The sequence below is a fragment of the Arachis hypogaea genome, chromosome 15, assembly GCF_003086295.3.
Source record: "Arachis hypogaea cultivar Tifrunner chromosome 15, arahy.Tifrunner.gnm2.J5K5, whole genome shotgun sequence".
Lineage (NCBI taxonomy): Eukaryota > Viridiplantae > Streptophyta > Magnoliopsida > Fabales > Fabaceae > Arachis > Arachis hypogaea.
The window spans coordinates 117500293-117572381 of NC_092050.1; the positions used below are offsets into that span (position 1 = coordinate 117500293).

The following is a 72089-nucleotide window of genomic DNA, read 5'->3' on the forward strand; positions in this document are numbered from 1 at the left end:
AATAAATTTTTTCAAAAATATATTTTTTGTCTTCAGAATTTTTAAGAATGAATTCTAGTGTTTCATGATGATTTGTTGAATCCAGACTGGCTGTAAGCCATGTCTAATCTTTTGGACTGGGGTTTCAACTTATCATCACAAGAGCTTGTTGATCCTCACACAATTAGTTGCTCTATACATGGAAAGTATCAATACATGCTAAAGCTTGACTGGCTATTAAGCCATGTCTAACCCTCTGATTGGAGCTTTAGAATAAGAGTGCAAGATTCCTGGAATTCATATTAAAAATTTTGGAATCCTTATTTTTCTTTTTCACACTAATTTTCGAAAAATATAAAATAAAAATACAAAAAAATTATAAAATCATAAAAATAAAAAAATATTTCATGTCTCTTGTTTGAGTCTTGAGTCAGATTTTAAGTTTGGTGTCAATTGCATGTTCATCTTGTATTTTTCGAAAAAAATCATGCATTCATGGTGTTCTTCATGATCTTCAAGTTGTTCTTGGTAAATCTTCTTATTTGATCTTGATGTTTTCTTGTTTTGCATCTTTTCTTGTTTTACATGTGAATTTTTGCATTCATAGTGTCTGAACATGAAAGATTTTTAAGTTTGGTGTCTTGCATGTTTTCTTTGCATAAAATTTTTTTCAAAAATATGTTCTTGATGTTCATCATGACATTCAAAGTGTTCTTGGTGTTCATCTTGACATTCATAGCATTCTTGCATACATTCATTGTTTTGATCCATAACTTTCATACATTGCATCATTTCCATGTTTTTCTCTCTCATTATTAAAAATTCAAAAATAAAAAAAAATATCTTTCCCTTTTTCTTCTCATAAATTCAAAAATTTGAGTTGACTTTTTCAAAACTTTTTAAAACTTAGTTGTTTCTTATGAGTCAAATCAAATTTTCAATTTAAAAATCTTATCTTTTTCAAAATCTTTTTCAAACAATCATAACTTTTTCACTTTTCTTATTTATTTTCGAAAATTTTTAAAATATTTTTCAAAAATCTTTTTCTTATCTTTATCTCCTAATTTTCGAAAATAACATCATCAATCAATGTTTTGATTCAAAAATTTAAAGTTTGTTACTTGCTTGCTAAGAAAGATTCAAACTTTAAATTCTAGAATCATATCTTGTGATTTCTTGTGAATCAAGTCATTAATTGTGATTTTAAAAATCAAATCTTTTTCAAATTTAATTTCAATCATATCTTCTTATCTTATCTTTTTCAAAAATTTGATTTTAAAATATCTTTTCTAACTTATTATCTTCTTATCTTTTCAAAAATTGATTTTCAAAATTTGTTTCAACTAACTAACTAACTTTTTGTTTGTTTCTTATCTTTTTCAAAACTACCTAACTAACTCTCTCTCTAATTTTCGAAAATATCTCCCTCTTTTTCAAAAATTCTTTTTAATTAACTAATTGTTTCAAAATTCAATTTTAATTTATTTCTTCTTTTAATTTTCGAAAATCCTCTTTCTCTCTCTTCTCATTCTATTTATTTATTTATTTACTAACATCTCTTCCTCACTCACCAAAAATCCGAACCCCCTCTCTCTCTCTGAGTTCAGATTTTTCTCTTCTTCTTTTCTTCTACTCTTCTTTTCTTCCACTCGCCTAAGGGAACCTATATACCTGGGCAAAAAGGATCCCTATTATTATTATTTTTCTGTTCTCTCTTTTTCATATGAGCAGGAGCAAGGGCAAGAACATTCTTGTTGAAGCAGACCCTGAACCTGAAAGGACTCTGAAGAGGAAATTAAGAGAAGCTAAATTACAACAATCCAGCAAGCACATGTCAGGAATTTTCGAACAAGAAGAGGAGATGGCAGCCGAAAATAATAATAATACAAGGAGAATGCTTGGTGAATTTACTGCACCTAATTCCAATTTACATGGAAGAAGCATCTCCATCCCCACCATTGGAGCAAACAATTTTGAGCTGAAACCTCAATTAGTTTCTCTGATGCAGCAGAACTGCAAGTTCCATGGACTTCCATCTGAAGATCCTTTTCAGTTCTTAACTGAATTTTTGCAGATCTATGATACTGTTAAGACTAATGGAGTAGATCCTGAAGTCTATAGGCTCATGCTTTTCCCTTTTGCTGTAAGAGACAGAGCTAGAGTGTGGTTGGACTCTCAACCCAAAGATAGCCTGAACTCTTGGGATAAGCTGGTCACGGCTTTCTTAGACAAGTTCTTTCCTCCTCAAAAGCTTAGTAAGCTTAGAGTGGATGTTCAAACCTTCAGACAGAAGGAAGGTGAATCCCTCTATGAAGCTTGGAAGAGATACAAACAACTAACCAAAAAGTGTCCTTCTGACATGCTTTCAGAATGGACCGTCCTGGATATATTCTATGATGGTCTATCTGAATTAGCTAAGATGTCATTGGATACTTCTGCAGGTGGATCCATTCACCTAAAGAAAACGCCTGCAGAAGCTCAAGAACTCATTGACATGGTTGCTAATAACCAGTTCATGTACACTTCTGAGACGAATCCTGTGAGCAATGGGACGCCTCAGAAGAAGGGAGTTCTTGAAATTGATACTCTAAATGCTATATTGGCTCAGAATAAAATATTGACTCAGCAAGTCAATATGATTTCTCAGAGTCTGAATGGAATGCAAGCTGCATCCAACAGTACTCAAGAGGCATCTTCTGAAGAAGAAGCTTATGATCCTGAGAACCTTGCAATAGCAGAGGTAAATTACATGGGTGAACCATATGGAAACACCTATAATCTCTCATGGAGAAATCACCCAAATCTCTCATGGAAGGATCAACAAAAGCCTCAACAAAGCTTTAATAATGGTGGAAGAAACAGGTTTAGCAATAGCAAGCCTTTTCCATCACCCACTCAGCAACAGACAGAGAACTCTGAACAAAATACCTCAAATTTAGCAAACTTAGTCTCTGATCTATCTAAGGCCACTGTAAGTTTCATGAATGAAACAAGGTCCTCCATTAGAAATTTGGAGGCACAAGTGGGTCAGCTGAGTAAGAAGATCACTGAAACCCCTCCTAGTACTCTCCCAAGCAATACAGAAGAAAATCCAAAGAGAGAGTGCAAGGCCATTGATATAACCATCATGGCCGAATGCAAGGAGGAAGGGAAGGACGTGAATCCCAAGGAGGAAGACCTCCTGGGATGTCCAGTGATCAACAAGGAGTTTTCCTTTGAGGAACCAAAGGAATCTGAGGCTCATCTAGAGACCATAGAGATTCCATTGAACCTCCTTATGCCCTTCATGAGCTTTGATGAGTATTCCTCTTCTGAAGAGAATGAGGATGTTACTGAAGAGCAAGTTGCCAAGTTCCTTGGTGCAATCATGAAGCTGAATGCCAATTTATTTGGTAATGAGACTTGGGGAGATGAACCTCCCCTGTTTACCAATGAATTAAATGCTAAGTCACAATCTGAAAAGGTTCACAATCTGAAAAGGTTTACCAAAGCAAAAGAAGAGTGTGCTTAAGAACCCTAGAAACCTCTAATTGGGGACTTTAGCAAAGCTAAGTCACAATCTGAAAAGGTTCACCAAATTATGTGTCTATGGCATTTATGTATCCGGTGGTAATACTGGAAAACAAAGTACTTAGGGCCACGACCAAGACTCATAAAGTAGCTGTGTTCAAGAATCAACATACTGAACTAGGAGAATCAATAACACTATCTGAACTCTGAGTTCCTATAGATGCCAATCATTCTGAACTTCAATGGATAAAGTGAGATGCCAAAACTATTCAAGAGGCAAAAAGCTACAAGTCCCGCTCATCTGATTGGAGCTATGTTTCATTGATAGTTTGGAATTTATAGTCTATTCTCTTCTTTTTATCCTAGTTGATTTACAGTTGCTTGGGGACAAGCAACAATTTAAGTTTGGTGTTGTGATGAGCGGATAATTTATACGCTTTTTGGCATTGTTTTTATTATGTTTTTAGTAGGATCTAGTTACTTTTAGGGATGTTTTTATTAGTTTTTATGTTAAATTCACATTTCTGGACTTTACTATGAGTTTGTGTATTTTTCTATGATTTCAGGTATTTTCTGGCTGAAATTGAGGGACTTGAGCAAAAATCAGATTCAGAGGTTGAAGGAGGACTGCTGATGCTGTTGGATTCTGACCTCCCTGCACTCAAAGTGGATTTTCTAGAGCTACAAAACTCAAAATAGCGCGCTTCTAATTGAGTTGGAAAGTAGACATCCAGGGCTTTTCAGAAATATATAATAGTCCATACTTTGGCCAAGTTTAGACGACGTAAAAGGGCGTTGAACGCCAGTTCTACGCTGCTGTCTAGAGTTAAACGCCAGAAACACGTCATAAACCAGAGTTGAACGCCAGAAACACGTTACAACCTGGCGTTCAACTCCAAAAGAAGCCTCTGCACGTGGAAAGCTAAATCTCAGCCCAAGCACACACCTAGTGGGCCCCGAAAGTGGATTTATACATCAATTACTTACTTCTATAAACCCTAGTAACTAGTTTAGTATAAATAGGACTTTTTACTATTGTATTGGAAATCTTTGGAAGATCCTGGATTGTAATTTTGATCCTGTGATCACGTTTTGGGGGCTGGCCATTCGGCCATGCCTGAACCTTTCACTTATGTATTTTCAAACGGTAGAGTTTCTACACTCCATAGATTAAGGTGTGGAGCTCTGCTGTTCCTCATGAATTAATGCAAAGTACTACTATTTTTCTATTCAATTCAACTTATTCCACTTCTAAGATATTCATTTGCACTTCAACATGAATGTGATGAACGTGAAAATCATCATCATTCCCTATGAATGCGTGCCTGACAACCACTTCCGTTCTACCTTAGATTGAATGAGTATCTCTTGGATCTCTTAATCAGAAACTTCGTGGTATAAGCTAGATTGATGGCGGCATTCATGAGAGTCCGGAAAGTCTAAACCTTGTCTGTGGTATTCCGAGTAGGACTCTGGGATTGAATGACTGTGACGAACTTCAAACTCGCGAGTGCTGAGCGTAGTGACAGACGCAAAAGGAGGGTGAATCCTATTCCAGTATGATCGAGAACCTCAGATGATTAGCCATGCTGTGACAGAGCATTTGGACCATTTTCACAAGAGGATAGGATGCAGCCATTGACCACGGTGATGCCTCCAGATGATTAGCCATGCAGTGACAGCACATCAGACCATTTTCCAGAGAGGATGAAAAGTAGCCATTGACAATGGTGATGTCCTTACATAAAGCCAGCCATAGAAAGGAGTAGGACTGATTGGATGAAGACAGCAGGAAAGCAGAAGTTTAGAGGGACGAAAGCATCTCTATACCTTTATCTGAAATTCTCACCAATGATATACATAAGTATTTCTATCTTTATTTTCTATTCATTTATTATTTATTTTCGAAAACTCCATAACTATTTTATATCTGCCTGACTAAGATTTACAAGATGACCATAGCTTCCTTCATACCAACAATCTCCGTGGGATCGACCCTTACTCACGTAAGGTTTTATTACTTGGACGACCCAGTGCACTTGCTGGTTAGTTGTATCGAAGTTGTGAATGAAAAACGATTTATTAAGACGTCCGTACAAAGTTTTTGGCGTCATTGCCTGAGATCACAATTTCGTGCACCACTGCCCCGACGCCAGGCGACGCGAACGCGTGGGTCACGCAGACGCGTGTCCTGGCAGGAACGCAACCCGTGCGGCCGCGTGGACGACGCCTCCGCGTCACTTTTCCGCGACCTGAACGTAACAGAGATCGCTGGGGGCGATTTCTGGGCTGTTTCTGACCCAGTTTGTGGCCCAGAAAACACAGATTAGAGGCTATAAAGTGGGGGAATGCATCCATTCATAAGGAGGCTCACACAATTCACTTTTCATGTTTCAGATGTAGTTTTAGATAGAGAGGTTCTCTCCTCTCTTTTAGGATTAGGATTTAGGACTTCTCTTAGTTTTAGGAGTGACTCTCGATCCCAGGTTTAATATTCCTTTTACTTTATATTTCTCTTTTTACTTTCAGATGCTTCAATGCTTGTATTAGATATGTTGCCCAATTGGCTTATGAACTTTTCATGTTAAGATTTGCATATTTTATTTAATATTATTGAGGTATTCCAGTAGATTTACTTTTTCCCCTTTTGGTCTTGGTTAAGAATCAGTAACTCAGAAGTTATCTTAACTCAACGTAGATGATAATTGTTATCTCTTCTAATTAAATTGAACTTCAATAATCCCAATCTTTTCTTAGGAATTAACTCGGATTTGAAGATCAAACTAATTAGTCACTTGACCTTCCTCTGCTTTAAGTAAGGGTTAACTAAGTGAAATTAAGATTCAATTTTCATTATCATTGATAAGGATAACTTGGTCTGGACTTCCAAGTTCTTATACCTTGCCAAAAGTTTATTTTACTATTACTATTTTTTTTGTGCAACATACTTCCCCTTTACTTCCATAACCCCCAATTTACAACTCATAATCAATAATAAGAACATACCTCCCTGCAATTCCTTGAGAAGACGACCCGAGGTTAAATACTTCGGTTATCAATAAAAAAAGGGTTTGTTACTTGTGACAACCAAAACTTTTGCAAGAAAGGTTGATTGCTTGGTTTAGTAACTATACTTGCAACGAGTATTTACTATAACTTCTAAACCATCAATCTTCAGTTCTTCAGTGCTCATGCTCTCCCTCTTATTTGTCCTCTTTGTGTCTTTCTTGAGTGCTTGAACCCCCACTTCCCTTGCTTTTTCCGATCAACTTTTTCCAGAAGCCAGCATCTTCCATCTTCTTTTTCAATGTCTCCTTCTACTGTTTCACCTTCCTTTCCTCTTGTTCTGTTAGATCTTTTTGGATTGTATCATACCTAGGGATTGCAGAGTGCAAATTATACATATGCCCAGTCATATAGTTCAACTTGGCTTGAGTGCTTATGTTGAATTCTTCCCTATGTAGTTGTCGTCCTTCATTAAGCACGCTGAACTCATTGAATGCTTTTGTTTGAGCTAGCTGACGTTGGTTGAGTTCTTGTAGGCGTTTATCTTAACGCTCTTGCCTTTCAGTCACTTGATTGATGGCTTGAGTGACCTGGGAATATTGCTCCTGTTGCTACTCCATTTGTTGCTTCTGCCACTCCCTCTGCTGACCCATCCAATTAGAGAGCAGTTCTTCTTGACGATCCATCCTTTGGGCTTGAATGTGCAGTTGTTGTTCTTGCCCCTCTAGTGCACGAATTGTGAATCACACTTTTCACAACTCATACCACTAACCAGCAAGTGCACTAGGTCGTCCAAGTAATACCTTACGTGAGTAAGGGTCGATCCCACGGAGATTGTTGGTTTGAAGCAATCTATGGTTATCTTGTAAATCTTAGTCAGGAAATCAATTATAATTATCAGTATGAATTGCGAAGAATAAAAGAGCATGGATTAAATACTTGTTCTGCAGTAATGGAGAATATGTTGGAGTTTTGGAGATGCTTTGTCTTCTGAATCTCTGCTTTCTCCCTGTCTTCTTTTTCACGCACGCAAGGTTCCTCCTATGGCAAGCTGTGTGTTAGTAGATCACCATTGTCAATGGCTACCATCCGTCCTCTCAGTGAAAACGGTCCAGGTGCACTGTCACCGCACGGCTAATCATCTGTCGGTTCCCACTCATGCTAGAATAGGGTCCATTGATCCTTTTGCGTCTGTCACTACGCCCAGCCCTTGTGAGTTTGAAGCTCGTCACAGTCATTCAATCCCTAAATCCTACTTGGAATACCACAGACAAGGTTTAGACTTTCCGGATTCTCAAGAATGCTGCCAATGGATTCTAGCTTATACCACGAAGATTCTGATTAAGGAATCCAAGAGATATTCATTCAATCGAAGGTAGAACGGAGGTGGTTTTTAGGCACGCGTTCATAGGTTGAGGATGATGATGAGTGTCACGGATCATCACATCCATCATATTGAAGTGCGAATAAACATCTTAGATAGAAACAAGCGTGTTTGAATAGAAAACAGAAATAGTTGCATTAATTCATCGAAACACAGCAGAGCTCCTCACCCTCAACAATGGAGTTCAGAGACTCATGCCGTCAAAGAGTACAAAGTTCAGATCTAAAATGTCATGAGTTGCGAAATAGACCTCTAAAAGTTGTTTAAATAATAAACTAGTAACCTAGGTTTACAGAAAATGAATAAACTATGATAGATGGTGCAGAAATCCACTTCTGGGGCCCACTTGATGTGTGTTGGGGCTGAGACTTAAGCTTCTCACGTGCCTAGGCTATTTCTGGAGTTAAACGCCAGGTTGTAACCTGTTTCTGGCGTTCAACTCCCATTTGTAACCTGTTTCTGGCGTTTGACGCCAGACTGTAACATGGAACTGGCGTTGAACGCCAGTTTACATCGTCTATCCTTGAGCAAAGTATGGACTATTATATATTGCTGGAAAGCCCTGGATGTCCTCTTTCCAACGCAATTGGGAGCGCGCCAATTGGACTCCTGTAGCTCCAGAAAATCTATTCCGAGTGCAGGGAGGTCAGAATCCAACAACATCAGCAGTCCTTTTTCAGCCTGAATCAGATTTTTGCTCAGCTCCCTCAATTTCAGCCAGAAAATACCTGAAATTACAGAAAAATACACAAACTCATATTAAAGTCAAGAATTGTGATTTTTATTTAAAAACTAATAGAAATATAATAAAAACTAACTAAATTATACTGAAAACATACTAAAAACAATGCCAAAAAGCGTATAAATTATCCGCTCATCACCCTCCATATAACTCCTTGCTAGCTCCTCAATGGCTCCGTGAATGTGATTCAATCCTATGTTGGTTGGATCATAGTACTCTTCTTGCTGGTATTCTTCTTGATGAGATTCTTCTCGGTGAGGTCCTTCTTGTGATGTTCTTTTCCCTATTTGAGGCCTTCTTTGTTGTTGGGCGGGTGCCACATAAGTTATACGTTGGAGCGTAACTAACCTCCCAGGGTTTACCCAATTTGGATTGCTGTCTTCGAAGATCACCTTGGCTTTTTTACATAGTCTCGTGATGGTGCTGGGATACAAAAGCCGAGCGCTCGGATCGCTCTTTTCGGCTGCTTCTTGGATTCCCTCAGCTATGATTTCATGTACATTGATGTCCCCACCGCTCATAATGCAATGTAGCATGGTATCTCGAGCAATGTTGACTTCATAATTGTTTGAGGCTGGGAGGATAGATCTTCTCACGAGCTCAAACCATCCCTTGGCTTCCGGGATGAGGTCTCCTCTTGTGATGAACCGTGGCCTCTCATCTGCATACCTCTCCCAATTTGATCCTATGACACACGTCATTCACAATTTCTTCAAGCTCATCATTGTCTGGCCCATTACTTATTCTTGCTTGATAGCTTGGCTTATCAGAGGGTTGTGATTTCAGATGAAGAGTCCTCATGATAGCATTAGGGCTGAAGTCCACCTCTGTTCCTCTCACGTAACTTTTGAAGGTCGGAGCCTTGGTATTGTCTTCCCTGGGTACATTGGCATAGAACTCCTTAATGAGATTTGCATTTATTCTTGTTTCTGGGTTTGTGAGCTCTTACCAACCCCTCTGTTCAATCTTTTCCCCAATCTGCGGGAACTCATCATAGTTGAATTGGAACGTCAACTCTGGCAATACCTTCTTGTGCTTGATACGTTCGAATTGAAGCTCATGGAAAGCAGTCTTGAACCTTCCTTCGTCAAAAGGAATGCTCTTGATGAGCGGATAATTTATACGCTCTTTGGCATTGTTTTTAGTATATTTTCAGTATATTATAATTAGTTTTTATTATATTTTTATTAGTTTTTATTTAAAAATCACTCTTCTGGACTTTACTATGAGTTTGTGTATTTTTCTGTGATTTCAGGTATTTTCTGGCTGAAATTGAGGGACCTGAGCAAAAATCTTATTCAGAGGCTGAAAAAGAACTGCAGATGCTGTTGGATTCTGACCTCCCTGCACTCGAAGTGGATTTTCTTGAGCTACAGACGCCCAATTGGCGTGCTCTCAATTGCGTTGGAAAGTAGACATCCTGGGCTTTCCAGCAATATATAATAGTTCATACTTTACCCGAGATTTGATAGCCCAAACAGGCGTTCCAAGTCAGCTCAAGAATTCTGGCGTTTAACTCCAAGAAAAGTCTCTACACATGAAAGCTTCAATGCTCAGCCCAAGCACACACCAAGTGGGCCCGGAAGAAGATTTCTGCATTAATTACCTATTTCTGTAACTCTAGGCTACTAGTTCTCTATAAATAGGACCTTTTGCTATTGTATTTGAGACACTTGATATACCATCTATCCTTGATTAGTCTGATTTTCACGTTTGGGGCTAGCCTCACGGCCATGCCTGGACCTTGTTCTTATGTATTCTCAACGGTGGAGTTTCTACACACCATAGATTAAGGTGTGGAGCTCTGCTGTTCTTCATGAATTAATACAAGTACTATTGTTTTTCTATTCAACTCAAGTCTATTTCTTCTCCAATATATTCATTCGTTCTTCAACTTGATGAATGTGATGATCCGTGACACTCATCATCATTCTCACCTATGAACATGTGCCTGACAGCCACCTCTGTTCTACTAGCAATGGCGTGAATGCGTATCTCTTGGGTTTCTAATATAAGATTGGAACCTTCGTGGTATAGGCTAGAATTATTGGCGGCCATTCCTGAGATCCGGAAAGTCTAAACCTTGTCTGTGGTATTTCGAGTAGGATCTGGAAAGGAGTGACTGTGACGAGCTTCAAACTCACGATTGTGGGGCGTGTGACAGACGCAAAAGGATCAATGGATCCTATTCCGACATGATCGAGAACCGGCAGCTGATTAGCCGATGTTGTGACAGAGCATCAGGACCATTTTCACTGAGAGGACGGGATGTAGCCATTGACAATGGTGATGCCCAACATAAAGCTTGCCATGGAAAGGAGTATGAATGATTGGAAGAAGGCAATAGGAAAGTAGAGGTTCAAGGGGAACAAAGCATCTTCATACGCTTATCTGAAATCCACCAATGAATTACATAAGTATCTCTATCTTTATTTTATGTTTATTTTCATCACCTTAAACTCCATAACCATTTGAATCCGCCTGACTGAGATTTACAAGATGACCATAGCTTGCTTCAAGCCGACAATCTCCGTGGGATCGACCCTTACTCACGTAAGGTATTACTTGGACGACCCAGTGCACTTGCTGGTTAGTTGTGCGGAGTTGTGATAAAGAGTTGAGATTACGAGTGTACCACACCAAGTTGTTGGCTTCATTGATGATCACAATTTCGTGCACCAAGTTTTTGGCGCCGTTGCCGGGGATTGTTCGAGTTTGGACAACTGACGGTTCATCTTGTTGCTTAGATTAGGTACTTTTCCTTTTTATTTTTCGAAAAATTTTTTCAAAAATACAAAAAGATTTTATATTTTATTCTTCAGAGTTTTTAAGAATGAATTCTAGAGTTTCATGATGATTTGTTGAAGTCTGGCTGGCTGAGAAGCCATGTCTAATCTTTTGGACCGAGGTTTCAACTTATTATCACAAGAGCTTGTTGATTTCTATCAATTTTGCTGTTGAGAGCAATGATTTGCTAAAGCTTGGCTGGCCATTGGCCATGTCTAGTGTTTTGGACCGGAGCTTTCATTGAAAGCTTGGCTGGCTAGTAAGCCATGTCTAATTCCTGGGCCGGAGTCTTAGACTAGCATTGCAAGGATTCCTGGAATTCTTATTAAAAGTTTTGATTCTCTTTATTTTCTTTTCCATATAAGTTTCAAAAATCACAAAAAAAATTTTTAAAACCATAAAAATCAAAAATATTTTATGTTTGTTGTTTGAGTCTAGTGTCAATTTTTAAGTTTGGTGTCAATTGCATGTCTTTATCCTTCTAATTTTCAAAAATTTATACATATTGTTCTTCATTGATCTTCAAGTTGTTCTTGATGATTTCATTGCTCTGATCTTCAAATTCTCTTGTTTTGTATGTTTTGTTGTTTCTTACATGCATTTTTACATTGTTATAGTCCTTAGTATACAAACTTTTAAGTTTGGTGTCTTATATGCATTGTTTATTTGATCTTAGTTGCATTTTTATTGATTTCCATCATCAAAAATTCAAAAATATTTTTTAAAACTATGTCTTTTCAAGTCAATAATACAGAGAATTGAAGATTCAGAACATTCAACAGAGGAATCAAACAGAGAAAGCTGGGCGTTCAAAACGCCCAGTGAAAAAGGAAAACTGGCGTTTAAACGCCAGCCAGGGTACCTGGCTGGGCGTTTAACGCCCAAAAAGGTAGAGATTTGGGCGTTAAACGCCAGAATGGGCACCATTCTGGGCGTTTAACGCTAGGATGACACTAGAGGGAAGATTTTGTTTTTAATTCACATTTTTTTCAAGTTTTCATATTTTTTCAAAATCAAATCTTTTTCAAATCATATATTTTCAATCATATCTCTTCAAAATCAATTTCTTTCCATTTTTTTATTTATTACTATTTTCGAAAATCCTTGCTAAAATTAATGATTTACTTCAAAATTTTCAAGTTGTTACTTGCCTATTAAGAAAGGATCAAATTTTAAATTTTAAGAATCATATCTTTTACTTTCTTGTTAGTCAAGTAATCAACTTTAATTTTAAAACTTTCTCTTTTTAATTTGATTTTCAATCATATCTTCTCAGTCATATCTTTTCAATCACATCTTTTTCAAAATTAATTTTTAATCATATCTTTTTAATTTCTAATTTCAAAATTTTTTCAAAAATCACTTTATTTCTTTCCCAATCTTAATTTTCGAAAATCTCAATCAAATTTTCAAATTTCTTTTTAAAATCTTTTAATTAATTTTCGAAAATTCTTCCCCTCTTCTCACATCCTTCTATTTAAGGGACTAAGACTCCTCCTCAAGGTACAATTCGAACTCCCTCCTTCTTTATATGTTCGAATTCTCCTCCATCTACCTCCTCCTTCTATTCTTCTTTTCTCTGACACCTCAAGGAATCTCTATACTTTGACATAGAGGATTCCCTACTTTCTTGTTCTCTTCTCTTTCATATGAGCAGGAACAAAGATAAAGGCATACTTGTTCAAGCTGATCCTGAACCTGAAAGGACCTTGAAGAGAAAGCTAAGAGAAGCTAAAGAACAATTCTCTTTAGAGGGCCAAACAGAACTCTTCAAGGAAGAAGAAACCATGGCAGCCGAAAACAACAACAATGCCAACAATACAAGGAATGTGCTTGGTGACTTTACTGCACCTACTCCTGATTTCTATGGGAGAAGCATCTCAATCCCTGCCATTGGAGTAAATAACTTTGAGCTTAAACCTCAATTAGTTTCTCTAATACAATAGAATTGCAAGTTTCATGGACTTCCATTGGAAGATCCTCATCAGTTCTTAGCTGAGTTCTTGCAAATCTGTGACACTGTCAAGACTAATGGGGTTGACCCTGAAGTCTACAGACTTATGCTCTTTCCTTTTGCTGTAAGAGACAGAGCTAGAACATGGTTGGATTCACAACCTAAGGAAAGCCTGAACTCTTGGAAAAAACTAGCCAATGCCTTCTTGGCAAAGCTCTTTCCACCTCAAAAATTGAGCAAGCTTAGAGTGGAAGTCCAAACCTTCAGACAGAAGGATGGTGAGTCCCTCTATGAGGCTTGGGAGAGATACAAGCAATTGATCAGAAGGTGCCCTTCTAACATGCTTTCAGAATGGAGCATCATAGGAATCTTCTATGATGGTCTGTCTGAACTATCCAAGATGTCATTGGATAGCTCCGCTGGAGGATCTCTTCATCTGAAGAAGATGCCTGCAGAAGCTCAAGAACTCATTGAAATGGTTGCAAATAACCAATTCATGTACACTTCTGAAAGGAATCCCGTGAATAATGGGATAGCTCAGAAGAAAGGAGTTCTTGAGATTGATACTCTGAATGCCATATTAGCTCAGAATAAAATATTGACCCAACAAGTCAATATGATTTCTCAGAGTCTCTCTGGAATGCAAGCTGCAACAAGCAGTACTAAGGAAGCTTCCTCTGAAGAAGAAGCTTATGATCCTGAGAACCTAGCAATGGAAGAGGTGAATTACATGTGAGAATCCTATGGAAACACCTATAATGCTTCATGGAGAAATCATCCAAATCTCTCATGGAAGGATCAACAGAGACCTCAACAAGGTTTCAACAACAATAATGGTGGAAGAAACAGGTTTAGCAATAGCAAGCCTTTTCCATCATCTTCTCAGCAACAGACAGAGAATTCTAAGCAAAATCCCTCTGACTTAACAACCATTGTCTCTGATCTAATCAAAACCACACAAAGTTTCATGACTGAAACAAGGTCCTCCATTAGAAATTTGGAGGCACAATTGGGTCAGCTGAGTAAGAAAATTACTGAACTCCCTCCTAGCACTCTCCCAAGCAATACAGAAGAGAATCCAAAAAGAGAGTGCAAGGCCATAACCACATCTCACATGGCCGAACATGGAGAGGAGGAAGAGGCAGTGATTCCCACTGAGGAAGACCTCAATGGACACCCACTGACCTCCATGGAGTTCCCTAATAAGGAACCATGGGAATCTGAGGCTCATTCTGAGACCATAGAGATTCCATTAAATTTACTTTTGCCATTCATGAGCTCTGATGAGTATTCTTCCTCTGAAGAGGATGAAGATGTCACTGAAGAGCAAGTTGCTAAGTACCTTGGAGCAATCATGAAGCTAAATGACAAGTTATTTGGTAATGAGACTTGGGAGAATGAACCTCCATTGCTCATCAAAGAACTGGATGACTTGACTAGGCAGAGATTACCTCAAAAGAGACAGGACCCTGGAAAGTTCTCAATCCCTTGTACCATAGGCACCATGACCTTTGAGAAGGCTCTGTGTGACCTAGGGTCAAGCATAAACCTTATGTCTCTCTCTGTAATGGAGAAGCTAGGGATCATTGAGGTACAAGCTGCAAGAATCTCATTAGAGATGGCAGACAATTCAAAGAAACAGGCTTATAGACTTGTAGAGGATGTCTTGGTAAAGGTTGAAGACCATTACATCCCTGCTGATTTTATAATCTTAGAAACTGGGAAGTGTATGGATGAATCCATCATCCTTGGCAGACCCTTCCTAGCCATAGCAAAAGCTGTGATTGATGTTGACAGAGGAGAATTGATCATTCAAGTGAATGGAGACTCCCTTGTGTTTAAAGCTCAAGGATATCCCTCTGTAACCATGGAGAGGAAGCATGAAGAGCTTCTCTCAATACAGAGTCAAACAGAGCCCCCACAGTCAAACTCTAAGTTTGGTGTTGAACCCCCACATTCAAACTCTAAGTTTGGTGTTGGGAGGTTCCAACAATGCTCTGAACATCTGTGAGGCTCCATAAGAGCCACTGTCAAGCTATTGACATTAAAGAAGCGCTTGTTGGGAGGCAACCCAATCTTTACTTATCTATGTTAAATTTCTATTTTCTTTTGTTATTTTATATTTTCTGTAGGTTGATGATCATGAGAAGTCACAAAAACAATTGAAAAAGCAAAAACAGAAGGAAAAATAGAATGAAAAATAGAACACCCTGGAGGAGAAACTTACTGGCGTTTAAACGCCAGTAAGGGTAGCAAAATGGGCGTTAAACACCCAGTTTGGCACCATTCTGGGCGTTTAACGCCAGAAATAGGCACCAGACTGGCGTTTAACGCCAGGAATGGGCAAGAAGCTGGCGTTAAACGCCAAAAATGGGCAGCAGCCTGGCGTTGAACGCCAGGATTGGCAGAAAGGGGCGTTTTGCACGCCACATGGTGTAGGGATGAGAAATCCTTGACACCTCAGGATCTGTGGACCCCACAGGATCCCCACCTACCCCACCACTCTTTCTCTTCTTCACCCATTCACTAATCACCTCAATACCTCTTCCTCAAAAACCCTTCACCTATCAAATCCCACCATTCTCTTCACCACTCACATCCATCTTTCATAAAACCCCACCTACCTCACCATCCAAATTCAAACCACTTTGCCTCCCAAACCCACCCATAATGGCCGAACCATACATAACCCTTTCACCCCTATATAAACCCATTATCACTTCTTCATTTTCACACAACCTAAACACCACTTCTCCCCCTTGGCCAAATCACAAAGCCCACTCCATCTGCTCTATTTCTTCTTCTTTTTCTACTCTTTCTTCTTTTGCTCGAGGAAGAGCAACCTTCTAAGTTTGGTGTGGTAAAAGCTAAAACTTTTTATTTTTCCATAACCATTTATGGCACCAAAGGCCAGAGAAACCTCTAGAAAGAGGAAAGGGAAGCAAAAGCTTCCACCTCTGAGTCATGGAAGATGGAGAGATTTCTCTCAAGGGTGCATCAAGACCACTTCTATGAAGTTATGTCCAAGAAGAAAGTGATCCCCGAGGTCCCTTTCAAACTCAAAAAGAATGAGTATCCGGAGATCCGACATGAGATCCAAAGAAGAGGTTGGGAAGTTCTCATCAACCCCATTCAACAAGTCGAAATCTTAATGGTTCAAGAGTTCTATGCCAATGCATGGATCACCAAGAACCATGATCAAAGTGTGAACCCGGACCCCAAGAATTGGCTTACAATGGTTCGGGGGAATTACTTAGATTTTAGTCCGGAAAATGTAAGGTTGGCATTCAACTTGCCTATGATGCAAGGAGATGCACACCCCTACACTAGAAGGGTCAACTTTAATCAAAGGTTGGACCAAGTCCTCATAGACATATGTGAAGAGGTCGCTCAATGGAAGAGAGATTCAAGAGGGAAGCCGGTTCAACTAAGAAGGCATGACCTCAAGCCCGTGGCTAGGGGATGGTTGGATAACCTCTAACTATGAAGGAAAGTCAAGTGGATAAATCAATTTGATTCCTCAAGTCCTAGTCAACTTCTAAGGAAAGACTAGCTTTAGAGGGATCCAAATCAACTAGCAACTTCTAATTATCAACCAATAAAGGAGTTTGATAACTCAAGAGTCTCCAATTACTCAACCAAAGCCAAGAATATAAAAATCTAACTTAAAACCCTCCCAAGCATTTTATCAAACACTTGGAAGGCACACCATAAAATCATAGAAAACTAGCAATGAATATTAAATCCAAACAACCAATTTCAAACATCAATGACTCAAAAATAATAGAAGAAGTAATAAATATGAAATACCTCAAATTGCATTAAATAGAAAATCAAATCTAACATGAGAATTCATAAACTAAATTGGAAAATGAATAAACCAACAAGCGAAATAGATAAACTAAAGTGCTAGAGCTAATAAAAGTAGAAGAAAACTAATATCAAAGTAAGGTAGAAATCTAAAATTGAACATAGCTAAACCTAAGAATACTAAAACCTAGAGAGAGGAGAGAGCCTCTCTCTCTCTAGAAAACTACATCTACAACCTAAAATTATGTGTATGAAGTGTTGTGTGAATGAATGAATGTGATTCCCCCACTCTGCAGCCTCTAATATGTGTTTTCTGGCTGAAAACTGGGCCAAAAGGAGCACAGAAATTGCCCCCAACATTTTCTTATGCGTCCATCACGTGACTTTGTCACGCGTGAAGCTGATCACGTGACCTCATTAAAGTGAATTCACTGGGGATGATTTCTGAGCTTTCCAGGCCCAAATCCAACTCATTTCTAGGGCTATTTAATGCAGAATTCAAGATGGGTCAAGGGGGAAGCAATTAGTTAGTGTAGGAAGCTTACCTTAGGTTAGTTCTAGAGAGAAAAGCTCCCTCTTCTCTCTAGAAATTAGGGTTCTTAGTTTATTTTTATATTAGATTTAGGTTTTAATTTCTTGTTTTCATCTTGTTTTCTTTAAATTTCTTGTTCCTACATCTTCATTCTCTTAAGTTTTCTTGTTAATTTCTCCTTTGAGCCTCTTTTATGTTTATGAGCACTCTTGTCAATTCTACTTTTTTTAATGCAATTTTATGTTTTATGTTCTTTTCTTGCTTAATTGAGTTGTTATTGTTAATTTCTTGCATTGGGTAGTTATAGAATTTATGTTTCTTGTTATTTTACCATACTTTCCTTTTATGCCTTTCAAGTGTTTGACAAAATGCTTTGTTGGATGTTAGAGTAGCTTTTTGAGCATTCTTGGCTTGGAAAGAGAAATTAGGTGATCTTGAGTCATTAATATCGAATTTAGATTGGTGATCTAGAGTTGTTAGTTGATATTATTTCCGTTGACTCTAATCTCTTGCTAATTTAATTAGCGAGTTGATTAGGACTTATGGGTTGAGATTAACTAGTCTTATTTGACTTTCTCTCATGTGAAGATAACATTATACCTTCTTCTAATGTTGGAGATGACTAAATAGGATTAGCTCTTGTTAATCATTGTATGATAGTTAATGACTATGATAGAAAGCCTATATTCTCAATCCTTGCCATGAATGTCTCTCTTTATTACTTACTTTCTTTAGTTACTTGCGTTTACTTTTGTTGTCATTTATTTTCTTGCCGTTTTATCAACCCAACCCCTTTGAACTTCATAACCAATAATTAGGTACTCGATTGCAATTCTTAGGGAGAACGACCCGGGACTAATACTCTCGGTTATTTTTATTGGGATGGACTTGTGACAACCAAAAATTAAACTTTGATTGAGCATTACTTGTCGGTTTGGAACTATACTTGCAACGAAGTTATTTTCCTCTAACCGAGAAGAAATTCTAAGCCGACGGTTTTTGCTTCTTTCATAAACCTACTATTCTTTTGAATAAGTACCAGTTTTCAAATGTACATCAAAGTTCCCATTTTTGGACGAATAAAGAAGGAAAACATTTGGAATGTAAAATAAGATTAAATTTCTTGGAATTAAAAATATAGAAAGCGAAGTAAATGACTTTAAATTTAAAAGAAATCAATAAAATGCCTCCAACACAGTCGAAGGACTTGAATTCAAAAGACAATGCCGAAATTTAAAAGACGAAAAGAAAAGACTTTGCAAAGGAAAAGTGAATCTACAAAAAAAAAAAAGAAATTACAAGGAATTCTAAATGAAAAGTTGAAACATGGAAGGAATCCTAGAGAAAAGAAAGCTCTTGGCAGACTCAAAAAGTTGCAGGGGATATGAGTGTGCGAGAGTGTTTTCTGAAGATGAATTATAACCCTTGCTCCTTCCAAACCTTGCCTATTTATAGGTGAGTTTGACAAATGTTGTACTGCCAAATGTCATCTCTAAACAATCGCAAAGTAACTGTTCCCACCAAATGCAAACCCAAGGAACTGCCACCTTCACACAGCTTATGTTTGATCTCGATATGTCGATCTGTTGACTTCATCCTTCAACAATTTCGAATGAATTGACACCCTAGGTGTCGATTTCTTTCTTCTCGACTCGACCTCTTTATCAATCTAATCGGTCAAAACATTCGACCAACAAATTTCCCCCTAGGATTATTATTTCATCAAAATTTTCACGAAAATGAAAATAATTAATCCTAAAAGAAAATTTGTTCATATGCTCAACAACTTCCTTAATGAACACGATCTCATTAATTGCGAGCATTATGCATGCCATTAATTGATTATATTTCAATTCTCTAGGACTATAAATTTAATAAAAAGCACTTTCTCTTCCAAAAATTCAAAATTTCCTCTGAGTCCATTTATCTTCAAAACCTCTCCTTTCTCACCTTTTAACTCTATTTTACTGTAACCAAGGATTTCAAACTTCTATCTTCATGTCTCTTTTTCGTTTACTGGTATGTTCTTATTCTTTTCTCATTCTCATTACAATAATCTATATCTAATTCAATTTTTAATCCTCAGAAATAAAATAACAACATTTCTTAATCGTTGGGATTTTTACACAAACGCACGATTTTTTCTTCCACTTTCTATTAAGTTGAACATTGAATCTTCTTTTTTTCAGACTTATGCAAAAATGGATGCTATTCCTTCAGCGATTTCATCCCCAACAAAAACCAAGGGCAAATAGATTGAGAAACGTAAAGATGAAACGGAAACTACAAAACCCTTCAAACATTCAAGCTTGAAAATCCTTTCCTTTGATGCGGATACTGTTATCAAAGACCTAGTGGATACTGCAAATGACAGGAAAATTCTCTTTCCCTTCTTTGTTGAAAGTGACTTCCATTGCTTCGTAAGCCTTTTGAATTCTCTTGAGCATGCTTAAAAAGTTCTTCACTACTTCCTAAGAGTCGATGGATAAGATTTGCTTATCAAACAAGACTTGTTTGTAGCCTCCTTCATTGACAGCAAACGACCTTTTCATAATAACCCCAAAATTTCCTTCAAAAATTTGAATTTCCTTGTTTGGCACAAAAGACTCGAGCCTTAGAAATGAGAAGAATGTAAACTACGAGGAATCCAGGACCTCCTTAGACTTTCACATTTTCCACCAATAACACATCATTGGAGGATCAGGATTGCACTATGTTTTTGGAACAAGACCACAAATAATTTTTATCTCCCTTGTGGTATGGTTGGACCTACACTCTTTGATCTTGCGACTATCACAGGGCATTTTGTAAGTGGACCTATGACTACCTTTGATATGAAGCCCAAATGAAAATACAACATCACTGAAAAAGGTTCTTATGGAGAAATTATTAAACACAACATGGGAGATGAAGGTAGTTCAGTTACAGAGGATGCATGTGTTGCCTTCTTATATTACTTGCTCAATGCCATTGTTTTCTGCTCGAGAAATATTTTGATACAAAAATGGTTTATTCCATTAGCTGCCCTACTCGATGGAAAACACAAGTTTAGTCTAGCCAAATTATTCTTGAGCAACCTGATGCATGTGCATCTTTGGTAGCTTTTAGTTATTTTTTCTTTAAATAGTGGTATTGATTTAATAATTTTATTAAGAATTTCATGCTTTTAATATATGTTTTTAGTATTTCTTTCATTATGTTCAAGATAAAGATTTTCCTTTTCTTTAATTGAGATTTTTTGCTTTGATTAATGCTTTTTGGAGTTTTTTTGTGCATTGATAAGTGTAGGAAATGAAACACGAATCAAAACAACAAAGGAGGAAGTTAAGGACAGGCTCTGGAACCTTAGGCCATGCTTTTGAAACTGTGGCCATTCATGAAGTGGAAGCCCATGCCACAATAGATAGTGCTGGAGATGAAGCATATAAGGGTGAGGCATTGGGCATTGGTAATGCCCACTCAAGGAAGCGCCCTTCAAAGGAAATATTGAAGAAGTGGAAGCCCATGCCACAATAGATAGTGCTGGAGATGAAGCATACAAGGGTGGGGGCATTAGGCATTGGTAACATCCATTCAAGGAAGCACCCTTCAAAGGCAACAATGAAAAAGTGGAAGCCCATGCCACAATAGATGATGTTGGAGATGAAGCATACAAGGGCGTGTCATTAGCTCTTCATTGGCGTGCTAAAACCACACGCCCAAAAGCTTTAATTTTGGCGTATCATGGGTGTGCCTGGGGAGTGGCACATTGGGCCAACTTTCTAGAGAATGTCCCCAGCTTCTCTAACTGGCGTGTCTTTGGTGGGTCTCTGGTGTGGGAATAGAGGCACACCCGCGAAGCTTCATTCTTCTCTAAAAGGACGTGGGAGTTGGCGTGCCTAGGAAGTGGCACGTTGGGCCAACTTCCCAGAGAGCAAAACTTCTCCAATTTGGTGTGCACTATGGCATGGCAGTGGCGTGCCAAAAGCCACACGCCTTCGAATCCTTCCAAAAGTCTCAAACCTGGCGTGCATTGGTCGTGCACTCGGTGTGGCATGTTGGGCCGTTGATCCAGAAGCACCATCTTGGGCGTGCCAAGGGCGTGGCACATTGGGCAATCCTTCTTAACTCCATTGGGTATGCCATTAAAGTGGCACTTACATGGCGCGCCAAGCAACACCACTCAACCTCAAGACAATTCACCATCTTGGGCGTCCCAAGGGCGTGGCACGTTGGGCAATCCTTCTTAACTCCATTGGGTGTGCCACCAAAGTGGCGCTTACATGGCATGCTAAGCAACACCACTCAACCTTAAGACAATTTACCATCTTGGGCTCACAATCTTTGAAGAAAAGAAAATTCAACTACAAGCAAGAGGGCCATGAGTTGGATAGAATTGTAATTGTAATAATTTTAGTTGAAACTGGAGTGAAACTTTGGGAGTTGAGAGCACTATATAACCCCAAGTGAACACTTCAGAGAGAGAGGGGCCAGGAACTTTTTACTTCTATTTGCACTTTTTCTTTTGTACTTTCATTTTTTTTATTCTTCTCTATAAGTCATGAGTGGCTAATCCCCATTCATTGGGGTAAAGAGCTCTAATGTATTTTGATGGATCAATAGTGATTTAATTTTCATCTTCATTCTTCTTTTATTGCTTCTTTAGAAAGAATCTTTGTTCTTCATTGCAATGATTCAAATTCTATCGGAAGAGGAATTGAATCTATTTGAGTTCTATGTGAGGCTTGGAAAAGGAATTATAGAATTATGCTTGAAGTTCTTTCTCACAGTGGTTATGAAATTGGGTTTGGGATTGATTCATGACATATAATTATCCCAAAACTTGATTCATGAAATTGTGTGGCTCTAAATCAGAGACTAATCTTCATCTCTTCTCATGAACAATTAGATCAAAGAATTGACAATTGATCAAGTTAAAAGAGATTAAATATCTAAGAAATTGGGATTTAATCACTTATGATTTGCCAAGAGATCAATAATTGAATGATTGAAGATGAGATAAAACCCATTTTGATCTAGAGAATTCAATATCTCTAACCCCCAATGATTTCCCTCTCATTCTCTTAATTCACGTTCTTTGATTTCATTTACTTCAATGTTTTTTACATTGTTGAAAGACAAAGCACCAAAGGACTTCGATTAATTACCTTACAACTAAATTTCTCTAATTCACACTCAACTAGGGAACTCTTTCGGGAGGAATTCTCGAAATTCTACTCATGCAAAAATTTCCAAAATGAAGATTTAAAACTTGCCCCTTTTGTTGATCGAAAATGTGGATCGACATGGTTTCGACGCCATATAGTTTCAAGAGATGGTGATAGAGATCGTATAAACAATGACACATGGTCCAATTTTCTTCCCATTCAAGTGATTCCAATAGGAATACCTCGATATAAGAAAGAACAATTTCATGTTAAGCTTTATATTCCTCACTATGTTGCAAGACAAATGGGTTTTTCTCAAGCTATTTCAACACTATTTCCAAGCACGTCTCCTCCTCTTTGCCAAATAAATTTCTAAAAACAGAAAGAAATTGACAAATGTCTTGAGCGCAATGAGGAAACTCGAAGCCACTACTTCTCTCTTAACTATGTTCGAAGCTCTTATGTTACCAAATCTTTGTCGAATGGTGGGACCACTACTATTCTCGCTATGATCGATCTCTTGATGACATTTTGAAAGGACTTATCAAAACTTTCCCAAATACCATCGACGTACCTATTCTAAAATCTTCCAAAAGGAGAGCTCGAGTTACCAAAACTTCAAGAAGGAAAGAAAGCTCGACCCAACTCAACAAAAGCTCCTCCAAATAACAAGGTAACTTTATTCAAATTTTAATCTTCTTACATGAATTTCAATATCATTAGCTTTTGATCTTAGATTCTTGGAAAACTTTCAATCTTTGACGTAGGAAGGATCTTCTACTCAAGGGTCATCTGATAAACCCACCAATTCTTATCCAAGAAAGACTCCCACTCATTTGAGTGACTCTTCTCCCACCTTCAGTACTTTGGATTCTAGCAGCACTTCAAAAATCTCTACTCAATCGTCATACTCTCAACCTCAAGAAGTAGAGGTGAGCCATCAATTTTATTTTTTAAAATAACTTTACCAGTGAGCTAAAACTGAAATTGAATTTTGAAACCAAATCATTTCAGATTAAGACACTTCGTCAAGATCCACCATTAGTTTCGACAACAAAAGCTCTTATTGATGAAAAAGGAGGAAATTCTTCGGATTCTTCGTTAAATGGCCATGTGATATCACATTACCTGCAGACTGATCAAGAAAACCAATAGCATAATGAACAAACTGAACAAATCAAACAGTCTGAAGAAGTCATCAAACATGTCAAAGAAGTCGTTTAGCCTGTCGAAGAGAGACATTCTCTAAATAAAACAAATCAAGAAAATCCTCCGAAAGTCCAAGTCACGGAAGAAGAACTTTCTTCTCAATAGATCGATGCCAACCTCTCCCTTATTTCTTCTCCTTCTATAGAAGCCATCCCAATTGAAAAAGATAGCAAAATGGGCAAAACCACTTTTTACACCAGTCTAGAAACCAATACTACACCTAATCCTGACAATCAAGCTGAGCATGCTTCTAGATGCGTGAGCATCTTGCCCTTTTCCCCTTATTTTCTAGTCGTTTTTAGTTAGAATTTATCAAGTTTTATTATATTTTAGTGTTAAAATCCTTTTGGATGCTACTTTGAGTTGTTTTAGTGTTTTTATGATTTCAAGTGAAATTCGGAGCAATTTGGCAGAGTTTGGTACAAAAGGAGAAGATTTGAAGCATTGATTACAGGCGCCTCAACCAGGCTACCCACAAGGATCACTACCCCCTACCATTCATCGACCAAATGCTTGATCGCCTATCAGGTAAATCACACTACTATTTTCTAGATGGTTACACTAGCTATTTTCAAATTCATATAGCTCCGGAAGATCAGGAGAAAACTACTTTTACATGTCCCTTTGGAATGTATGCATACAAGAGGATGCCTTTTGGCTTATGTAATGCACCGGCTACTTTCCAAATGAGCATGATGAGTATTTTCTCGATCTTATTGAGAGCTGTATGGAAGTTTTCGTGGATGACTTTAGTGTGTATGGTGATTCATTTAAACTTTGCTTGGATAGTTTAGCTAGAGTATTAGACAGGTGTGTTATTTCAAACCTTGTATTAAATTGAAAAATGTCATTTTATGGTAAAACAAGGTATTGTTCTAGGACACGTTGTTTCTAATACTGGTATTTCTGTAGATCCAGCAAAGGTAGATGTCATTTCTAGTTTACCTTACCCCTACTCCGTGAGGGAAGTCCGTTCGTTCCTTGGTCATGCAGGTTTCTACCAGAGATTTATCAAGGACTTCAGTAAGGTAGCATTGCCTTTATCCAGACTACTGCAGAAGGATATTGAGTTCAAGCTGAGTAAGGACTGCATGGAAGCGTTTGATAAGCTGAAGATCGCCATGACTCAATCTCCGATTGTGAGAGGACCAGACTGGAGCCAGCCTTTTGAGATTATGTGTGATTTCTCCAACCATGCAGTATGAGCGGCACTGGCTCAGCACGAAGGTAAGGACCTTTTTATAATTGCTTATGCTTCTAAGACCTTAGACACTGCTCAGTCTAATTATACTACCCCTGAAAAAGAGCTTCTGGCTATTGTTTTTGCTCTGGATAAATTCCGAGCCTACTACTTGGTACTAAGGTGGTAGTATACTCAGACCATGCAGCTCTAAAATATTTATTAGTGAAAAAAGAGTCCAAACCAAGGCTAATACATTGGATATTGTTGCTGCAAGAATTTGATTTAGAAATCAAAGATAGGAGTGGTTCCCAGAATTTAGTGGCGGACCACTTGAGTTGCCTAGAGCACATTAAGAATGACTCCACTCCTATCAATGATGCTTTTCCATTTGATAGCTTGCACGCAAATATCTGAAGTAGTTCCTTGGTATGCACCTATAGCTAATTATTTAGTTAGACGTACCTTCCCTCCTAATTTTACTAAACATCAAGCTTGAGTCATCCCTCAAGCTCTAAATTCATCAAGGTCAATGGACATTGCTTGAAGCTGTATCATGGTGAGCAGATGAAGCACAACAAGGAGCTGAAGATCTTCCTCTTGGAGGATCCACCAATAGAAGAAGATTGAGCTTGTAGACCATCCAACTTAAGGACGTAAAAGCAAAGTGCTAGAAGGGAGACAACCCACCATGGTATGATCGTCCCTTTTCAATCCTAGTTTTATTTTTTTTTTATTTTTCACAGTGTTCATTCATATTTTCTGCAAAATCATCTGCATTTTGCATTCTGCATTCTGCATATATAAAAAAATAAAAAATAAAAAAAATGTGTGCGACGCGCAAGCATCGCTGACGCGTGCGCGTCATGCATGATTTCGCAAGACTAAAGAATTGACCTGAAAGTTGGGCAGGAGTGGCGCTGGAAGCGTGCCTTGCGCACAAACAAGCCCACACGTACGCGTCCTTGACGCATGCACGTCGCTTCCAATTTCAGCAGTCCACGCGTATGCGTCCCTGACGCATATGCGTGACCCTGGAAATCGGCGTAAATGGGTGTTTGGCTAGAGATTTTTGTTGGTGTGGGGCTGGAACTATGCTGGAAGCAAAAACCTATCACGCGTACGCATCCCTGACGCGTGCGCATCATTTTCCCTTAATGGCCACCCACGCGTGCGCGTACCTGACACGCACGCGTCACATGCTTTTATGGCTCTCGTGCGTTTCAACCCGAGAGTTGGTGATGAGCGGATAATTTATACGCTTTTTGGCATTGTTTTTAGTATGTTTTTAGTAGAATCTAGTTACTTTTAGGGATGTTTTTATTAGTTTTTATGTTAAATTCACATTTCTGGACTTTACTATGAGTTTGTGTGTTTTTCTATGATTTCAGGTATTTTCTGGCTGAAATTGAGGGACTTGAGCAAAAATTAGATTCAGAGGTTGAAGAAGGACTGCTGATGCTGTTGGATTCTGACCTCCCTGCACTCAAAGTGGATTTTCTGGAGCAACAAAACTCAAACTGGCGCGCTTTCAATTGCGTTGGAAAGTAGACATCCAGGGCTTTCCAGCAATATATAATAGTTCATACTTTGGACGAGTTTAGAAGACGCAAAAGGGCGTTGAACACCAGTTCTACGCTGCAGTCTGGAGTTAAACGCCAGAAACACGTCACGAACCAGAGTTGAACGCCAGAAACACGTTACAACCTGGCGTTCAACTCCAGAAAGAGCCTCTGCACGTGTAACATTCAAGCTCAGCCCAAGCACACACCAAGTGGGCCCTGGAAGTGGATTTATGCATCAATTACTTATCTCTGTAAACCCTAGTAACTAGTTTAGTATAAATAGGACTTTTTACTATTGTATTAGACATCTTATGATTTTTAGTTCATCTTAGGATCATATTGATCACGTTTGGGGGCTGGCCATTCGGCCATGCCTGGACCTTTCACTTATGTATTTTTAACGGTAGAGTTTCTACACTCTATAGATTAAGGTGTGGAGCTCTGCTGTTCCTCATGAATTAATGCAAAGTACTACTGTTTCTCTATTCAATTCAACTTATTCCGCTTCTAAGATATTCATTCGCACTTCAATATGAATGTGATGAACTTGACAATCATCATCATTCCCCCACGAACGCGTGCCTGACAACCACTTCCGTTCCACCTTAGATTGGATGAGTATCTCTTGGATCTCTTAATCAGGATCTTCGTGGTATAAGATAGATTGATGGCGGCATTCATGAGAATCCGGAAAGTCTAAACCTTTTCTGTGGTATTCCGAGTAGGATTCTAGGATTGAATTACTGTGACGAACTTCAAACTCGCGAGTGCTGGGCGTAGTGACAGACGCAAAAGGAGGGTGAATCCTATTCTAGTATGATCAAGAACCTCAGATGATTAGCCGTGCTGTGACAGAGCATTTGGACCATTTTCACAAGAGGATGGGATACAACCGTTGACCACGGTGATGCCTCTAGATGATTAGCCATGTAGTGACAGCGCATCGGACCATTTTCACAGAGAGGATAAAAAGTAGCCATTGACAATGGTGATGTCCTTACACAAAGCCAGCCATGGAAAGGAGTAAGACTGATTGGATGAAGACAGCAGGAAAGCAGAGGTTCAGGGGAATGAACGCATCTCCATACACTTATCTGAAATTCTCACCAATGATATACATAAGTATTTCTATCTTTATTTTCTGTCTATTTATTATTCATTTTTCGAAAACTCCATAATTAATTATTATCCGCCTGACTGAGATTTACAAGATGACCATAGCTTGCTTCATACCAACAATCTCCATGGGATCGACCCTTACTCACGTAAGGTTTTATTACTTGGATGACCCAGTGCACTTGCTGGTTAGTTGTATCGAAGTTGTGAATGAAAAACGATTTATTAAGACGTGCGTACAGAGTTTTTGACGCCGTTGTCTGAGATCACAATTTTCGTGCACCATGTTTTTGGCGCCGTTGCCGGGGATTGTTCGAGTTTGGACAACTGACGGTTCATCTTGTTGCTCAGATTGGGTAATTTTCTTCTTATTTTATTTTCAAAAAGTTTTCAAAAAAAATTTCAAAAAAAAAATATTTTCAAAAAATATATATATATATATTTTCTTCATAATTTTTAAGAATGAATTCTAGTGTTTCATGAAGCATGTTGAAGCCTGACTGGCTGTAAAGCCATGTCTAAATTTATTTGGACTGGGGCTTCCAACCCAACATTATCAAGAGCAAGCTAATTGTTGCTAATCCACCTGCTGCTGTTCCTGATCCACTTGATTTACATGCTAAAGCTTGACTGGCTATTAAGCCATGTCTAACCCTCAGATTGGAGCTTTAGACTAAAGAGCACAAGATTCCTGGAATTCATATTAAAAATTTTGAAATCCTTATTTTCTTTTTCAAATAATTTTCGAAAAAAAAAATTAGAAAATCATAAAAATAAAAAATATTTCATGTTTATTGATTGAATCTTGAGTCAGATTTTAAGTTTGGTGTCAATTGCATATTCATCTTGCATTTTTCAAAAAAAAATCATGCATTCATAGTGTTCTTCATGATCTTCAAGTTGTTCTTGGTAAGTCTTCTTGTTTGATCTTGATGTTTTCTTGTTTTATGTCTTTTCTTGTTTTTCATATGCATTTTTGCATTCATAGTGTCTAAACATGAAAGATTTATAAGTTTGGTGTTTTGCATATTTTCTTTTCTTGAAAATTTTTCAAAAATAAGTTCTTGATGTTCATCTTGACATTCATAGTGTTCTTGGTGTTCATCCTAACATTCATAGTGTTCTTGCATGCATCACATGTTTTGATCCAAAATTTTCATGCATTGCATCATTTTTCATGTTTTTCTCTTTCATCATTAAAAATTCAAAAATAAAAAAAAATATCTCCCCCTTTTCCTCTCATAATTTTTGAAAATTTGAGTTGACTATTTCAAAACTTTTTAAAATTTAGTTGTTTCTTATGAGTCAAATCAAATTTTCAATTTAAAAATCTTATCTTTTTCAAAATCTTTTTCAAAAATCAAATATTTTTCATTTTTTTATTTTATTTTCGAAAATTTTAAAAATATTTTTTAAAAAATCTTTTTCTTAATTTTACATCAAATTTTCGAAAATATCTTTAACAATTAATGTTTTGATTCAAAAATTTCAAGTTTGTTACTTGCTTGTTAAGAAAGATTCAAACTTTAAGTTCTAGAATCATATCTTGTGATTTCTTGTGAATCAAGTCATTAATTGTGATTTTAAAAATCAAATCTTTTTCAAAACTAATTTCAATCATATCTTTTCAAAAATATCTTCTTATCTTTTTCAAAAATTTGATTTTAAAATATCTTTTCTAAATTCCTATCTTCTTATCTTTTCAAAATTGATTTTCAAATTTGTTTCAACTAACTAACTAACTTTTTGTTTATTTCTTATCTTTTTCAAAACTACCTAACTAACTACCCCTCTCTAATTTTCGAAAATACCACCCTCTTTTTCAAAAATTCTTTTTAATTAATTAATTGTTTAATTTTTAATTTTAATTTGATTTCATTCCTAATTTTCGAAAATCACTAACTCTTTTTCAAAAATTATTTTCGAAAACCTCCCCCTCACATCCTTTTCTATTTATTTATTTATTTACTAACATCTCTTCCTCACTCACCAAAAATCCGAATCCCCTCTCTCTCTCTGAGTTCAGATTTTCTCTTCTTCTTTTCTTCTACTCTTCTTTTTTTCCACTCACCTAAGGGAACCTCTATACCTGGGTAAAAAGGATCCCTATTATTATTATTTTTCTGTTCCCTCTTTTTCATATGAGCAAGAGCAAGAACAAGAACATTCTTGTTGAAGTAGATCCAGAACCTAAAAGGACTCTAAAGAAGAAACTAAATGAAGCTAAATTACAACAATCCAGCAAGCACCTTTCAGAAATTTTCGAACAGGAAGAGGAGATGGCAGCCGAAAATAATAATAATGCAAGGAGGATGCTTGGTGACTTTACTGCACTTAATTCCAATTTACATGGAAGAAGCATCTCCATCCCTACCATTGGAGCAAACAATTTTGAGCTGAAACCTCAATTAGTTTCTCTGATGCAGCAGAACTGCAAGTTTCATGGACTTCCATCTGAAGATCCTTTTCAGTTCTTAACTGAATTCTTGCAGATCTGTGATACTGTTAAGACTAATGGAATAGATCCTGAAGTCTACAGGCTCATGCTTTTCCCCTTTGCTGTAAGAGACAGAGCTAGAGTGTGGTTGGACTCTCAACCTAAAGATAGCCTGAACTCTTGGGATAAGCTGGTCATGGCTTTCTTAGCCAAGTTCTTTTCTCCTCAAAAGCTGAGCAAGCTTAGAGTGGATGTTCAAACCTTCAGACAGAAAGAAGGTGAATCCCTCTATGAAGCTTGGGAGAGATACAAGCAACTGACCAAAAAGTGTCCTTCTGACATGCTTTCAGAATGGACCATCTTGGATATATTCTATGATGGTCTGTCTGAATTAGCTAAAATGTCATTGGATACTTCTGCAGGTGGATCCATTCACCTAAAGAAAATGCCTGCAGAAGCTCAAGAACTCATCGACATGGTTGCTAATAACCAGTTCATGTACACTTCTGAGAGGAATCCTGTGAGTAATGGGATGCCTCAGAAGAAGGGAGTTCTTGAAATTGATACTCTGAATGCCATATTGGCTCAGAATAAAATATTGACTCAGCAAGTCAATATGATTTCTCAGAATCTGAATGGAATGCAAGCTGCATCCAACAGTACTCAAGAGGCATCTTCTGAAGAAGAAGTTTATGATCCTGAAAACCCTGCAATAGCAGAGGTGAATTACATGGGTGAACCATATGGAAACACCTATAATCCCTCATGGAGAAATCACCCAAATATCTCATGGAAGGATCAAAAGCCTTAACAAGGCTTTAATAATGGTGGAAGAAATAGGTTTAACAATAGTATACCTTTTTCATCATCCACTCAGCAACAGACAGAGAACTCTGAACAAAATATTTCTAATTTAGCAAACTTAGTCTCTGATCTATCTAAGGCCACTGTGAGTTTCATGAATGAAACAAGGTCTTCCATTAGAAATTTGGAAGCACAAGTGGGCCAGCTGAGTAAGAAGATCACTGAAACTCCTCATAGTACTCTCCCAAGCAATACAGAAGAAAATCCAAAAGGAGAGTGCAAGGCCATTGAAATGACCATCATGGCCGAAACCACAAAAGAGGAGGAGGACGTGAATCCCAAGGAGGAAGACCTCCTGGGACGTCCAGTGATCAATAAGGAGTTTCCCTCTGAGGAACCAAAGGAATCTGAGGCTCAACTAGAGACCATAGAGATTCTATTAAACCTCCTTATGCCATTCATGAGATCTGATGAGTATTCCTCTTCTGAAGAGAATGGGGATGTTACTGAGGAGAAAATTACCAAGTACCTTGGTGCAATCATGAAGCTGAATGCCAAATTATTTGGTATTGGGACTTGGGAAGATGAACCTCCCTTGTTCACCAATGAACTAAGTGATCTGGATCAACTGACATTGCCTCAGAAGAAACAGGATCCTGGAAAGTTCCTAATACCTTGTACCATAGGCACCATGATCTTTGAAAAGGCTCTGTGTGACCTTGGTTCAGGGATAAACCTCATGCCCCTCTCTGTAATAGAGAAACTAGGTATCTTTGGGGTACAAGCTGCTAAAATCTCATTAGAGATGGCAGACAATTCCAGAAAACAGGCTTATGGACAAGTAGAGGACATATTAGTAAAGGTTGAAGGCCTTTACATCCCTGCTAATTTTATAATCCTAGATACTGGGAAGGATGAGGATGAATCCATCATCCTTGGAAGACCCTTCCTAGCCACAGCAAGAGCTGTGATTGATGTTAATAGAGGTGAACTAGTCCTTCAATTGAATGAGGACTCCCTTGAGTTTAAAACTCAAGGACATCCTTCTGTAAACATGGAAAAGAGGCACAGTAAGCTTCTCTCAAAACAGAGTCAACTAGAGCCCCCACAGTCAAACTCTAAGTTTGGTGTTGGGAGGCCACAACCAAACTCTAAGTTTGGTGTTGAACTCCCATATCCAAATTCTAAGTTTGGTGTTGGGGAGTCTCAACAATGCTCTGAACATCTGTGAGGCTCCATGAGAGCCCACTGTCAAGCTATTGACATTAAAGAAGCGCTTGTTGGGAAGCAACCCAATTTTTATTTATCTAATTTTATTTTTATTGTTATTTCATGTTTTATTAGGTTCATGATCATGTGGAGTCACAAAAAAATTACACCTAGAGGAGGATCTTACTGGCATTTAAACGCCAGTAAGAAGCATCTGTCTAGCATTCAACGCCAGAACAGAGCATGTTTCTGGCGTTGAACGCCAGAAACAAGCAGCATCCTGGCGTCCAGACGCCAAAAATGCGCAGTGAAGAAGAGCTGGCGCTGAACGCCAGAAACAAGCATCTGGCTGGCGTTCAACGCTAGAAATATGCTGCATCTGGGCGTTGAACGCCCAGAACAAGCATCAATTCGGCGTTTAAATGCCAGAATTGCATGCAAAGGCATTTTACATGCCTAATTGGTGTAGGGATGCAATTCCTTGACACCTCAGGATCTGTGGACCCCACAGGATCATCTCAGCATCTGTGGACCCCATAGGATCCCCACCTACCACCACTCACTCTCTTCCCTCTTCTCAATGTTCATCCTCTCTTCCCAATAAACACTCTTCCCCAAAACTCTTCACCAATCACCTCAATCTCTCTTCCCTATCACCACTTCACCACTCACATCCATCCACTTTTCCCCATAAACCTACCTCATAAACTCCACCTACCTTCAAAATTCAAAATCAATTTCCCACCCAAAACCCACCCTTATGGCCGAACCTTACCCCCCTCCCTTCCCTATATATAGCCCTCCATTCTTCCTCATTTTCACACAACACAACCCTCTCTTCCCCTTCTTGGCCGAATACACCTCTCCCTCCTCTCCTCCATATTTTCTTCTTCTTCTTCATCTATTCTTTCTTCTCTTGCTCGAGGGCGAGCAATATTCTAAGTTTGATGTGGTAAAAGCATAAGCTTTTTATTTTTCCATTACCATTGATGGCACCCAAGACCGGAGAATCCTCTAGAAAAGGGAAAGGGAAGACAAAAGCTTCCACCTCCGAGTCATGGGAGATGGAAAGATTCATCTCCAAAGCTCATCAAGACCACTTCTATGATGTTGTGGCCAAGAAGAAGGTGATCCCCGAGGTCCCTTTCAAGCTCAAGAAAAATGAGTATCCGGAGATCCGACATGAATTCCAAAGAAGAGGTTGGGAAGTTCTAACAAACCCCATCCAACAAGTCAGCATCCTAATGGTTCAAGAGTTCTATGCCAATGCATGGATCACTAGGAACCATGATCAAAGTAAGAACCCGAACCCAAAGAATTATCTCACCATGGTTCGGGGGAAATACTTAGATTTTAGTCCGGAAAACGTGAGGTTGGCGTTTAACTTGCCCATGATGCAAGGAGATGCACGCCCCTACACTAGAAGGGTCAACTTTAATCAAAAGTTGGACCAAGTCCTCATGGACATATGTGTGGAAGGAGCTCAATGGAAGATTGACTCCAAAGGTAAGCCGGTTCAACTAAGAAGACTGGACCTCAAGCCTGTGGCTAGAGGATGGTTAGAGTTCATCCAACGCTCAATCATTCCCACTAGCAACCGGTCTGAAGTTACTATAGACCGGGCCATCATGATCTATAGCATCATGATTGGAGAAGAGGTGGAGGTTCATGAGATTATACCTCAAGAACTCTACAAGGTAGCTGACAAGTCCTCCACTATGGCAAGGTTAGCTTTTTCCCACCTCATTTGCCATCTATGCAACTCAGCTGGGATTGACATAGAAGGAGACATTCCCATTGAGGAAGAGAAGCCCATCACTAAGAAAAGGATGGAGCAAACAAGAGAGCCCATTCATGGATCTCAAGAGACGCATGAAGCTCATCACCATGAGATCCCGGAGATGCCTCAAATGCATTTTCCTCCACAAAACTATTGGGAGCAAATCAACACCTCCCTAGGAGAATTAAGTTCCAACATGGGACAATTAAGGGTGGAACATCAAGAGCACTCCATCATCCTTCATGAAATTAGAGAAGATCAAAAAGTAATGAGGGAGGAGCAACAAAGACAAGGAAGAGACATATAAGAGCTCAAGGACATCATTGGTTCCTCAAGAAGGAAACGCCACCATCACTAAGGTGGATTCATTCCTTGTTCTTACATTTCTCTGTTTTTCGTTTTCTTTATGTTAAATGCTTATCCATGTTTGTGTCTTATAACATGATCATTAGTCTTTAGTAACTTTGTCTTAAAGTTATGAATGTCCTATGAATCCATCACCTCTCTTAAATGAAAACTATTTTAATTCAAAAGAACAAGAAGTACATGAGTTTCGAATTTATCCTTGAACTTAGTTTAATTATATTAATGTGGTGACAATGCTTCTTGTTTTCTGAATGAATGCCTGAACAGTGCATATGTCTTTTGAAGTTGTTGTTTTAGAATGTTAAATATGTTGGCTCTTGAAAGAATGATGACAAGGAGACATGTTATTTGATAATCTGAAAAATCATAAAAATGATTCTTGAAGCAAGAAAAAGCAGTAAAGAACAAAGCTTGCAGAAAAAAATAGAAAAAATAGCGAAAAAAAAAAGAGAAAAAGCAAGCAGAAAAAGCCAAAAGCTCTTAAAACCAAGAGCCAAGAGCAAAAAGCCAATAACCCTTAAAACCAAAAGGCAAGGGTAAATAAAAAGGATCCCAAGGCTTTGAGCATCAGTGGATAGGAGGGCCTAAAGGAATAAAATCCTGGCCTAAGCGGCTAAACCAAGCTGTCCCTAACCATGTGCTTGTGGCGTGAAGGTGTCAAGTGAAAACTTGAGACTGAGCGGTTAAAGTCAAGGTCCAAAGCAAAAGAAGAGTGTACTTAAGAACCCTGGACACCTCTAATTGGGGACTTTAGCAAAGCTGAGTCACAATCTGAAAAGGTTCACCCAATTATGTGTCTGTAGCATTTATGTATACGGTGGTAATACTGGAAAACAAAGTGCTTAGGGCCATGGCCAAGACTCATAAATTAGCTGTGTTCAAGAATCAACATACTGGACTAGGAGAATCAATAACACTATCTGAACTCTGAGTTCTTATAGATGCCAATCATTCTGAACCTCAATGGATAAAGTGAGATGCCAAAACTACTCAAGAGGCAAAAAGCTACAAGTCCCACTCATCTGATTGGAGCTATGTTTCATTGATATTTTGGAATTTATAGTATATTCTCTTTTTTTTATCCTATTTGATTTTTAGTTGCTTGGGGACAAGCAAAAATTTAAGTTTGGTGTTGTGATGAGCGGATAATTTATACGCTTTTGGCATTGTTTTTAGTATGTTTTTAGTAGAATCTAGTTACTTTTAGGGATCTTTTTATTAGTTTTATGTTAAATTCACATTTCTGGACTTTACTATGAGTTTGTGTGTTTTTCTGTGATTTCAGGTATTTTCTGGCTAAAATTGAGGGACTTGAGCAAAAATCAGATTCAGAGGTTGAAGAAGGACTACTGATGCTATTGGATTCTGACCTCCCTGCACTCAAAGTGGATTTTCTGGAGCTACAGAACTCAAAATGGTGCGCTTCCAATTGCGTTGGAAAGTAGACATCCAGGGCTTTCCAGAAATATATAATAGTCCATACTTTGGCCGAGTTTAGACAACGCAAAAGGGCGTTGAACGCCAGTTCTACACTGTAGTCTGGAGTTAAACGCCAGAAACACGTTACAACCTGGCGTTCAACTCCAGAAAGAGCCTCTGCACGTGTAACATTCAAGCTCAGCCCAAGCACACACCAAGTGGGCCCCAGAAGTGGATTTATGCATCAATTACTTATCTCTGTAAACCCTAGTAACTAGTTTAGTATAAATAGGACTTTTTACTATTGTATTAGACATCTTATGATTTTTAGTTCATCTTAGGATCATATTGATCACGTTTGGGGGCTGGCCATTTGGCCATGCCTGGACCTTTCACTTATGTATTTTTAACGGTAGAGTTTCTACACTCCAGGATTAAGGTGTGGAGCTCTGCTGTTCGTCATGAATTAATGCAAAGTACTACTGTTTCTCTATTCAATTCAACTTATTCCGCTTCTAAGATATTCATTCGCACATCAATATGAATGTGATGAACGTGACAATCATCATTATTCCCCCATGAACGTGTGCCTGACAACCACTTCCGTTCCACCTTAGATTGGATGAGTATCTCTTGGATCTCTTAATCAGGATCTTCGTGGTATAAGCTAGATTGATGGCGGCATTCATGAGAATCCGGAAAGTTTAAACCTTGTCTGTGGTATTCCGAGTAGGATTCTGGGATTGAATGACTGTGACGAACTTCAAACTCGCGAGTGCTGGGCGTAGTGACAGACGGAAAAGGAGGGTGAATCCTATTCCAGTATGATTGAGAACCTCAGATGATTAGCCGTGCTGTGACAGAGCATTTGGACCATTTTCACAAGAGGATGGGATACAGCCATTGACCACGGTGATGCCTCCAGATGATTAGCCATGCAGTGACAGCGCATCAAACCATTTTCACAGAGAGGATGAAAAGTAGCCATTGACAATGGTGATGTCCTTACACAAAGCCAGCCATGGAAAGGAGTAAGACTGATTGGATGAAGACAGCAGGAAAGCAGAGGTTCAGAGGAACGAACGCATCTCCATACACTTATCTGAAATTCTCACCAATGATATACATAAGTATTTCTATCTTTATTTTCTGTCTATTTATTATTCATTTTTTGAAAACTCCATAATTAATTATTATTCGCCTGACTGAGATTTACAAGATGACCATAGCTTGCTTCATACCAACAATCTCCGTGGGATCGACCTTTACTCACGTAAGGTTTTATTACTTGGACGACCCAATGCACTTGCTGGTTAGTTGTATCGAAGTTGTGAATGAAAAACGATTTATTAAGACGTGCGTACAGAGTTTTTGGCGCCGTTGTTTGAGATCACAATTTCGTGCACCAGTTGGCGTGTGCGGGGCTGCCTTCGCGCCATTCGCACAACCCATATCACGCGTACGCATCAATATCAAATTTACGTGACTCACGCGTACGCATGCCGTACGCGTACGCGTCGCATGCGACGCACAATTAAAGCAGTACGCCGCCTGATTTCTATTCTTCCCTTCCCCAATCCTAATTCTTTTTCATTCCTAATTCTTCCTTCTTCCTTCTTTCTTCTTTCTTCTTTATTCCCTATTCCTCTCTACTACTTTCTTCCTCCCTTTTTCATCTTCTTTTAATTATTGTATTTACTTATTTTTCTCTCTTCTCAATTTTTCTTTTAGCTTAATTATTTATGGTTTCTTTTTCATTCTTTTCTCATGAATTTTTATGTTGGTGTTGAAATTTTATTTGAGTACTACTTTTAAGCTTGTGGATATTATGAGGAGTGATTTGACAATTGACATTTAATTTTGGCTCTCATATGCATTTGGATACATTATTTTCATTCCTAGTTTAACTTGCATACCAAGTGTTTGTGAAAAAGCTCTTATGGCATTTTGAATCCTATTTTCTTTTACTCTTTTACTTGAATGCCTCTTTTTCACAACATTCGTAATCCACATGTATTTGGGATTATCATTCACAATTGTCATCATACAAGTGCTCTTTAATTTGGTACATTTAATAATTGATGCTTAAGTTATGCTTCTCATGCCTCTTTCTGCATGCCATAAACCCTCTTGCATCTAATTATTCTGAATTGCCTTCTTGATCTTAGTTGTTGTCTTACCTACATGTTGCAGCTACCATGTATTTAAGCTACTATTTTTTCTTTGGCATTCATTATCACTTGGAATTTTCTTCCTCCTATTTTTAGTTATATATATTTTTCACAGTCTTCCTCTTTCTTTCTTCCTTAGGCATGGGTACCAAGAAAGGCAAAGAGAAAGCCACTGACAAGCCACCGGCAAGGAGGGGAACTAAGAGAGCACCGGCTAAGGTGCTTCTCTCTACAAGCGTAAAGCCGCCAACAAAGCGGGTGAAGAGGATCATTAAAGTTGATGAATCAGAAAAAGCCTTTCCCGCACGGGACTCCACACGGTTCACTAACCGTTACTGCGAACAGATGTTCCCCATCCTAGCTGAGAGGAACTACAACAATGAGCATCTAATCATTCTTCCAACACACTTTGTTGATTTTGTGGAGCTCCGCATAGAGAAGAGATGGAGCCCCGCATAGAGAGGAGACAGTGGGGGGTTTTTGAGGAGACAGCCGTGAGAGGCCAACTTATCATGGGTAGTTGAATTCTACTCTAACTTCTACTCGCCTACCCTGCAGACTTTCTATGTTCATCAGCGACAAGTCCCTGTCTCCGAGAGTGCCATATAGCGAGCACTGGATCTTCCACCTAGTCCAGAGGGATCGGATGCATATCAAGAAGCCTCTCTTAAGTGCCAGATGTATCAGTTCGACTGGGATAGTGGTGCATGAAATCGTGATCGTTCATTCCTTGGTAACAGCGCTAAAGACTTAATACGCACATTCATAATCTTAATTCTTTGTCACAACTTCGCACAACTAACCAGCAAGTGCACTGGGTCGTCCAAGTAATAAACCTTACGTGAGTAAGGGTCGATCCCACGGAGATTGTCGGCTTGAAGCAAGCTATGGTCACCTTGTAAATCTCAGTCAGGCGGATTCAAATGGTTATAGAGTTTTAATAATTAAAAGATAAATAAAACGTAAAATAAAGATAAAGATACTTATGTAATTCATTGGTGAGAATTTTAGATAAGCGTATAGAGATGCTTAGTTCCTTCTGAATCTCCGCTTTCCTACTGCTTTCATCCAATCCTTCATACTCCTTTTCATGGCAAGTTGTATGTTGGGCATCACCGTTGTCAATGGCTACATCCCGTCCTCTCAGTGAAAATGGTCCAAATGCGCTGTCACCGCACGGCTAATCATCTGTCGTTTCTCGATAATACTGGAATAGGATTCAGTAATCCTTTTGCGTCTGTCACTACGCCCAGCACTCACGAGTTTGAAGCTCGTCACAGCCATCCCTTCCCAGATCCTACTCGGAATACCACAGACAAGGTTTAGACTTTCCGGATCTCAAGAATGGCTGCCAATAATTCTAGCCTATACCACGAAGACTCTGATCATAGATCAGGAGGCTAAGAGATATGCATTCAAGCTTGTTTGCATGTAGAACGGAAGTGTTTACCAGGCACGCGTTCATAAGTGAGAATGATGATGAGCGTCACATAATCATCACATTCATGATGTTCTTGTGTGCGAATGAATATCTTAGAGAAGAAATAGGCTTGAATTGAATAGAAAAATAATAGTATTTTGCATTAATTCATGAGGAACAGCACCTTAATCTATGGTGTGCAGAAACTCTACCGTTGAAAATACATAAGTGAAAATAGGGTAGACATGGCCGAGTGGCCAGCCTCCCATGGAGGTCTCAGAACGTAAAAGTTACATAATGTGTTCCAGAGATGATCAAAAGATGATCTCGAAAATGATCCAAAAGATCGATGGATTCCTAACACAATAGTAAAAAGTTCTATTTATACTAAACTAGATACTAGGGTTACAGAAATAAGTAAATGATGCAGAACGTAAAAGTTACATAATGAGCATTGAAGCTTTCACATGTAGAGGTCTTCCTTGAAGTTAAATGCCAGTTTGTAACTTGTTTCTGGTGTTTAACTCTGCTTCGCAACTTGTTTCTGGTGTTAAACGCCAGAATAGGGCAGAGAACTGGCGTTGAACGCCAGTTTGCATCATCTAAACTCAGGCAAAGTATGGATTATTATATATTTCAGGAAAGCCCTGGATGTCTATTTTCCAACGCAATTAAGAGCGTGCCATTTGGACTTTTGTAGCTCCAGAAAATCCACTTTGAGTGCAGGGAGGTCAGAATCCAACAGCATCTGCAGTCCTTCTTCAGCCTCTGAATCTGATTTTTGCTCAAGTCCCTCAATTTCAGCCAGAAATTACCTGAAATCACAGAGAAACACAAAAACTCATAGTAAAGTCCAGAAATGTGATTTTTATTTAAAAACTAATAAAAATATACCAAAAACTAACTAAATCATACTAAAAACTATATAAAAATAATGCCAAAAAACGTATAAATTATCCGCTCATCACAACACCAAACTTAAATTATTGCTTGTCCCCAAGCAACTGAAAATCAAATAGGCTAAAAAGAACAGAATATACTATAAATTCCAAAATATCAATGAAACTTAGCTCCAATCAGATGAGTGGGACTAGTAGCTTTTTGCCTCTGAACAGTTTTGGCATCTTACTTTATCCCTTGAAGTTCAGAATGATTGGTATCTATAGGAACTCAGAATTTAGATAGTGTTATTGATTCTCCTAGTTCAGTATGTTGATTCTTGAACACAGCTACTTTATGAGTCTTGGCCGTGGCCCTAAGCACTTTGTTTTCCAGTATTACCACCGGATACATAAATGCCACAGACACATAACTGGGTGAACCTTTTCAAATTGTGACTCAGCTTTGCTAGAGTCCCCAATTAGAGGTGTCCAGGGTTCTTAAGCACACTCTGTTTTTGCTTTGGACCTCGACTTTAACCGCTCAGTCTCAAGTTTTCACTTGACACCTTCACGCCACAAGCACATGGTTAGGGACAGCTTGGTTTATCCGCTTAGGCCAGGATTTTATTTCTTTAGGCCCTCCTATCCACTGATGCTCAAAGCCTTGGATCCTTTTTACCCTTGCCTTTTGGTTTTAAGGACTATTGGCTTTTTGCTCTTGCCTTTTGGTTTAAAGAGCTTTTGGCTTTTTCTGCTTGCTTTTTCTTTTTCTTTCTCTTTTTTTTTTTCTTTTTTTTCGCCAATTTTCTTTTCTTTTTTTTTTCGCAAGCTTTTGTATTCACTGCTTTTTCTTGCTTCAAGAATCAATTTTATGATTTTTCAGATTATCAATAACATTTCTCTTTTTCATCATTCTTTCAAGAGCCAACATATTTAACATTCATAAACAACAAATTTAAAAGACATATGCACTGTTCAAGCATTCATTCAGAAAATAAGAAGTATTATCACCACATCAAAATAATTAAACCAATTTCAAGGATGAATTCGAAATCATGTACTTCTTGTTCTTTTGTAATTAAAACATTTTTCATTTAAGAGAGGTGATGGATTAATAGGACATTCATAGCTTTAAGACATAGACACTTAAACACTAATGATCATATAGTAAAGACACAAACATAAATAAAACATAGGCTTAAAAACTGAAAAACAGGAAAATAAGAACAAGGAGATTAAGGAACGAGTCCACCTTAGTGAGGGTGGCGTCTTCCTCTTCTTGAAGAGCCAATGGTGCTCTTGAGCTCCTCTATGTCTCTTCCTTGTCTTTGTTGCTCTTCCCTCATAGCTCTTTGATCTTCTCTAATCTCATGGAGAATGATGGAGTGCTCTTGGTGTTCCATCCTTAGTTGTCCCATGTTGGAACTTAATTCTCCTAGGGAGGTGTTGATTTGCTCCTAATAGTTTTGTGGAGGGAAGTGCATTCCTTGAGGCATCTCAGGGATTTCATGGTGAGGAATTTCCTCATGCTCTTGTTGAGGTCCATGATCTCTTGTTTGCTCCATCCTTTTCTTAGTGATGGGCTTGTCCTCATCAATGAGGATATCTCCCTCTATGTCAATTCCAGCCAAATTGCAGAGGTGGCAAATGAGGTGAGGAAAGGCTAACCTTGCCAAAGTGGATGACTTGTCAGCCACCTTGTAGAGTTCTTGAGGTATAATCTCATGAACTTCCACTTCCTCCCCAATCATGATACTATGGATCATGATGGCCCGGTCTACAATAACTTCAGACCGGTTGCTAGTAGGAATAATTGAGCATTGGATGAACTCCAACCATCCTCTAGCTACAGGCTTAAGGTCCGGTCTTCTCAATTGAACTGGCTTGCCTCTTGAGTCAACTTTCCATTGAGCTCCTTCCATACATATGTCCATGAGGACTTGGTCCAACCTTTGATCAAAGTTGACCCTTCTAGTGTAGGGGCGTACGTTTTCTTGCATCATTGGCAAGTTGAACGCCAACCTTACATTTTTCGTACTGAAATCTAAGTATTTCCCCCGAACCATTGTAAGCCAATTCTTTGGATTTGGGTTCCTACTTTGATCATGGTTCCTAGTGATCCATGCGTTTGCATAGAACTCTTGAACTATTAGGATCCCGACTTATTGAATAGGATTAGAGAGAACTTCCCATCCTCTTCTTCTAATCTCTTGTCGAATCTCCGGATATTCACTCTTTTTGAGCTTAAAAGGGACCTCAGGGATCACCTTTTTCTTGGCCACAACTTCATAGAAGTGGTCTTGATGGACCTTTAAGATGAATCTCTCCATCTCCCATGACTCAGAGGTGGAAGCAATTGCCTTCCCTTTCCTCTTTCTTGAGGTTTTTCTGGCCTTAGGTTCCATTGATGGTTATGGAAAAACAAAAAGCAATGCTTTTACCACACCAAACTTAAAAGGTTTGCTCGTCCCCGAGCAAAAGAATAAAGAAAGTAGTAGAAGAAGAAGAAAATGGAGGAGATGGAGGGAGGAGGTGTATTCGGCCAAGGGGGAGAAGTGGTGGTTGTAATGTGTGAAAATGGAGTATTGTTGAGGGGTTTATATAGGTATGGGGGGAAGGGTAGGTTTCGGCCATTAGGGTTGGGTTTGGGAGGGAAAAGAATTTGAATTTTGGAGGTAGTGGGGTTTATGAGGAAGAGTGGATGGATGTGAGTGGTGAAGTGTATTTGGGAAGAGGTATGGAGATGATTGGTGAAGGGTATTTGGGGAAGAGAGTTATGAAAAGGTGTGAAGAGGAGAGAAGAAGAGATGGGGTAGGTGGGGATCCTGTGGGTCCCACAGATCCAGAGGGGTCAAGGACTTAGCATCTCTGCTCCAATTAGGCGTGCAAAACGCCCTTAGAATGCATGTCTGGCGTTAAACGCCAGCTTGCTGCTTGTTTCTGGCGTTTAACACCAATTCTATGTTCTGTTCTGGCGTTAAACGCCAGTCTGGTGCTTGTTTCTGGCGTTTAACGCCAGCTTGATGCTTCTTTCTGGCGTTAAACACCAGTTTGATGCTTCTTAGTGGCGTTTAACGCCAGTTTGATGCTTCTTACTGGCGTTTAAACGCCAGTAAGCTCTTCCTCCAGGGTGAGCTATTTTCAATGCTGTTTTTCATTCTGTTTTTTATTTTTCAGTAGTTTTTGTGACTCCACATGATCATCAACCTAAAAAAAACATAAAATAACAATAGAAAATAAATAGATATAATTAAATAACATTGGGTTGCGTCCCAACAAGTGCTTTTTTAAAGTCAATAGCTTGACAGTGAGCTCTCATGGAGCCTCACAGATGTTCAGAGTATTGTTGGGAACTCCCAACACCAAACTTAGAGTTTGAATGTGGGGGTTCAACACCAAACTTAGAGTTTGGTTGTGGCCTCCCAACACCAAACTTAGAGTTTGACTGTGGGGGCTTTGGTTAACTCTGCAGTGAGAGAAGCTTTTCATGCTTTCTCTCCATAGTTATAGAAGGAGATCCTTGAGTTTTAAACACAAGGTTGTCCTCATTTAGTTGAAGGACCAACTCTCCTCTATCCACATCAATCACAGCTTTTGCTGTGGCTAGGAAGGGTCTTCCAAGGATGATGGATTCATCCTCATCCTTCCCAGTGTCTAGGATTATGAAATCAGCAGGGATGTAAAGGCATTCAACCTTTACTAACAAGTCCTCTACTAATCCATAAGCCAATTTTATTGATTTGTCTGCCATCTCTAGTGAGATTCTTGCAGTTTGTACCTCATAAATTCCCAGTTTCTCTATTACAGAGAGTGGCATGAGGTTTATTCCTGATCCAAGGTCACACAGAGCCTTCTCAAAGGTCAAGGTGCCTATGGTACAAGGTATGAAGAACTTTCCGAGATCTGGTTTCTTCTGAGGCAATGTCTGCCTTATCAATGCACTGAGTTCATTGGAGAACAAGGGGGGTTCATCCTCCCAAGTATCATTACCAAATAAACTGGCATTCAACTTCATGATGGCTCCTAGATATTTAGCAACCTGCTCTTCAACGATGTCTTCATCCTCTTCAGAGGAAGAATAGTCATCAAAGCTCATGAATGGTAAAAGGAGGTTCAATGGAATCTCTATGGTCTCTAGATAAGCCTTAGATTCCTTTGGTTCCTCAAAGGGAAACTCCTTATTGGTCAGTAAACGTCCCAGGAGGTCTTCCTTACTAGGATTCACGTCCTTCTCCTCCTCTCTGGGTTCGACCACACCAAGTAAGGTAATGGCTTTGCACTCTCTTTTTGGATTCTCTTCTGTATTGCTTGGGAGAGTACTAGGAGGAGTTTCAGTGACTCTTTTACTTAGCTAGCCCATTTGTGCCTCCAAATTTCTAATGGAGGACCTTGTTTCATTCATAAAACTTAGAGTGGCCTTAGATAGATCAGAGACTATGTTTGCTAAGCTAGATGGATTCTGCTCAGAATTCTCTGTCTGTTGCTGAGAGGATGATGGAAAAGGCTTGCTATTGCTAAACCTATTTCTTCCACCATTATTAAAGCCTGGTTGAGGCTTTCGTTGATCCTTCCATGAGAAATTTGGATGATTTCTCCATGAAGGATTATAGGTGTTTCCATAGGGTTCCGCCATGTTATTCACCTCTGCTATTGCAGGGTCCTCAGGATCATAAGCTTCTTCTTCAGAAGATGCCTCTTTAGTACTGTTGGATGCAGCTTGCAATCCATTCAGACTCTGGGAAATCATATTGACTTGCTGAGTCAATATTTTATTCTGAGCCAATATGGCATTCAGAGTATCAATTTCAAGAACTCCCTTCCTTTGAGGCATCCCATTACTCACAGGATTCCTTTCAGAAGTGTACATGAACTGGTTATTTACAACCATGTCAATAAGTTCCTGAGCTTCTGCAGGTGTTTTCTTTAGGTGAATGGATCCACCTGCAGAATGGTCCAATGACATCTTTGATAATTCAAACAGACCAGCATAGAATATATCCAGGATGGTCCATTCTGAAAGCATGTCAGAAAGACACTTTTTGGTCAGTTGCTTGTATCTCTCCCAAGCTTCATAGAAGAATTCACCTTCTTTCTGTTTGAAGGTTTAAACATCCACTCTAAGCTTGCTAAACTTTTGAGGAGGAAAGAACTTGGCTAAAAAAGCCGTGAGCAGCTTATCCTAAGAGTTCAGGCTATCTTTGGGTTGAGAGCCCAACCATATTCTAGCTCTGTCTCTTACAGCAAACGGGAAAAGCATAAGCCTGTAGACCTCGGGATCAACCCCATTGGTCTTAATAGTATCACAGATCTGCAAGAATTCAGTTAAGAACTGAAAAGGATCTTCTGATGGAAGTCCATGAAACTTGCAATTCTGTTGCATCAGAGAAACTAATTGAGGCTTTAGCTCAAAATTGTTTGCTCCAATGGCAGGGATTGAGATGCTTCTTCCATGTAAGTTGGAATTTGGTGCAGTGAAGTCACCAAGCATCTTCCTTGCGTTATTGTTGGGTTCGGCCATGTCTCCTTCTTTTTCAAAAATTTTTGTCAGATTTTCTCCAGAGAGTTGTGCTTTAGCTTCCCTTAGCTTCCTCTTCAGAGTCCTTTTAGGTTCAGGATCAGCTTCAACAAGAATGTTCTTATCCTTGTTCCTGCTCATATGAAAAAGAAGAGAATAGAAAAGAAAATATGGAATCCTCTATGTCACAGTATAAAGATTTCTTATGTGAGTATAAAAAGAGAAGAATAGAAGAAGGAAAAGATAAAAATTTAAACACAGAGGAGAAGAGTGGGTTCGAATTTTTGAGTAGAAGAGAAATGTTAGTAGATAAATAAATAATTAGAAAGAGATGAGAGAGGGAAGAATTCGAAAATTAAATAAAATAAAATAAAAATATTTTTGTTTTCAATTTAAAATTAACGTTAAAATTCGAAAATTTCAAAAAAAAAATAAAATTAAATTAAAATGTAAAACAATTAGTTAATTAAAAAAGAATTTTGAAAAAGAGGTTAGTGATTTTCTAAAATTAGAGAGAGAGAATTAGTTAGGTAGTTTTAAAAAAGATAAGAATCAAACAAGATAAGATTAATTGAAAAAAAGATTTGAAAATCAATTTTGAAAAGATAAGAAGTTAGAAAAGATTTTGAAATTGATTTTGAAAAAGATGTGATTGAAATTTATTTTGAAAAATATTTGAAAAAGAAAATTAAAAAGATTTGATTTTGAAAATTAAAGTTGATTACTTGACTAACAAGAAACAAAAAGATATGATTTTAAAATTTAAAGATTGAACCTTTCTTAATAGGCAAGTAACAAACCTAAAATTTTTGAATCAATCACATTAATTGTTAGTATTAATTTCAAAAATATGAAATAGAAATAAGAAAAAGATTTTGAAAATCAATTTGAAATTTTCGAAAATATGAAAGAAAAAATGAAAAAGATTTGATTTTTGAAAAAGATTTGAAAAAGATAGAATTTTTAAATTGAAAATTTGATTTGACTCATAAGAAACAGTTATATTTAAAAACTTTTTGACTAAATCAAACCAAATTTTCAAAAATTTATGAGAGAATAAGGGAAAGATATTTTTTTTTTGAATTTTTAATGAAGAAAGAGAAAAAAGAAAAAAAATTGTCATTTTGTTGTTTTTCTCTTTTTTTCTTTTTATTAAACAGTAAAAATGAAACAAAATATGAAAATCATGAATCAAAACAACTAATGCATGCAAGAACACTTTGAATGTCAAGATGAACACCAAGAACTTATTTTTGAAAAAATTTTTAAGAAAAGAAAAACATGCAAGACACCAAACTTAAAAATTGACGCTAGACTCAAATAAGAAACACAAAATTATTTTTGGTTTTATGATTTTATTAAATTTTTTTTTTGGATTTTTCGAAAATTAATTGGAAAAAGAAAAATAAGGATTTCAAAATTTCTAATGAGAATTCCAGGAATCATGCAATGTTAGTCTAAAACTCCGGTCTAGGAATTAGACATGGCTTACTAGCCAGCCAAGCTTTCAGTGAAAGCTCTGGTCCAAAACACTAGACATGGCCAATGGCCAGCCAAGCTTTAGCAGATCATTACATACAGAAGCTAAATTGCTGAGAAAGACAAAGAAGCTCTTCTCTAATGATTAGACATGGCTTAACAGCCAACCAGGATTCAGCATATCACTATGAAACTCTAGAATTCATTCTTAAAAATTCTGAAGAACATAGAATAATTTAAAATTTTTTTTTGAAAATTTTTCGAAAATAAAAATAAAAATAATAAAAATAAAAAGCTTAAAATTAAAATAAAATTACCTAATCTGAGCAACAAGATGAACCGTCAGTTGTCCAAACTTGAACAATCCTCGGCAACGGCGCCAAAAACTTGGTGCACGAAATCGTGATCGTTCATTCCTTGGTAACGGCACTAAAGACATAATACGCACATTCATAATCTTAATTCTTTGTCACAACTTCGCACAACTAACCAGCAAGTGCACTGGGTCGTCCAAGTAATAAACCTTACGTGAGTAAGGGTCGATCCCACGGAGATTGTCGGCTTGAAGCAAGCTATGGTCACCTTGTAAATCTCAGTCAGGCGGATTCAAATGGTTATAGAGTTTTAATAATTAAAAGATAAATAAAACGTAAAATAAAGATAGAGATACTTATGTAATTCATTGGTGAGAATTTCAGATAAGCGTATAGAGATGCTTAGTTCCTTCTGAATCTCCACTTTCCTACTGCTTTCATCCAATCCTTCATACTCCTTTCCATGGCAAGCTGTATGTTGGGCATCACCGTTGTCAATGGCTACATCCCGTCCTCTCAGTGAAAATGGTCCAAATGCGCTGTCACCGCACGGCTAATCATCTGTCGGTTCTCGATCATACTGGAATAGGATTCAGTAATCCTATTGCGTCTGTCACTACACCCAGCACTCGCGAGTTTGAAGCTCGTCACAGCCATCCCTTCCCAGATCCTACTCGGAATACCACAGACAAGGTTTAGACTTTCCAGATCTCAAGAATGGCTGCCAATAATTCTAGCCTATACCACGAAGACTCTGATCGTAGATCAGAAGGCTAAGAGATATGCATTCAAGCTTGTTTCTATGTAGAACAGAAGTGTTTGTAAGGCACGTGTTCATAAGTGAGAATGATGATGAGCGTCACATAATCATCACATTCATCATGTTCTTGTGTGCGAATGAATATCTTAGAGAAGAAATAGGCTTGAATTGAATAGAAAAACAATAGTACTTTGCATTAATTCATGAGGAACAACAGAGTTCCACACCTTAATCTATGGTGTGCAGAAACTCTACCGTTGAAAATACATAAGTAAAAATAGGGTAGACATGGCCGAGTGGCCAGCCTCCCATGGAGGTCTCAGAACGTAAAAGTTACATAATGTGTTCCAGAGATGATCAAAAGATGATCTCAAAAATGATCCAAAAGATCGATGGATTCCTAACACAATAGTAAAAAATTATATTTATACTAAACTAGTTACTAGGGTTACAGAAATAAGTAAATGATGCAGAAATCCATTTCCGGACCCATTTGGTGTGTGCTTGGGTTGAGCATTGAAGCTTTCACATGTAGAAGTCTTCCTTGGAGTTAAACGCCAGTTTGTATCTTGTTTCTGGTATTTAACTCTGCTTTGCAACCTATTTCTGGCGTTTAACGCCAGAATAGGGCAGAGAGCTGGCGTTGAACGCCAATTTGCGTCATTTAAACTCGGGCAAAGTATGAACTGTTATATATTGCTAGAAAGCCCTAGATGTCTACTTTCTAACGCAATTAAGAGCGCGCCATTTGGACTTCTGTAGCTCTAGAAAATTCACTTTGAGTGCAGGGAGGTCAGAATCCAACAACATCTGCAGTCCTTCTTCAGCCTCTGAATCTAATTTTTGCTCAAGTCCCTCAATTTCAGCCAGAAATTACCTAAAATCATAGAAAAACACACAAACTCATAGTAAATTCCAAAAATGTGATTTTTATTTAAAAACTAATAAAAATATACTAACAACTAACTAAATCATACTAAAAACTATATAAAAACAATGCTAAAAAACATATAAATTATCCGCTCATCAGATAGCGTCCTTGGAGTTATAGCCTAACCTGGCAGTACCTGGATCTATGGGCCGCATCGGTCAAAACCCAAGAGCATCTCAGCCTAGTCACTTACCTTGGAAGCTCGCGTGTGGGCATAGATTATGTTCCACTATATCTTTCTGAGCACTCATGAGTCGACCTTCACAGCAGACATGGCTGTTCTCCTCTGGTGCATCCTGACAGAGCAACCTCTCAACCTACCCCGACACATCCGGCAAGCCATGGGACACGCACAGATTACGGGTAACCTGCCTTTTCCCACCTTGGTTTCAGATTTAGTCTCTGCAGCAGGTGTGTCCTATCGAGCTGGAGACACGAAGGTCATGATCCCTAGAGTCGACCAGTATATCCCGAATGGGAAGTACATCAGGCCACCAGTTCTCTCTGTGAGTCGGCCTGCGGGCCCATCTTTTGACACTCCCCCTTCTTCTACTCCACCATTATCCACACCATAAGCAACATCCACCCCTCAGATGTTCCTTCAGATCCTTGAAAGGTTCGATTGGCAAGACCGGCGTATGGAGCAATTGGAGCGCCGCACCAAGCGCCGATACAACTATCTGAAGGAACTCATAGTTGGTACTAACCCACCTCCAGAACAGAAGGACGGCCCGGACTCCCCTTCATCCAGTAGCACAGGGAGCCATGGCGAACCAGACAGTGGAGGCGATGCTCATAGCCCTACCTTGCTCATTACTGATGGCACGGAGGACCGTGCCAAGCCTTAAGTGTGGGGAGGTTAGTCCTTGACTTTCGGAGGTAACTTTTCTCTTTTAACACCAATATTTGACTTTTTCTTTTGTTAGATAGGATAGATTGCATGATAATAATTGCTTGCATGAATGTTCTGCTTGGTTAAAGTAATGAGTTTCTTTTCAAGATCCTATTTTATAATATTTCACTAATTTAAATTGAAAATTTTTGTTAAATTTGTTTGAAGATTGTAATTTGGAACATGGTTGATAGCTAAGAACACACAACCTGTGAGATTTGAGCTTAATTATATGGTTACATTATTTAACCATAATATTTTATTCTTGTGTGTTTTCTTTTCTATGATTACAATCTATAGTTTATTCCATTCTATATGTCCATATTTTAGTGTATTTGCATGCATACATATGATTGAGGCCATCATTTGTTATTAGCTCACTTATCCCAAATAGCCAACCATTTCAATTACCTTTGTTTGCCACTTTGAGCTTTTTAATCCCCCTTTGTTCTATATTTTACCACATCACTAGCCTTAAGTGGAAAAATAATTAATTATCCAAATTGAATCTTTGGTTAGCTTAAGATAGAGATTGTGTATCAATTAAGTGTTGGGAATTGTGGGAACTTAGGTTGATGAGAAAGTGTTGAGTTGTAATGACAAGATATTGGGAATTTGGGTGCATACTCATGTGAGACCAGAAAAACCATGTGCATTGATATGTTATGTTTATCTTTTTTATGTTAAAAAAAAAAATAGTACAATATAAATAAATAAATAAATAGGGGACAAAATCACCCCAATGTTAAGTTTAATAAAAGATCAATGCATATGTGATGAAATTAAAGAAAATTTGATACATGAGTGTGTGATGCAAAAGTGGGAATTCTGGGTAGCTAGGCATGATTTTTGAATAACATAGTGTGTGTGTGTGTTAGGTAAGAGCTTAGGTTAGTCAAAGATTCATATTATAGCTCACTTAGCCATACATATATCCTCACCCTTACCTTAGCCCCATTACAACCTTGAAAAGACCTCATGATGTTTGCATTGGTATACTAAATATTTGTTGATTGGTTAGATGAATAACAAAGTTTTAGAAAGCATGACTAGAGAAGAGTAGAGTGATTAACCCTAGACACTTGAGCGACTAGAGTGCATATACACTACCAGTGAGGGTTCAATGCTTGATTCTATGTTTCCTGCATTCATGAGCTATCTTCTTACAAGTTTACTTGTCTTTTATTCTGTGATTTGAATTAGTGGAATCTGATTTATTTTTGTCTTGGAGAACTTGTTTATTTTTAACCAAGTAGATAGAAACATATTAGCATATAGTTGCATTCATACACATAGGTTGCATCTCATGAGTAGTCTTACTTTCCCCCATTCATTTTTGTCTCCTTGAGCTTAGCATGAGGACATGATAATGTTTAAGTGTGGGGAGATTGATAAACCACTATTTTATGGTTTATCTTGTGCTAATTTGAGTGGTTTTTATCAAGTCTTTGCACACTTATTCATACAAATTGTATGATTTTATAATTCCATTCCAATTTTGTTCTATGGTTGAAAACTTGCTTCCTGAGATTTTAAATTGTGTATTTTAGTTCCCCTTTATACCATTGAAAGAACTGAAGATTGATCGTTTAGAAGTTATAACGAATACTCGTTGTAAGTATAGTTACTAAACCAAGCAATCAACCTTTCTTACAAACGTTTTGGTTGTCACAAGTAACAAACCCCTTAAAAATTGTTAACCGAGTATTCAAACCTCGGGTCGTCTTCTCAAGGAACTGCAAGGAAGTATGTCTTATTATTGGCTATAAAGGTTGTAATCGGGGTTTAGAAGGTAAGAAGCTAGTGATTTAAATGACAAGTAAAGTAAATGGCAATTAAAATAAATAAAACTGTAAAGCAAACTTTTGGCAAGGTAAGAGAGATTGGAAGTCCAACTTAATTATCTCTCTCAACAATAATGAAAGTTGAATCTAAATTCCACTTAGTTAACCTTTACTAAAGCAAAGAAAAGTCAAGGGACTAATTAGTTTGACCTTCGAATCCTATTTAATTCCTAAGAAAAAGTTGGGATAATTGAAGTTCAGTTCAATTAGCAAGATAGCGATTATCAGTTATGTTGAGTTTGATAATGTTGAGTTACTGATTTCTTAACCAAGACCAAAAGGGGAAAGGGTAAAATTGCTGGAATAAAAAAGTCCTTAGATGGAAATCAATGGTAACACAAATTAAAGAGAAAGCAATCAATAACTGAAATACCTCAAATAATCATTAATTCAAATCATAACATGGAAAGGGTTCATAAACCAGATTGGCAACATTTATAGATACGAATAAAAGAATTAAAGTAAAAGTAGCATAGAAACATAAATTAAAGTAAATACTAAACCTGGATCGAGAGTTACTCTTAAAAACTAAGAGAAGTCCTAAATCCTAATCCTAAGAGAGAGAGGAGAGAACCTCTCTCAAACTAAATCTAAATCATGGAAAGTGAAAATTGGCGAGCTCCCTTTGAATGGATGCATTCCTACATTTTATAGCCTCTAATCTGTGTGTTCTGTACTTGGATCTGGGCCAAAAGGGCTTCGAAAATCGCTGGGGGCGTATTCTGTGAATTCTGGTACGTGGCCTCTGTCACGCGTCCGCGTGGGTCACGCGGTCGCGTCATTCGGAGCATTTCCTTGCCACGCGGTCGCGTCAGTCACGCATCCGTGTCATATACGTTCTGCTTAAGGCACGCGATCGCATCAGTCATGCGGCCGCGTCGCTGCTTTTTTGCTTCTGGCACGCGATCGCGTCAGTCATGCAATCGCGTGGATGCCAGTTCCTTCAGGAACTCCGTTTCGCACTTCCCTTCCATTTTTTTACGTTTCCTTTTCCATCCTTTAAGTCATTCTGCCTTAGAAAATCTGAAACTACTCAACACACTAATCACGGCATCGAATGGAAATAAAGGTAATTAAAATAATTAATTTTAAAGCTTAGGAAACATGTTTTTCACATACATCACATAATAAGGAAGGGAAAGTAAAACCATGCAATTAATATGAATAAGTGGGTGAAGGATTGAATAAATCACTCAAACTAAGAACAAAATAACTCATGAAATATGGGTTTATCAACCTCCCCACACTTACACAATAGCATGTCCTCTTGCTGAATCCAAGGTAAAGAATAAGGTAAGGTTAAAGTGGTGGAATGTTATGCAATGCAACCTATTCTAAATGCATCTACCTAAATGAGTCATGCAATTCTAATTTATCCACTCATATATAAAGCTTACATATAGTTAATTTAATTCACATTCTCAAGGAGTCATATGCATATATATATATATATATATATAGCCAACCCTTAAATAATAAAGCACTTCTGCAAATGAGATGGGAAAGAAAAATATTGTACAAACTTGCAAAACAATTAGTAATTTAAGCACAGATATATGTTGATGAGCTATTGAACCCTCACTGGATTTTGTGTTTACCCTCTAGTCACTCAGTGTTTATTGGGTTTATTCACTCTACGTTTCTTTTTATTCTTACTTTCTATAACTTTGTTCTTCATCTAACCAATCAACAATTATAGAGTACAGTCATACCAAAAATCATGAGGTCTTTACTTAAGGTTGTAATGGGGCTAAGGTAAAGGTAAGGATATATGTATAAGGCTAAGTGAGCTAATAAGTGAATCCTTAATTAGACTAAGATCTCACCTAACATACATATTTAGTAAAATATAACTTCTTTACCTATTTTCCCATATTTTCCCACTTGTTGTTACATGCTCATGCTTCAATTTTTTTTTTTATTTTTATCCCATGTGCATTTATTTTGCATTGGGGAATTTTGTATCCCTTTTATTAATTGCTGAAAAATAACTTCTCTTTTTTTTTTATGCACATGGTGACTTAACTTTGATTTCTCATGAGCATGCTTCCCAAAGTTTCTGAGTTATTTTATTTCTTTCAACTTTTTTTACCTTTTGTTTCTATCATCCATGTTCCCAATAGGTTTCTCACATTTTAATCTATTCATAATTTTCTATCTTAAGCTAACCAAGGATTCAACTTGGGATTTTTTTTTTCTGCTTAAGGCTAGTAGTGTGGCTAAATAGAATAAAAGGGATTTTAAAGGCTCAAGGGGGCTAACAAGGGTGATGTGAAAGGTAGGTTATTTTGGGGTAAGTGAGCTAAAATCAAATGATGGCCTCAATCATTCTTTTGGTATGTATCTATATTCTATATTCTATATTCTATATTCTATATTCTATATTCTATATTCTATAATTGGACATATAGATTAAAGCAAAGTAAAGGACATCAGAATAAAAAGAAGCGAAACACACAGGAATGAAATTATGGTTTGAATGTAACCATACAATTAAGCTCAAGACTCACAGGCTGTGTGTTCTCTAACTCAAGCATCATATATCATTCATATATGTTATGCAGGTTTAGTTAAAAATTTTCATTATTCTCAAAAAAATTATTTAGGGTAGCCTTTAAAGTTTTAATGTTCCTTCTTGATGAAATGTTGTCAACTTAACTATATGATGTAATGCTATATATACAAGGTTTATGGATTTAAATCTGTTATGTTCAATTTTCTAGCTTACTACCTTTTTATATTTTTCAATTTAAACTATGCTATCTTATGTTAAAAAGGGTAAACTATACTAATTAATCCACTAATAAGTCAGAATTGCAAACTAAACTAAATAACTAAAATAAACTAAATAGCTAAAATATAAACTAAAAATGTAAAATGCGGAAATAGAGTAAAAATACATAAAAGTAGCAATGTATAAGTACTCAGAAAATAACAGTAAAAAGAAAAATACAGAAAAATATCCAAAATAAAAGAAAAAAGAGATGTAGTGGTTCACCAAAATAAAACGCCAGAGATGGTGACCTCCCCACACTTAAAATGAAGCATCGTCCCTGATGCTCAGTCAAGCCGGGTGTGAAGGGTGTCATCACTGGTAGGGATGGTAGCTGGAGGCTCTGTGGTGGTGGTGGACTGAGGATCTGGCTGCTGTAGAGGAGGGGCTAACTAGATCAGGATCTCTGGATCTGCAGCCTCAATCTGATGTGAGACCTCCTGATGTGGTGCATCCTGCTCTATGCCTGCCTACTGATGGGTCTCCGCCTGGGAATGAGTCTCCTCCTCGTGCTCATCCTCCTCCTCCTCTTATGGCTCTGATGGTGTGTCGGGCTCGGAGGGGATGTCACCACCCTGTCGGATCATCAGCTTTAGATGCGAATAGCGTCGCTGGCTGCGACGCTCCAATCTCTCATACCGGCGCCGGTTACGGCGCTCTATCTGATCAAGCTGTCGGAATAGGTGGTGCACGAGGCGGTATACGGGCTCAGAGGCAGGTGGAGGTGCAGTGGTGGCAGTGGGGGCAGCAGGGGCAGCTGTGGATGAAGAGGGTCCAGCAGACGGTGGGGCTGTCTCATCAGTAGCAGTGAAGGGTGGTGGTCTGTAGCCCAAAGCTAGGAAGTTCCTGCTGTGAGGAATGATCTTCCTGCAGTCCGCCGCTGGTGGTCTCTCGTCGGCATCCTCCCATGGCACGTCAGCTCGACGGCCTAGCTATGTAACCAGATAAGGAAAAGGGAGGGTTCCTCGGACGTGGACCCTGGCCATATAATGCCGGATAAAGCGTGGCAGATAAAGGTCCTTACCCTCCATCACACACCATAGGAGGGTGATCATGAGTACTCGGCATCACATAGTTGCTCAAGATTTGGTGCCATAACCGAGCCTCATCATTTAAGTACGCCCTCTTGATCCCTCTAGGCATGGTGGTGTCCTGACCCATCTCCCAAGGAACAGTCGGGTTGAGAGCTATCCGTGCCTTCACAGCATCCTAATCAAACCGCATCAGGCGCATGTCCTCCTCAGCCTTTTGATAACCATCAGGCTGATCAGACTTGGCTGGGAGCCGGAGAATGTCCTCTATGGCCTCCTCAGTGACCAGAATTTGCTTTCCTCTCAGGTTCACTGCATCTAGGATAGTGATGTAGTAATTGCAGTAGTAAACAGACCTAAATCCACTAACCACAGTCTAGGCTACCTAACAACCTAAAATCCACTACAACATGCATATCTAACTAGCCTAAACATGAACATAAAACGGAAAAAATAAGAATAACTGCGAACGGATAAAAGGGATTGCGTGTTGCGGAACCTGGAAGGCTGAATAATGAGAGTAGGCAGAAAGGTGGCTGGGTGGTGGTGATGGTAGCATCCGGTGGTAGGCACGGCGGCTGGCGGTGGTGGGCACGGCGGTGCGGCTGTTCGGCAGGGGGAAGGAGAGAGTGATGGGGGTATGGGAAGGGAGGGGGGAAAGGGGTGGTGTTGCTGGTTGAAGGGGGGTGCGGTTGGACGGTGGCGACGTCGTGTGGTGACGTGGGGGGGGGGAAACAGTGGCGGAGGAGGATGGAGGAAAAAGAAAAAAGAAGAAAGAAGGGGAAAGGAGGGAGGGGGGTAGGTGGCGGTGGCGTCTGGGTGGTCGGCGGCTTCCGGGTGGTGGCGCGGAGGTGGCGTGGTGGTGGTTGGTTCTTGGAGGAGGAGAGGGGGGGGGAAAAAGGGTTGGGGGGGCTGCACGACGGATAGGGTTCGCGTGGCTGGGGGGAGTTATACTTTAAAATCCACGCGGCCGCGTGGGACACGCGGTCGCGTGGTGGGGGTGTAAACGGAGGTAACGCGATCGCGTGGGTCGCGCGATCGCGTCGCTAGAATTTGTGCTAGACGCACGACTCCAGCGTCGTTTAAACACAACTCTATGTCTCCTCCTAGGGTGTTGTGCAATCCATGCAATGCGATCGCGTCGCTCACGCGGTCATGTGGGATTGGTTTTATGCATGTGACGCGATCGCATGGGGCATGCGATCGCGTGGGCTAATTTGTGCAAAACGCACAAGGGCCGCACGATTCCAGCCTAACTTTCTGGACGTTGGATCTTTACGCCGATCTCCAGGGCACGCGGCCGCGTGGGTGACGCAGTCATGTGGATAGTGTTTTCGCAATATGACGCGATCGCATGGGGCACGCGGTCGCGTCGTGCACCCCTTTTTTTATATATGTATGATAAATGCAGAATGCAATGATTAATATGAGTGCTATGCATGATTCCAGGTTCAATAAAGTAAAATGAAAAGGAAATAAAAACAAAAACAATTAACAAGAAATAAACTGAAAAAGAAGCGACCATACCATGGTGGGTTGTCTCCCACCTAGAACTTTTAGTTAAAGTCCTTAAGTTGGATGTTGGAGGAGCTTCCTGTTATGGCGGCTTATGTTTAAATTCGTCCAAAAATCTCCACTAGTGCTTAGAATGACAATAGCCTCCGGGATCCCAAACTAGGCATGTAAAGCTTCTGAACAGCTTCAAATAGATTGTTAGGCTCCCGGGGTGACAAATGTCAAAATAAACTCCAGGATCCCAAGCCTTGCTTTTAAATCCGCCTCCGTCTTGATCTACATGTCTCTATCTGGGCGGTTTGAAGAGTAGAATCTCACCATGGTGACCAAACGTTCTCTGTGATCCATTCAGTTGGGCTATTTCGAGGTGAAGCGTAGAACCTTATTGAACCTTGTGCACCAACTCTGAGTACGCGCCATTTCCCTCTTACTCTTAAAGCCGCAAAGAGCTCTAAGTTGGCCATCTGTTTCAAGCAAACCATATTCAAGTGAATAAGTAAAGTTATAGGTTAAGGATTGTACACACTTGAAGCTTGTATTAGGTGGTAATGGCCTTGGGCTAGGTGTTTCCGGTGGTTCTGTAAGTTCTACTCCCTTGTGCTCTTCTGTGAATTCCTCCACTTCCTTGCAAGGTTCTACAATTATATCTGTGTCCTGGTCAAAGTCTTCTATGTCTTCCTCATCACTTGAGTCATAGATTGGAGGTTGAGAAAAATCTACCTCCACATCGTCTTTGTATTCACTTGGGGAAGATTCTTCGATCTCAGAAAATTCACTTGCGGATGCAAGTTCATTACTAAGAAAGCCAGACTTGTGAATATCATCATCAAGGGAATTTGTGTCCTGGGTTATTCCGTCTGATTCTTCATAAATGACTTGCCTTGGGGATTGTGCACTATCCTCCTTAGCATCAACCGTAACGTCCTTGACGGAGTTCTCCTCAGTTCTGGATTCCCATGGAGGTTCAGCATCTCCTAGATCTTCAACCAACTCTTCTTCTTGTACAGTGACAGCTTCTTCTACTTGTTCTAGTACGAATTCATTCTCTGTCTTGTCTACTGGAGTTTTTGGTATCTCTTTTATGCTCCGCTCTTCATTAGACTGCCCACATGGGGCTGTGGCTGATCCTTGTATATTTGAGCGCCTAGAAACCCATTGAATATTGCTTGCTCCAGTTGTCGAATGGTTGTTTGAAGTTTATTTACTGTTTTCTTTAGGCGAACCTCTGCTTCTCAGGGTGCCAGATTTGGACATGACACATAGGAAAGTGGTGGTGGTTGGGAGTGATTGGATTAGAATCGGGGTAAGGAAGGATCATATGCTGGCAAATGGTGAAGAGAAGCTTGTGAGTGTGGTGGTTCGAGGTTATGTTGAAAGGATGGTCTATAGGCACGGGGTGGGGCTTGTTGGTAGTTACAAGGTTGTCCACCATATCTTTCAGCTGGGTATGCATTGTAGAATAGTCCTTGTCCATGATATCTCGGAGGGTGTTGTTGCCTAAAGGGTTGATTAGATCCTCTTGGCTCCATCCATCCTTGATTGGTCTAACCTTGATGCACGTTCCTGCTGTAACTTCTATTTCCTTCAACAAAATTAGAACCAAACTCAAAGCAAGAGGGGTGAGAGTTCATGGTAACTAATGCAAATAAAAATAAAAATAAGCAAATAAACAAGTAAAAGAAAAATATTTACAATAACCAATAATAAGGCACACGTTAGCAGATCCCCGGCAACGGCGCCATTTTGAAAGAACTGAAGATTGATGGTTTAGAAGTTATAACGAATACTCGTTGTAAGTATAGTTACTAAACCAAGCAATCAACCTTTCTTACAAACGTTTTGGTTGTCACAAGTAACAAACCCCTTAAAAATTGTTAACCGAGTATTCAAACCTCGGGTCGTCTTCTCAAGGAATTGCAAGGAAGTATGTTCTTATTATTGGCTATAAAGGTTGTAATCGGGGTTTAGAAGGTGAGAAGCTAGTGATTTAAATGACAAGTAAAGTAAATGGCAATAAAAATAAATAAAATTGTAAAGCAAACTTTTGGAAAGGTAAGAGAGATTGGAAGTCCAACTTAATTATCTCTCTCAACAATAATAAAAGTTGAATCTAAATTCCACTTAGTTAACCTTTACTAAAGCAAAGGAAAGTCAAGGGACTAATTAGTTTGACCTTCGAATCCTATTTAATTCCTAAGAAAAAGTTGGGATTATTGAAGTTCAGTTCAATTAGCAAGATAGCGATTATCAGTTATGTTGAGTTTGATAATGTTGAGTTACTGATTTCTTAACCAAGACCAAAAGGGGAAAAGGTAAAATTGCTGGAATAAAAATGTCCTTAGATGGAAAGCAATGGTAACACAAATTAAAGAGAAATCAGTCAATAACTGAAATACCTCAAATAATCATTAATTCAAATCATAACATAGAAAGGGTTCATAAGCCAAATTGGCAACATTTATAGATACGAATAAAAGCATTAAAGTGAAAGTAGCATAGAAACATAAATTAAAGTAAATACTAAACCTGGATCGAGAGTTACTCTTAAAAACTAAGAGAAGTCCTAAATCCTAATCCTAAGAGAGAGAGAGGAGAGAACCTCTCTCAAACTAAATCTAAATCATGGAAAGTGAAAATTGGCGAGCTCCCTTTGAATGGATGCATTCCTACACTTTATAGCCTCTAATCTGTGTGTTCTGTACTTGGATCTGGGCCAAAAGGGCTTCGGAAATCGCTGGGGGCGTATTCTGTGAGTTCTGGTACGTGGCCTTTGTCACGCGTCCGCGTGGGTCACGCGGCCGCATCATTCGGAGCATTTTCTTGCCACGCGGTCGCGTCAGTCATGCGGCCGCGTCGCTGCTTCTTTGCTTCTGGCACGCGATCGAGTGGATGCTAGTTCCTTCAGGAACTCCATTTCGCACTTCCCTTCCATTTTTGTACGTTTCCATTTCCATCTTCTAAGTCATTCTGCCTTAGAAAATCTAAAACTACTCAACACACTAATCACGGCATCGAATGGAAATAAAGGTAATTAAAATAATTAATTTTAAAGCTTAGGAAACATGTTTTTCACATACATCACATAATAAGGAAGGAAAAGTAAAACCATGCAATTAATATGAATAAGTGGGTGAAGGATTGAATAAATCACTCAAACTAAGCACAAAATAACTCATGAAATATGGGTTTATCAACCATTCGATGCCGTGATCTGTGTGTTAAGTGTTTTCATGCTATATAGGGCAGGAATGGCTTAGAGGATGAGAGGAAGCTTGCAAAAATGGAAGAAGCACAAGAAATAAAGGAGATAACTAGCGAGGAGCGACGCGCACGCATGGCTCACGCGTGCGCGTGATTTGAAGATCTGCACAGCGACACATGCGCGTACCTGACGCGTTTGCGTGACCCGCGAAGATGACCATTGACGCGTACGCGTGACTGATGCGTACGCGTGACATGCGCCACGTGCAGACAACACAGAAGATGCTGAGGGCGATTTTGGGCTGAGTTTGGACCCAATTTTTGGCCCAGAAACACAGACTAGAGGCAGGGGACAAGCAGAGACTCAACACACATTCTCATTCGCATAGTTTTTAGTTTTTAGTTTTGAATCTTAGAGAGAAATCACTACTTCCTCTAGGTTTCCTTCACATTCATAGTTTTAGAGTTTATGCTTTTGATTTGGATATTGAGAAGAGTTACTACGTCCGTTGAAGTTGCCATTATTTTAGTTTGTTTCCTTATTCTCTTACTCTTTTAATCACTTATTAACCCTGTTCAGATATGGATGTTTATGATTTTGGGATTTATTAATGCAAAGAATTATTTTTACCTTTAATTAATTTTCTGTTATTATTTTATTTGAATTTCCATGTCTTCTTTTTATTCCCTTTATATGCCTGTGAAAGTGGTACTCATGTCAATGGATTAGACTCCCAACTTGACTTGGGAGTTGATTAAAAGGAGACCCTTGAGTTGGAATACTCAAGTGTAATTGGGAACTGGAAGTTGTTGGCTGGCTCTCTAGTCTCTAACGCTAATCCTTCCAAAGAAGAGGATTAGGACTTGTGAATTGGAGCTGGTTCAGTTACTTGACTTTCTTTTATTCGGTAAGGGATAACTAAGTAGAAACAACAACCTATTACCATTACACTTGGGAGAATCCAACAAGGATAGAACTTCCAATTAATCTTCTCCCATTCAAGGCTTTTTATTGTAAATACATAAAACCTCTTGTTAATTTCCAGTGCTTTAATTAATAACTATTTTAAATTCCCATTCTCCAACTCTAAAAATTCTCAGAAAACTCCTGAGTAATAAAATAGCACTCTTTTGTCAACTCGTTGGGAGACGACCTGGGATTTCTACTCCTAGTATTTTTATTCTAAAATTGTGACAACCTTTTCTAAATTAATATGTGGAATTTTCGTCGGTTAAGAGCTGTACTTGCAACGCTGTTCTTATTATAAATTCTTAATCGGCAATTTTTTGCCACGTCAATTTTTGGCGCCATTGCCAGGGAGTTGCAATACTGTGCTGAATTATTGGTTGGTGTACATATTTTTAATTTTTGCGTATTTTATTTTATTTTATTACCATGAGCTGTATGTTTCTCTCATTGAATGACGCGTTCATTACCTGATCCGAGCTTAGCCACGTTTGATCCTGAAATTGAAAGAACTATTTCACATATTAGGCGAGCTCGGCGTCTGTTAGCCTCTGAGGGTGGTGAAGTGGTTACTACCAATTCACCAATCTTATCTGAGGGTGAATCTGAAGCACCATTTGAGAAAGAAACAACCTCTTCCTCTACTGATTCTGTTGATTTACATGCAGGTAATATGGCGGAGCACAGAAGGATTACTCTCCAAGAAGCAGGAGCCCTAGACTTTACACTGCAACCGTATCAAGCGCGTCACCCAAATCTGACTACAGATTTTGAACTGAAGACTGCGCTAATCAACTTACTGCCCAAATGTCATGGCTTACCTGCTCAAGAGCCTATCAAGCACCTTAGATATTTTCAGACAGCCTGCTCAACAGCTAGGCGTCATGGTGCAGATGAGACTACTATTTGGCTATACGCCTTTCCGTTTTCTCTTGAGAAAAAGGCGAGGGAGTGGTTCTACACTCAACCTGAAGAAGTTGTTACTAATTGGGATCTGATCAGAAGGGAATTCTTGGAAAAGTACTTTCCAGCTGAAGTTACAGATAGACTGAGGAAAGAAATTTCCTGCATTATCCAAGGTGAATCAGAGACCCTATATGAGTATTGGAAATGCTTTAAGAATCTCTTAGACTCATGCCTCCACCACAAGATTGACCAGTTGGTGTTGATTAGCTACTTCACACAAGGCATGAAGCCTCAAGACAAGACTACATTAGATGCTGCAAGTAATGGCTCCCTGAAAAAGTACAAGACGGTGACAGAATCATAGAAACTGATCACCGATCTAGCTGAGTCTACCCAGAATGCAAAGCATAGAAATAACCATCCCAAGGCTATTGCAGAGGTTTCCTCTAGTAGTGAGACTACTGCTCTCACATAGACTCTGGGAGAGATGACCAACATACTGAAGCAGGTACAGCTGAATCATCAAAAACCTCAGCCTCCCCCACAACAACAGTGTCAATAGTTGGTTCCTCAGTGAGTGTGCGGAATATGTGCCTTCTATACTCATTACACTGATGAGTATCCGCAGCTCCAACAAGAAGACAACACCTTGGCAGCTACCCATAATTTCTATGACCGCCTGAACCAAGGCTACTATCAACAAGGCAGAAATTATAACCAAGGTGGAAACTACAATCATGGTTGGCAAGATAACTCCAACCAAGGCTGGAGAGACAATTCCAACCAGGGGTGGAGAGATAATTCCAACCAAGGATGGAGGGACAACTATAACCAAGGAGGCAGAGACAATAGTAGAAATCAGAATACAACAGTAGAACTCTAATGATGAGATGCTTCGCTCTATTGCACAAGGACAACAAGACATGCAGAAAACACTTAACTCTACCATAAACGGTCTGAACGCTACTTTACAAGCGCTCGTCTCCCGGATGGAATCATTATCTACCCCCAACAATCAACTTTCAAGCTCCAGTGCAATTCCTTCTCAATATTTATCCAACCCCAAAGGTGGAATCAATGCCATCACTTTGAGGTCCAAAAGACATTCAAGTTGAAGACATTGTTGAGGTAGAGGATGTTGAAGAAGAGGAGGAAGTACAGGACATGGTTGAAGAAGAAGTAGCTCAACCAGGAAATGGATCACCAAAGGAAGATGAAGTTACAAGAGAAGCTATTCCCATTCTATTTCCACACCTTGCTAGGAAATCTAGGAAGCAGATGGAGCTTGACCCCAAGATGGTGGAGATCTTCAAAAATGTTGAGGTAACCATTCCTCTTTTTAATGCCATTCGCCAGGTACCTAAGTATGCTAAGTTTCTAAAAGATTTATGCATGAATAAAGATAAAATATAGGATTAAGAAACTATTCCTCTAGGTAGCTCTATTTCTGCTTTAATGTGTGATATACCGGAAAAATGTAGTGATCCAGGTCCATGCATGGTTACTATTACTATAGAAGGTGTAAAATTTTCTGACTGGATGTGTGATTTAGGCACGTGTGTGAGTATTATGCCATTATCTGTATATGATGCCTTGAGGCTCCCTCCCTTAAAAGGGTCGGCAGCACATTTTGTTTTGGCAGATAAAAGTATAATCTCGGTGGTAGGAATTGCTGAGGACGTGCTGGTGAGCATTAAGGGGCTAACATTCCCTATTGATTTCTACATATTGGAGATACCCCCTAATGACTCAGGAAGACCATCTTCCATCCTCCTTGGAAGGTCATTTCTGAAGACTTCAAGGTTCAAATTGGATGCATTCTCAGGAACTTACTCCTTTGAGATAGATGGCAGAGCAATGATTTTAAACCTGGATGAAGCTATGAAGGACCCTCTGGAAGATCATTCCGTCTTCCAGTGTGACATCATTGATGAAACTGTAGCTACAGTTCACCAAGAAGAAGTTGAAGAGATTCACATGGAACAAGGTGCAAGTGTGGGGAAGCCCTCTGAACAAAATGAAGACACCTTGCCACCATCACTAGCTCCAGATGATCAAGTGCCTGGCTATGAGCAGAAAATAGAGTTGAAGCCCCTTCCACCCCACCTCAGGTATGTTTAACTTGAGGGTAATCAGAAGCTCCCAGTTATTATTACAAGGGAACTCACTTCCCAACAGGAGGAGCAGCTGCTTAGTGTGCTGAGAAGACACAAGAAAGCAATTGGGTAGAGCTTGGCGGATATAGTAGGCATCAGCCCTCAAGTTTGTGAGCATCGGATATTTTTAGAAGAAGGAGCAAGGCCTATCCATCAACCTCAAAGGTGGTTGAACCCCACCATCTTAGAAGTTGTCAAGAAGGAAGTGACCAGACTGCTTGAAGCTGACATCATCCACCCCATCTCAGATAGTGAATGGGTCAGCCCAGTACAAGTGGTGCCCAAGAAGTCTGGAGTCACAACAGTGAAGAATGAGCATGGAAAGCTCCTGACAACTAGAGTGTAGAATTCCCGGAGGGTATGCATTGGTTACAGGCGCCTCAATCAGGCTACCCGCAAGGATCACTACCCCCTACCATTCATCGACCAGATGCTTGATCGCCTGTCAGGTAAATGACACTACTGTTTTCTAGATGGTTACATTGGCTATTTTCAAATTCATATAGCTCCTGAAGATCAGGAGAAAACTACTTTTACATCTCCCTTTGGAACGTATGCATACAAGAGGATGCCTTTTGACTTATGTAATGCACCGGCTACTTTCCAAAGGTGCATGATGAGTATTTTCTCGAATCTTATTGAGAGCTGTATGGAAGTTTTCATGGATGAATTTAGTGTGTATGGTGATTCATTTAACCTTTACTTAGATAGTTTAGCTAGAGTATTAGACAGGTGTGTTAGTTCAAACCTTGTATTAAATTTTGAAAAATGTCATTTTATGGTAAAACAAGGTATTGTTCTAGGACACTGACGAACGGGTTCTTTGCTGGTAAAGAATTTTTCAGATAAATTCCCGTTGCAAGTATTGTTTCCAAACCAACAGAGAATCCTTTCGTACAAAAAAAATTGTTTGTCACTAAAGCAAACCCAATAAAATTTATAACCGAAGTATTTAAACCTCGGGTCATCTCTCAAGGAATTGCAGGGAAGTATGATTTATTATTGGTTATGGAAAAATATCTTTTGGGTTTTTTGAAACAGGGAACAAGAAAATAAATTGGCAAGAAAGTAAATTAATAATCATAAAAACCCTTGCAAGGTATGTGATGAGCGGATAATTTATACCCTTTTGGCATTGTTTTTACATAGTTTTTAGTATGTTTTTATTACTTTTTATTATATTTTTATTATTTTTTATTTAAAAATCACATTTCTAGACTTTACTATGAGTTTGTGTGTTTTTCTGTGATTTCAGGTATTTCTGGCTGAAATTGAGAGACCTGAGCAAAAATCTTATTCAGAGGCTGAAAAGGGACTGCAGATGCTGTTGGATTTTGACCTCCCTGCACTTGAAGTGGATTTTCTGGAGCTATAGAGGCCCAATTGGCGCACTCTCAATTGCGTTGGATAATAGACATCCTGGGCTTTTCGGAAATATATAATAGTCTATACTTTGCTCAAGATTTGATGGCTCAAACTGGTGTTCAAAGTCAGCCTAAAACATCTTGGCGTAAAATGCCCAAACTGGCACCAGAATTGGAGTTAAACGCCTAAACTGGCACCAAAGCTGGAGTTTAACTCCAAAAACAGCCTAAGCACGAAAAAGCTTCAATGCTCAGCCCAAGCACACCCCAAGTGGGCTCCGAAAGTGGATTTCTGCACTATCTGCACTTAGTTACTCATTTTCTGTAAACCCTAGTTACTAGTTTAGTATAAAAACTACTTTTAGAGATTTATTTAAGAGTTTTTCAATCAATTGAATACTATCATCTATTGTACACATTTGGAGGCTGGCCTCATGGCCATGCCTAGACCTTTCACTTATGTATTTTCTATGGTGGAGTTTCTACACCCCATAGATTAAGGTGTGGAGCACTGCTGTTCTTCATGAATTAATGCAATTACTACTATTTTCTATTCAATTCATGCCTACTTCTTCTCTAAGATATACTCTCGCACTTTAATCTGATGAATGTGATGAACCCGTGACACTCATCATCATTCTCACTTATGAACGCGTGCCTGACAACCACTTCCGTTCTACCTGCAATAGCTTGAGTATGTATCTCTTGGCCTCCTGGTTCACGACGCATGATTGCCTCTCCTGACAACAGAGCATTCCATTCCGTGAGATCAAAGTCTTCGAGGTATAGGCTAGAACCATTAGCAGCATTCTTGAGATCTGGAAAGTCTAAACCTTGTCTGTGGTATTCCGAGTAGGATCTGGGAAGGGATGACTGTGACGAGCTTCAAACTTGCGAATGTGGGGCACAAGTGACAGTGTGCAAAAGGACAATGGTCCTATTTCGATGCTAGCGGTAACCGACAGATGATTAGCCGTGCGGTGACAGCGCATATGGATTTGTTTTCATCCAAGAGGATCATACGGCTTGCCATGGAAGGAGGTAACACATGATTAGAAGAAGGCAGTAAGAAAGCAGACGTTCAGAAGCAACAAAGCATCTCCGACGCTTATCTGAAATTCCCACCAATAATTTACATAAGTATTTCTATCTTATTTTATATTTTATTTATATTTTAATTATCAAAACCTCATAACCAATTGAATCAGCCTGATTGAGATATACAAGGATGACCATAGCTTGCTTCAAGCTGACAATCTCCGTGGGATCGACCCTTACTCACATAAGGTTTATTACTTGGACGACCCAGTGCACTTGCTGGTTAGTTGTGGAGAGTTGTGAAAAAGAGTTGAGATTACGATCGTGCGTACCAAGTTTTTGGCACTATTTTCAGAGATCACAATTTCGTGCACCAAGTTTTTGGTGCCGTTGCCGGGGATTGTTCAAGTTTGGACAACTGACGGTTCATCTTGTTGCTCAGATTAGGTAATTTTATTTTAATTTTAAGCTTTTTGTTTTTATTCTTTTTATTTTTGAAAAAAATCATTCAAAAAAAATATACAAAAAAATAATTTATATTTGTTCTTCAGAATTTTTAAGAATGAATTCTAGAGTTTCAAATGATATGTTGAAGCCTGGCTGGCTGTTAAGCCATGTCTAAATTTTTTGGACTGAGGCTTCCACTTATCATTGTAAGAGCCTTTGGATTCCCATCTAATTGGCTGTTGTATGTCTGATTTGTATGCTGAAGCTTGGCTGGCATTTGGCCATGTCTAATCTTTTGGACCGAAGCTTTCACATAAAGCTTGGCTGGCTATTTAGCCATGTCTAAATTTTTGGACCGAAGCTTTAGACTAACATGGCATGATTCCTGGAATTCCTATTAAAAGTTTTGAATTTATTTATTTTCTTTTTCCAAAATAATTTTCAAAAATTACAAAAAAATTAATAAAACCATAAAAACCAAAAATTGTGTTCCGTGTTTAAATCTAGTGTCAAATTTTAAATTTGGTGTCAATTGCATGTTTTGATTTTTCTCAAAAGTTTTCGAAAATCCATGCATATATTCTTCATTGATATTCAAGTTGTTCTTGATGATTGTCATTATTTTATCTTTGCATTTTCTTGTTTGGTGTCTTTTTTTATTTTTCATATGCATTTTAGAATTATTAGTGTCTATAGATTAAAAATTTTTTAAGTTTGTTGTCTTGCATGTTTTTCTTTTCTTAAAAATTTTCAAAAATATGTTCTTGATGTTCATCATGATCTTCAAAGTGTTCTTGGTGTTCATCTTGACATTCAAAGTGTTCTTGCATGCATTAGTTGTTTTGATTTTAATTTCTTATGTCTTGTGTCTGTTAGATGTTTTTTTCTTTCCTCATTAATTTCAAAAATAAAAAAATATCTTTTCCTTATTTTGCTCATAATTTTCGAAATTTTGAATTGATTTGGTCAAAAATTTTTAAAATTTAGTTGTTTCTTGTTAGTCAAGTCAAAATTTCAAATAAAAAATTCTATCTTTTTCAAATCTTTTTCAAAAATCAAATCTTTTTCATTTTTTTAATTATTTTTGAAAATTTTCAAAAATCAATTTTCAAAATCTTTTTCTTAATTTTGTTTCATATTTTCAAAATTAATACTAACATTTAATATTTTGATTCAAAAATTTCAAGTTATTACTTGCCTATTAAGAAAGGATCAATCTTTAAATTCTAGAATCATATCTTTTAGTTTCTTGTTAGTCAAGTAATCAACTTTAATTTTCAAAATTAAATCTTTTTAATTTCCTTTTCAAAATCAATTTCAAAATCTTTTCTAACTTCTTATCTTTTCAAAATTGATTTTCAAATCTTTTTCAATTAACTACTTGACTTTTTGTTTGATTTTAAAAGTTTACTATTTCAATCATATCTTTTTCAAAACCACCTAACTACTTTTCTCTCTTTAATTTTCGAAAATTACTAACCCTTTTTCAAAATTCTTTTTAATTAACTAATTGTTTTAAATTCTAATTTCATTTTATTTCTCTTTTTAAATTTTCAATTACTAACCAATAATTAAAATAAAAACAAAAATACTTTCCTTTTATTTTAATTTAAAATTCGAATTCTCTCTCTCTCTCTCATCTCTTTCTATTTATTTATTTATCTACTAACAGTTCTCTTCTTCTTATAATTTGAACCCTCTCTCCCTCTCTGTGTTCGAATTCTTCATCTTCTCTCTTCTTCATTCTACTCTTCTATTCTTCTACTCACATAAAGGAATCTCTATACTGTGACATAGAGGATTCTTCTTCTTCTCTATTCTCTTCTTTTTCATATGAGCAGGAGCAAGGATAAGAACATTTTTGTTGAAGCTGATCCGAAACCTGAAAGGACTCTAAGGAGGAAGCTAAGAGAAGCTAAAGCACAACACTCTGGAGAGAACCTGATAGAATTTTTTGAAAAAGAAGGAGAGATGGCCGAACCCAATAAAAATGGTGGAGATGCAAGGAAGATGCTTGGTGACTTTATTGCACCCTCTTCTGACTTCTGTGGAAGGAGCATCTCAATTCTTGCAATTGGAGCAAACAACTTTGAGCTTAAGCCTCAATTAGTTTCTCTAATGCAGCAGAACTACAAGTTTCATGGACTTTCATTGGAAGATCCTCATCAGTTTTTAGCTGAATTTTTACAAATCTGTGAAACTGTTAAGACCAATTGGGTTAATCCTGAGGTCTACAAACTTATGCTTTTCCCCTTTGCTGTAAGAGACAGAGTTAGGACATGGTTGGACTCACAACCTAAAGATAGCCTGAACTCTTGTGAAAAGTTGGTCAATGCCTTCTTGGCCAAATTCTTTCCACCTCAAAAATTGGGTAAGCTTAGAGTGGAAGTCCAAACCTTCAGACAGAAGGAAGGTGAATCCATCCATGAAGCTTGGGAAAGATACAAGCAATTGAGCAGAAGGTGTCCTTCTGACATATTTTCAGAATGGAGCATCATATGTATATTCTATGATGGTCTATCTGAATTGTCCAAGATGTCATTGGACCACTCTGCTGGAGGATCTCTTCATCTGAAGAAGATGCCTGCAGAAGCCCAAGAACTCATTGAAAAGGTTACAAATAACCAGTTCATATAAAGTTCTGAAAGGAATCCTATGAATAATGGGACAACTCAGAAGAAAGGAGTTCTGGAGATTGATACTCTGAATGCCATATTGGCTCAGAATAAAATATTGACTCAGTAAGTCAATATGATTTCTCAGAGTCTGTCTGGAATGCAAGCTGCAACAGGCAGTAGTAAGGAAGCTTCCTCTAAAGAAGAAGCCTATGACCCTGAGAATCCTACAATGGAAGAGGTGAATTACATGGGAGAATACTATGGAAACACCTATAATCCTTCATGTAGGAATCATCCAAATCTCTCATGGAAGGATCAACAGAAGCCTAATCAAGGCTTCAATAATAATAATAATGGTGGAAGAAACAGGTTTGGCAATAGCAAACCTTTTCCATCATCTTCTCAGCAACAGACAGAGAATTCTAAGCAGAGCCACTCTGACTTAGAAACTGTAGTCTTTGATCTATCTAAGACCACTCTCAGTTTTATAAATGAAGCAAGGTCCTCCATTAGAATTTTGGAGGCACAAGTGGGTCAGCTGAGTAAAAATGTTACTGAACTCCCTCCTAGTACTCTCCCAAGCAATACAGAAGAGAATCCAAAAAGAGAGTGCAAGGCCATAAACACGTCCCACATGGCAAACCCTGTAGAGGAGGGAATGGCAGTGATTTCCAGTGAGGAAGACCTCAATGGACCTCTACTGGCCTCCAAGGAGTTCCCTAATGAGGAACCAAAAGAATCTGAGGCTGGTATAGAGACCATAGAGATTCCACTGAACTTATTGTTGCCATTCATGAGCTCTAATGAGTATTCTTCCTCTGAAGAGGATGAAGATATTATTGAGGAGCAAGTTGCTCAATATCTAGGAGCAATCAGGAAGTTGAATGCCAAGTTATTTGGTAATGAGACTTGGGAGGATGAACCCCCAATGCTCATCAATGAACTAAATGATCTGGTTCAACTGAAATTACCTCAGAAGAAATAGGATCCTGGAAAGTTCTTAATACCTTGCACCATAGGCACCATAACCTTTGAGAAGGCTCTGTGTGACCTTGGGTCAAGTATAAATCTCATGCCCCTCTATGTAATGGAGAAACTAGGGATATTTGAGGTGCAAGCTGCAAGAATCTCATTAGAGATGGCAGACAATTCAAGGAAACAGGCTTATGGACTTGTAGAGGATGTCTTAGTGAAGGTTGAAGGCCTGTACATCCCTGCTGATTTCATAATCCTAGATACTGGGAAGGGTGAAGATGAATCCATCATCCTTAGAAGACCCTTCCTAGCCACAGCAAGAGCTGTGATTGATGTGGACAGAGGAGAGTTAGTCCTTCAATTGAATGAGGATAACCTTGTGTTTAAGGCTAAAGGATCTTCTTCTGTAACCATGGAGAGGAAGCATGAAAAGCTTCTCTCAATACAGAGTCAAACAGAACCCCCACATTCAACAAGAACCATGACCAAAGTCTGAACCCAAAGAATTGGCTCACAATGGTTCAGGGGAAATACTTGGATTTTAGTCTGGAAAATGTGAGGCTAGTATTTGATGCGGGTGCATCATTGCCTATTTTTTTATAGTTATTTCAACATGTTTTAGTTAGTTTTCATACAAATTTTCCCAATAAATGAGTAATAGCATGAAAAATCTCTTCATGAAACAAAATCTCAAGCATAGGTGAATTTTAGTTAATATACAAGGTAAATATGATAAAATAGATCACACTAAGTGAAGTTTTGATTTTTAGTATTATTAGCACACTTAGTATATAAAGATCATCTTGTATGTTACCTTGATGCACTTTGTTTGTTTGATTTCAGGCCAAAAGAAGTAGAGAAGAGCCACGTTAGTGGCTACGTTAGTGCTACTAACGTGGGAACTAACGTGGAAGGAAGGAAAGTTTGGAACGTTAGTAGGAACATTAATGGCATT

At 38.5% G+C, this 72089-nt stretch overlaps 3 non-coding genes across 3 annotated transcripts; 1 reads left to right on the forward strand and 2 right to left on the reverse strand.

The window, feature by feature from the left end:
* Positions 1 to 13600: 13600 nt before the first annotated feature.
* Positions 13601 to 13708, reverse strand: LOC112752207 (small nucleolar RNA R71). Its single transcript, XR_003176652.1, has one exon. It is a non-coding gene; the product is annotated as a small nucleolar RNA R71 (small nucleolar RNA).
* Positions 13709 to 30596: 16888 nt separating this feature from the next.
* On the reverse strand, positions 30597 to 30704 carry LOC112752412 (small nucleolar RNA R71). Its single transcript, XR_003176851.1, has one exon. It is a non-coding gene; the product is annotated as a small nucleolar RNA R71 (small nucleolar RNA).
* Positions 30705 to 45425: 14721 nt separating this feature from the next.
* Positions 45426 to 45533, forward strand: LOC112753892 (small nucleolar RNA R71). The gene has a single exon (XR_003178254.1). It is a non-coding gene; the product is annotated as a small nucleolar RNA R71 (small nucleolar RNA).
* The last annotated feature ends 26556 nt before the right edge of the window (positions 45534 to 72089 follow it).